This window comes from Agelaius tricolor, unplaced genomic scaffold (assembly GCF_023055355.1).
Source record: "Agelaius tricolor isolate 1412-34295 unplaced genomic scaffold, bAgeTri1.0.p SCAF_11, whole genome shotgun sequence".
NCBI classification, from domain to species: domain Eukaryota; kingdom Metazoa; phylum Chordata; class Aves; order Passeriformes; family Icteridae; genus Agelaius; species Agelaius tricolor.
Genome location: NW_027269271.1, coordinates 11,102,464 through 11,174,552, shown reverse-complemented (window position 1 = coordinate 11,174,552; position 72,089 = coordinate 11,102,464). Strand labels below are relative to the sequence as shown.

Here is a 72,089-nt window from a genome sequence, read left to right as displayed (position 1 = left end):
AGAATCTAGATTGGTATTTGGATGTGGGGAAAATGCAGCTACTTTATAGTCTTTTATAAGCAAAATGCTATTGACCACAAACAGCCCAAGCATATGACTACAGGAATTTTCATTGCATATATTTTCCTCAAAGCAAAACAATCTTATGGCTGTTCATTAAAAATTACTTAGGTTTACCACCTCTTTATATTCTGCCCACATCCTTTCCTTCTTTGACTAGGGCAGATTTATGAAGGAGCATAAAAGCATGGGCTTGACTTTAAAAATATATAAGCAATTGTTGGTGAAAACATGCTGGGAAAAATATATAACTTTTGTGCTTCTCCACTGATTTGGATTAAATCTACTGCATTTTTAGGAGAAGACCTGGAAAACAACTATTTGAGTACATTTCTTTGCATCCCAAATAATTTTTGTAGAGCTCATGTCACATCAAAGGTGTGCCTTGGTGGACCTAATTCATCAAATAGATTTTAAAACCCAATCAAATGAAACTAAGCAGCTTGGGTCCTTAGGGACATATGGGAGTAAATGAAATACTTAACAATGAATGAAAGGGATAATAGCCATCACAAGACTACATTATTTTTAGATGCATATGTATATAACATACAGAAAAGGAAATGCCTTGTGCAGTATGAATAGTAAATTACAACCTCAATAGATAAACTGATAAAACAACGTCAGCTGAAAGGTTTTCATTTCAGAAATGACAACAAAAAAATCTTTTAAGAGGGAAGAAAATGTGGTTTAAAACATGTATTTCAACCATCAAAATGGTTGAAATTTTGATTGTGATTGTGATATAACAGAAAAAGAAATCTGTACAATAGAAAAAGCAGATGGGGTAAAAAAATGATACCCCAAGTATTGTATTACAAAGCATCCTTTGTTCTCCTCTATGGGTTACCATAAACCTCACTGAGAGCAATGGGAATTGTTCAGAAAGGCCCAAGCTGCTTACAGATTATGACAATTTCAGGAGTTTGACATAAATAACAGCAGGAACCAGCACCTGCAACCACTTAGTGGCAATTTGGTATTATGTACAAAATATGTGGCTTTAATACACAGTAATAGATTAATGTCACTATCTGACAGCATAGTGCAAGTGAAAATATTAATGCCAGGATAAATGCAGTTTCAGAAATTGCTGACACTTGAAAAATAAACTACTTGACACTTGAACTCCTGAGTTAGTTTTACAATTTATATGTGGTGTCCAGAGCAGATGCACAGTTTATTAAAATGCAAAGATTCAAATCAAAGATTAAACCAATTCTGCAGATATTATAATTGAATTAAAACTCAAAATATTCTTCTGCCACACAGTCTGAGTGGCTGTCATGTAAATTACCTGGTTTAAAACAAAATCAAGTAATAACTATCTGCAATTTGCTAGAAGGGACATTATGATTAGGCATCAGACATATTTTGCAAAAGAAGTCCCTTGACTTTTGGGCTCTTCTCTCAGTTACCAGATGGGTTGGGATTTAACACTGGTGTGATGGCAAAGGAACTGGGCCAATAAGGAATAAAAAAATACAATGGTAATAGCAAGATATATGTATGACTGACCCAAATTCACAGAAAGCTCTCATGACTAACAGCATAACCCTTTTCAGCATCCAGCAGGAGCACAAGCAGACATATTTCAGTGGTTTTTTCAGTGGTTTCTCTTTTTATCCTTTTTCTCTAAAGACTACACAAAACAATTGGGTTTGAAATTAAATGACTGTTTTAATTACTTTTTTTTTTACTGTTACAGATATACTCCCTCACTTGGCTTATATTTTAGAATTTTTCATTCATTATTTTATTACTATTGGTCCCTTAAGATTGTCATATTGAGTTTTCCTAGTCTCTGAAGTAATGAATATTGTAATTAAATCTTGGTTAAAGGTAGTTCGGAGCCAAATGGTGCTCATTTCTTCCAAGCATCTGGTTGCCAATTCAACTTTTAGTTTGCTGGCTTTGATAATTCTTTGACCCTGATTAATGAACTTTTTAATAGAGCTCTTAATGGCTATTTATATGAGAAGGTAAGAATGAGGAACAAAACCACAGAAAAAGCTTATTAGGAGCTAAAATGATGATGGTTTTTACCCTTTCTTACTCTCCTCTCCTTCAGAGCAATCACAAGGATACAGAAGTGAAAACAGGTGGAGTTCACTAAAAAAGCCTGTTCATTGTCCCAGAGGGAACACAAATTACATTAACAGTTCCACCCTGTCCTCCTCAGTCCCAGGGAACTCAGAGGTGGTTTCAAGTAAAGCAGAACTCAACCTTCCTGGCAGATATATTAACAGAGCTGGAATGTGAATGCCTAAATTTAGTGAGAGCCTGCTGTGCAGATGCTAAGGAGCAATTACCACATGAGAGATGAGCTTTTGTCATGATGTGCTTGTAACTCTTTCAGGTGCCATGGAATCTGGTACCTTTACATCTTGCACAAAAAATACATCAGGACAGGGGAGTAAGGAATGAGAAGAGACAGAGATTGGTCCACAACACAGAATCCAAAGAGGTCTGCTAAGAACTGCAACAGGGAAACAGCTGATCTCCAGTCGGCCTCACAGACAGAGGAAGTGGCCTGTGAGAGCAGAGCTCTTGTTGTAAGAAAGTGTTTCAAAAAAAATGACAACACACTGAACCATCACATTCTGTTTTCTTGCTGACAGTACATCTATTTTCATGATCATATAAACAGCAGAGTGTTACAGCAAACTAAAACAATCCTCAGTCAAGTAACAAAAAATAATCTGTTCCACCTAAAACAATCCCCAGTCAAGTAGCAGAAAATAATCTGTTCCACCCATCTGCTCCTCCCACCATTGTCAGCACCCACAGAAACTCTGCCCTAAACCAGCAGGAATATACCTGCAATGGTAAACATGGCATCCTTGGGCAATTAAAGTCTTATCATCTACACTGTTACAGATGTTTGCAGAAAGGATTGTCAGAAGGATGATTGTCAGAAAGGACCTGATGGCTGGTGGGGGTTTTGGTTGGTTGTTTGTTGGTTGTTTGTTTGGGGCTTTTAATCTTTATTCGAAGAAGCCTTTTGAGATCCATTTTTAAGGGATTACAGTTTGACAAACAGTCCATCTGAGTATGAGTCTCATGTATATATAAACCAAACACAGGGACTTGACTCCTTTCTCAGCCTGAGCTTTGCTATTCCTGTCTTTTCAACTCCTAAATTGTCTCAAACACAGGGATACTGAGAAATATGAGTTAAATAAATCATGCCCTCCCCCCACCAAAAAAAAAAAAACCAACTAAAACCCAAGCAGCTTTAGGAAAAAGATTTTCAAGCAGGAGTTTTGTAGTTCTAGCTAATTAAGGTGCAGGAGTTGTGCTTTCCAGCCTTGGAGGAGTTACAGCACTGTCAGTGGGATATTGCAGCAAGCCCAAAGTACCTATCTTCCAGGATTAGCTAAATAGCAAATCATGCTGTGTGCCTCTGGTCTCTGGAACTGCCTGCAATGGCACTGTACCAACACTTCTGATACATTTCATTACAGGCACAAAAACTACACTATGTATATACATTATACTCTTTCAACAGTCCCAAGGTACTCCGTCCACTTCCAAGCGCGTTTGTCTTTTTAATAAATCCAGTATTTCAGTAAGGATTAAACAATTTTAAATAGCAAAGACAGTAACAAACTAAAACCAGGGCTCTACTGATAAAGAAACAGCCTACATTATTTGGAAAAAAACATAGCTAAATAAAGTATGATAGAAAAGGGTCTATAACAGATGAAGGCTCGTAACAACTTTTGGCAAAAACAAAAACTCACTACTGGCAATGAAACACCTGAAACCTCTTGAAGTGAGTTCTTACAGTATGAATAGAGTAAAAATAGCACTATGTAAGATCTTGCTCACCATTCACAACTAATACATGGAATAATTTCATTTCTCCATTTCACCTATTTGTTTTCCTGAGATAATAAATTAAAATTCTTTTGTCTACAATGGCTGATCACTTCAGTTTTATATATAATAATCAAAATATTACCAATACAATCTTAAAATATATACACTTCCATAGAACCAGATAAGCATACCTTGGATTGCTGAAATTTACCTGATTTTGGTGGCTGAGATTTACCTGATTTTGGTATATTAGCAGCTTCTAGGACATATGTCAAATAGTCATCACCTTTTGAACTCTTGAGAAAAAAAACCCAATCCTTTATAGCAACAAAGTAATTTGAGCCTAGAGTCATTCCTTTTTTCAAACTCCCTAAGATATGAGAAGAGTCACCACCCCAGCTTTGCATCAGTGCAGTTACAACTTTATGTTGAACAAGCTACTAAGAAATGAGAAGAGGAAAATGAAGCTTAGAATTCCTTATTCCATCCTCATTTTCCTTGTGAAACCCAAATGTCAGCTTTCTTGTCTTCTTGACTGCAAGCAATACAACACTTGACAAGACTGCAGCTGCCTTATATGTCATGTATTAATTTCTGTTCCACAGGATAAAAAAAAAACTTCCTTTAAATGTAAGGATGAATTTAAAATGGAACATGAAAACTACACAGAAATATGGAAGTCAGGTTCACTGTTGACATTTGAATCAACATCCCAAATCAAACCACGCAGCCTTAGCCCAATTTACAGTGATAAAATATTTATCATGCACACATGTGCTGTAATGACCCGAAGCAGTTATGTTTTCAAAGAACATTAGGGAGAATATGATCCCTTCTGGTGCAATTGTTGTCTCTCCCCTATTAAGACTAACGAGAACAAATTCTACCCAATCCTAGACCAAGTGGAAAATTCAGTTAACTTGACAACTGAATGACAATGATATAATTAGCAAACCAAACAGCTTCCAAAAGCTCACAATCCCTTCCGTGCAATAAATAAAGGAAATTATTTTTAGTTCCATGCATAAGACATTCTCAAATAGCATCGTAGGAAAGTGACCTTAAAAAACAAATAATAGTAAAAATTACCCTCAGAAGAAATGTCTCATCATTTTTTCTAGATTTCTTGCAATGGTTTATCTACAGCTCATAGTCCCTCCTTTTGTGTTTTTACCTCAGTAATCAGGGGCAGGGGAGAAAGGAGAGGGTCTTTCACTTTTTTTCTCAAGCACATACAGTAGGAAATGCTCAGGAATGCAGAGAATGATGTCCTAATGGCATTTTTTTACATTCTCACACACTATTTCTCACAAGGCTACACCCAAGATGATGGATGGCTCTTTCTCTACCTCATTGATAATTATATTCCAACTATCTATTTTATTTGTTGCTCCCCTTTAATGGTTTTGAACATCAGAATTTCTGTCAAAAGCAAGACAATGTCAAGAGTCTGAGCAAAAGTTAACTTTTCCAAGTCAAAATAGCAGTAAAAACATCATTTGGAAATCAGTTTATCTGAAAGGCCAGCACGTTTCTTGCCCCTTGTGGATCAATTTTACCCCAAACAAATATACCCCAGGTTCCCTGACTACCTGGGGAACACTTCCCAGGAGGTTACAAAAGCAGGAATTCCTCTATATTTTTTTCAGGTTGTATTCAAATCTTGACATTTTCCCTAATAATACATTATTTTGTTATGTTCCCTTCCTGCTTTCACCAAGATTAGGAAACAACACACGACTTGGGGAATTGGGTGTATCCATTAGGTAGGTAATTAGACCAAAAAAAGAGAGTATAAAAAAACAAACTGAACATGCAGTTAATTGAAGTCACTGGGGCTTTGGTGCTGGGACAGACAAACTGCTGGCAGAAAATCACAATTAGAGCCAAGGCTGAAGGCTTTTAAGGTAATAGTTGCACCCACAGAAATTTCTCTTGAACCAGAAAAATGCTGGATTAGCTCATTCTATCAGAAAAAACACAATCCCCCTCCACACAGCTCAAAAAAAACAAACAAGAAAGACCTGAAGCTTATTATTCTCAGTTTCTGTTACTAATTCTCATACCTAAGGACTGCTTCACCAACACATGTTATGCCTTTTTATTCCAAATCATCAAACTGAAAAGTGTCCAAATTTATCTCCCTCAAGATTCCTGCAGAAGAAAATGTAGCAGAATAAAATTTTATTTCCTATCTTTCTTTAATTTAGCTTTATTACTTAGAAACAAGACTTATTTCAAATTTTACACATGAGTTTTTCATTTTGGGATAAGAGATGAAGATTTTTTAAATGAAAGCATGTTTCTCAATATATATATAATCATATACTCCCACAGAGCAATGGTACATTCAAGAAAATGCAGAGCAGTTTAAAAATTTTCAAGTACAAAGAACAAGGAAAAAAATATTATTTGTCAAACTGGAATTTGGCTAGTCAGTCCCAGTCCTTCCCAAAAATATGCACGTGGTGGGAAGAGGAGGGCATACTGTATCACATGTAGTCATGTAATATAGTACATTTAACTTAGCACTTCACATAAGCAAACAATACTCCTTTTAAAATTGGTGCTCAAGACATCTATACTTTTTAAGATTTAAAATATATATATATATATATATATATATATATATATATATCTCTATGAGAGATTACTTAGTTTTGTTTGAAAAACTGCATATATAAGTATGTAAAAATTCTAGCTTGTTTTTCCATGGAAACAGTAAGGAAATGACACTGAGGGGTTTGACTTTTTATTTCTATTTGCTGCCAGCCTTTGAGCATGATACAATGCCTTATTCTGGGAACTCCATCCTCATTATAATGTCACACTTGGGAGTCAAATGTTTTAATCATTACAGAGGATGTAGCAATTCAAGTGGTCATAATGAGATTAATAAAGCAAGAAGGTCCTTCTGATAGAACCTTATGTCATGTTAGGCCTTATTAGAAGAAGAAAGTACCTTGCTGCTGCGCAGCATAATCTGAAGGGAACGTCAATAACTGATGCATGGTTGTTCATTAATTGTGATTCACTGCTTTGAGAAATTTGTTTTATGCCCAGGAAACCAGAACCCTGGAACTTACTTCATTTAGGATGCTGTAAATTCATACCATGCTACAGCAAATTTCAGGATGCCAAAACTTTCTGGAAGGTTCCTCTAATTAAGGTGTTCAGTACTGGGTGGGAATTCAGTTGGCCACTCCTGACCTGCCAGCATGACACGCTTTGCTGATCTGCAAACAGATAATGTATTCCTCAGCTGGCTCTGGGTCCTGAAGCCATAAATCAGCTTTTCCTCCGCCAGGAAGAGCACTATCCTCACCTTAATTAATCCCTTTAAACCACACTCCCAGCATGCAGGGCCCTGGTTAGCATATTTGTTGTACATTCACAAGCCTGTGAGTGAAAATATTTTTAAGCTTCACTAAATTTACAGGTAGCTGGTAATCCACGTGTCTGATTTTAACAGAGCTACGATATTCAAATTGCAGCTGAGTGAATCTTGTGGCAATGAGCTCTCCCCCTGTTGCAGTGTGATGCAATATCCTGTTTTACCTATCCCAGTGCTTTCCCAGGTGTGCCAATACCTTCTCCCTTCCCCTCCCCTTGCCTCCTGCTAAGTGCTGTCTGTCAATCTTAACATTCCAGCAAGGGCCTCGTCTGATTGGCTAAAGTTCAAAAGATGCCTCAGCCCTGGGGACAATTGGGCCATCCAAGTGTCATTTGTCCCCTGAGCCTTCCCCCCTCCTACCTGGCTGGTGGCCACCTACCCCTTCCCCTCCCCATTTCCCCAGGCTTAAAAGGACACTGGGACCATGGGGTCGGGATTCTGTTGGAGCTGTTACAAGATTCAGAGACCTGTGACCCTGGAATAAAGCTCTGGATTAAACCCTCCGGCAGAATCCGTCTCCTTTTCTCCTTCACCATCACCTAAAGCCTTTCCACCAGAGGTAAAACTGAGCTCCTGCTTGCCTGGACTTGTTCCAAGTGCCAGCCAAAGGTGTCTCTGAGGTGAAAGCCACCTCAGTTGCTGCCTCTGGTCCAGCAGCAAGGGTCAGATGAGCCCAGGCAGGTTCCACCCAATAATATTGGGACCATATTCCAATATCCCCCCATATCCCATTTTGTGTCTACGCAAACACCAATGCCAGTTGTGCTGGTCAGGGCTGGGCTGTGGTGCCTGGCTGCTGGGCAGGCCCAAGGAGGGTCAGGGAGGAGAGGGAGGGTGCTCCCTTCTGCACCCACTGACCCTGGGTCTGAGATGCACCCACACCCCAGGGCTGCCAGCCCTTCCCCAGCTCCAGCACTGCCAGAGCTACAGCAACAGCCACGGGCACAGGGAAAACAAATCCCAACAAGCAGGAGCCAGAACAAAACCCAGACAGCTCTTGGGGCCCTGCCCTGCCAAGTCAAGCAATGGCTGCTACTGGAAACAGCAAAAATGCTGGGCTTTAAATCCCCTCTGCTCAGTCACCGAGCCACAGGCTCACTCAGGAGCACAACAAAGGCATCACAAACTCCACAGCCCCTCAGGATTCTGCACCAAAAAAAGGAAGAAATATCTTACCAGTGTGCTTGGTTTTTGTTTTTTTGTCTAGTCTTGTCTCATGACAGCCTGAATGGTTTCAAGTGAGGCTCAGGCTCACATTTCCTTTTCATGATGCACGGCCATCACTTCACCTGGTAAGTGATTGATTTTTACCGCCAATGCAATTTTCACAATCAGACACTATGATTGTAAAACTTACAACTAAATGCTGTAAAGTTAAGCTCAAAATTCTTGCAATTATTCTGACCACAGTATTGCATTTCAGGTCACAATACAAAATCACAGCTTTTAGCACAAGGGTGCGTTATGGGGCAGGACACAATAAGTTTATAACAATTTCTAAGCACTGAGTACATACACAAATATAACTAGTTTCCACAAACATGACTGCAGGTTGATTAGGAAATACCAATTCCATAAATGAAGTTTGAAAACCGATACCTTCATACATTAAGCTGCTGTTTGCTGGAAGGTTATCTAGAGACAGTTTGGAACATTTCATTTGGAGAGCAGCTCTGTCTCATAAAGACACATCTCAGAAATATTATAGAAGTTCCCAAATTATCAAATCAGACTTAGTAAACAAAAAGAACAAATCAGGCATAGTAAACAAAAAGAACTGTTTTTATCATATTAAAAACTATTAAATATGATATGTATATGTGGAGTTTTGATATTTCTATAAGTGAGATTTTCTTTTAAAATACCTTTTTAAATTTTGTCGACTGCATATATATTTTAGCCATTAACTTCTGCTTCCTCCTGCCAAACTTTCCAGCCTCATTATTTTCCAAGATTTTTCTGAAAAACATGATTCTCTGACATACCATAGTAAAATGAAGAAGACAGCCCATAGTGCACTGAGTAAGATTACATAGTTCCTTTTCTAACCTCTATTTCATGATCCTACTCAATACACTAAAACAAAATTGAAAAAATCTTGATACACTTGTATATATGTGATTCTTAAAAAATTAGCAAAAAAATCAAACTGTTCATACTATTATTGAGCAAAATTAGCTGGAAAGGTGAAATAAACTTTAAAAATACTGATTTTAAATATTATTCAGTAAGTACTGTAATTCTACCAGTGTACTAAGCATTTTGGCTTTCAAAACTACAGATTTGTGGTTCTTTTTTTCTCCCCAAACTTTTCTTACCCTATTGATTGTGATGAAATAACAATATTTTTGAGAAGTCTGCATCCAGTTTTAAATAGAGAAAAGACCTATCATAAATAAAATATGCTGAACAAAGACATTTGTGGCAAGACCACCTTGAATCCTTATAACCCCAGAAAGCCCCAGAATTAGTATGGAAAAACTGCTACTAGAATGTACAGTTATTGCATCCCTACCATAGTGTGTATACATTTATGTTCTATTAGCAAGGGTAAATGAGTATAATTTCACATTTATACATCTTTAACTTCACTAATATTAAGAGCAACAAAATTTAAAAAGGCTTTAAAACATGCTAAATTTGGAGTTTGAGCACACAAGGAAAATTGAACAAACACTTTAATTTAATTTATTCCACTTTACCAACAGAGTTTAATGGTTCTAATAATATTGTCAGTAATGCACATGCTTGTAATAACCAGAGCCCTATCTTCTACTTAATCATCAGTATATGAATATTAACATTACAAAATATTACCTTTAAATATTTCTAAGTACGGTTTTATTTATCTAACCTTAATTGCACCCAAAACCACACAAAACTCATCCTGAGATGGTAGTATATTGCAGACATCAGTACAGTCCTAAAAACACGATTCTGATAAATTTAAAACATTAAAGGTGAAATGTAAGGGAGGAATTAAAAAAAATAACCACACAACATTCATTTACATGTATCTCACTACCAGACTTCACAGGTACCCATGGATCCTCCTATCCCAGGTGCATAGCACATTGTCCTTATGGTTTATCTGTCTTTAACTACAGGTGGCTGATTGGCTGTATGGGCTTTGAAATATCTTCAGTCATGAACATCATTATTATTGTCTGTCCCAGCCCATGTCACAGTTGAAATGGCCACAGTGCACAGAGAGTCACTGTACAATATCAGAAAACTTGAACTCAAACAGAGTAACACCCTACCTCATCAGAAGGCTTCAGGCATCTGCCCATACAGAACAACACCAAACCACTTCAGAAGGCTGCAAACTCTGCCCTTATTCTTTGTCCCAGCCTTTTATCCCCTCCTGTTGATGCCCTGCCCCTGTGTGCCCTCTGCTCCCTTTGGTGGTTGCTCAGTGCCCCTGGGCACTCCATGGCTCATTGCTGTCAGTGCTGCTCACCTGCTGCTCACAGCTGCACCCACTGGGGATGAGGCTGGGCCAGCCCCACTCTCAGTCACCACACACCGTGTGCCTACAATTGTCTATTGTCACTAAATAATAATGAGCAACCAACAATTTTGCCTGAATAACTTTCAGGATAGTGGGACTTTTTTCCCCTCAAATTCAAAACCTACTGAACTAGACTTCTTTAGAGTCACTCAAGTGATTCAGGTTCTCAAAGTGTTGCAGAACTACTGGACACAAATTGCACGTCTCTGAAAGAAATAAAAGCAAATTTCTGTACTGGCAGTAGCCAATATAGGGTTCATTGTTCAGAGTGGAGGTTGTTCTGCATATGTGGATGTTCCTGTGATTCAAAGACAATGACAAGTGTAAATCATTACAAAATGAGCTATGAGCAAAGACCTAACTCTGATGCATGTCTATACTACATGATGAAAATAAACAAAGGATTACCTGAGCTGCTGCCAGCCACAGCAGCCTGCCAAAGTTGTGCACTCAGACACAGCTTCCTTGCTCTTGGATCTGAGCTCCTGCATCTGGACACCACCCAGGCACTGCCCAGTGCTTGCCTGGTGTTTTGTACCTGTTTCCCTGCCACAGAAGAGGTTTGGTGATTACCACAAGCAGATAAGACACCAAACAAAGGTCAAAGAGCTCTCTGTATATTTTTAATTATGGAGGCAATTACTAATTTCTAGGCATCGCTGTACATGGACATTGATTTGAAATTGCAGCCTAGTGTTTTTAGCATAAAATTAGACTTCAATCAGGTAACCTTGGTTCTGAGGAAATGCCTGAGCCAGAATACACTGCTATACAAAGACAGATACTGGATTCTCCTTTTTCCCTCTTTAATATTTCTTCTCTTCTTTGGAATTCATCTGTCAAAGAAATTACAATAAATTTCTTCAATAATTTGCACTTCCCACCAGCAGTTCTGACATCTTTGCTAGGCAACACCATACCTTAACACGTAATTTTCACTAGAACATCATTCACATCAGTATAACAAAAAAAGATTGTTTTTAGAATCATTCTCCCCTGAACTGTATGCCATAATCAGGGAAAGGGGGGAAAAAAGATATTAGGAGAAGATTCAAAAAGATTCTTTTTTCTGTATCTATTCAAACATCAAATCTTTTTCCTAACATTTTCTACTATTAATTACAGTAGCTATTATTTTTTTCTTAGCAGTATGGTTCCAGATTTAGACTTTGAGATGCTACAGAGAGGGTCAACAGTCTGCATAATGTTTTTTAATAATTTTTGACCTTGTGAATCTCTCCAACATGAACTAGTTTACCTGGATATGATCCAGTGAAACAGTGAATCCAGTGGGTTCTGGATTCTATTCAGTTACTTCTGATATCTAGGTTTCATTTGAGTCACATCTGGTTGTGATTGTGCTCCAATAAAGGGTCAGCTCCTGGGCTGACAAACAGCCATTTGGGAAATAAATTGTGAAATGCCTCATTAAATTAGAAGTTTCAATGGAAAACTGGTATTTGTTTCAGAGAAAAGTCATTAAATGTTTGTGTCCATAGAAATTGCCATGAATACTCACAAATGCAGAAATCATCTGCTGGAAGAGTCTCATGAAAGATTAACACTGAGTAGGACCAGAAAAACCCTGTGAGAATATCTTGCACAATTGGAAGTTAGCATTTTAGTGCCCACAGCAGTATGCAGAATGAAAAAAAAAATCATGGCATAAGCTCTTTAATCATAAATCCTGTGAGTTTTCCATAGAAATCTTGCATATTGTCAATTTATATTGGTCTGTTTCTGCTTCTTCAGTCTGTGAAGCCAAGAAACAGCTAAGCTTTTTACTTATCTCAGAAGAACCCATGGATTTCTTTTGTAATCAGAAATGCATCCGAAAGGAAAAGCTCAAAGTGCACCTCAGTAATTATCTAGGATTCCCCTTTATCAAGGTTATATAAATCCATCCATTTTACTAGATAAACTAACCTCCAGTAGCATCATGCCTCAAACAGTACTATTAGTAACTTTTTGTTCTAATAAGCCTATATCCCAAATAGTTCATTGGGACTGGAAAAATCTGATCAAATGATAAAGTGATACTGCATTTGCAAGGAAATGTTTTATGATTACTGATTTACAAAGTCAAGTTTCATATATACAAGAATGCTCAAACTTCAGAAAATACAGGGACTTATGTACAAACCAGACATTCCTAGTGATCTTTTATTCATTACACTCAAAATTAATCTCATGAAACTTTACATGCAATACTGCTTCTACTCCAGATGGCTACCATCTAATAACCATTTATTTGCATTAATTTGAAGAATTATACTCCTTACTGACACTTACTTCCTGCAAGACAGAAGATTATCTTGTTTTGTCAAGTGTCCATCCATCATGAAATTCTGCTTTCTAAATTTTGCGTGTTCCAGGTTAGCTAAATAATGGTATTTATTTTTTTTTTCTATTCCAGAAGAATAGCACCAGTTTTAATATAACAGTGACATTAAACAATTCTCTTCTGTTTCCCAAAAACCTTCTTCACAAACTATGGAATACAATTGATTCACCTGAGAAACACAGCTTTTAAGTTGCATATGATGTTAAAGAACTTTTCAAAACACTGGCCAAAGACTACATCAGTCTATAGAACCAGAAGCAGAAAAAAGAAATTGTTTAACTTGTGTTTTGGCCAAACTATCAGGTGAAGATTTCTCTTGTTAAGAAGTGCTGTAGGATGCCTTACAAGCAAGCATGTTAAGAACTTGAGCTCCTAAATTTCCAAGGCTATACCTAAATTTCCAAGGCTATAGTTATGATTCACCTAGATACGACAATGCAATTTCACCCAGAAAACCCAGCCAAACAGAAATGACAAACAAATAAGCCAACAAACCACCAAAACCATGCAAGAACAACAACAGCAACAAACACACACGTGCACAAAAAAAAAAAAAAAAAAGAAACCACAAATCTTCCACCCTTAAACAAACCATATAACCAGGGCACACCACCAGGCTGGATGGCCTTTAGCACACACCAAACCCCAGCCCTGTGCAGGCAGCCACAGGCTCAGGCCAAGGCTGTCAAGGAAATGTTTTGCAGCACACACACACCTTGCTCCATAGTGGAGCGTTGCCTGCAGGAGCTTCACACAGAGAGCAAAGCAGACACACACCCCACCAAATCCAGCCTGCACATCCCTGGCACTGCAACAAATGAGAGTGTGGATATCACCTGTCAGAGCACCACACCATATATAACTTCTGAACTTTTGTTTGGCCTCTTCACTCAGGAAAATCCCTATGAATTTCCAACCCTTTTTTTCTCTAAAAAATTACTCAGGGTCAGTGGGTCTCAATGTACTAGAAATCCAAGGTAATAGGCTAGACACTTCTACTTATGGTTTAAAATATTGAGGTTCCCAAGTCTGTTGTTTGATCTCATATCTACTCATTTCCAATCAAAGTCTGTGCCTCATATAATCCAGCCCTTATTAGAAAACTTTCCTAGGGTCACCCCTTTGCTAATTAAGCTATTTGGCCTTAGAAGAACTTCCCAGTCAACCTCACACACCACCACTTCCCATTGCCCTTCCAATCCTGCATTATTTTGACTCTGTCTCTTCTGTTCTTGATTTTGCTGAAGGATTTTGCTCAAAGAACAGAAGAAAAACACTTTTCATAAGAGCGTTAATCTTATTTAGCAATACAAAAGGATTTGCACCTATACTCTGCTGAAGCCATTCAGACATTTTTATTCCAAACCCCTTATCTAACTTCCTTCTTGACTGTATTTTGAAACACAGAACAAGAGAGATTCACTGAAAACAAGAGCCAAACATAATGAAGTCTGAGAAAAAATATCAACCATATTAGAGCTCTGCAGTTTGGCATGACAGGTAAGTATTTCTTTTCTTCAAAGACCTCAGTAAATCAGAGCAATGGTGCTGATGGCATGGGATAATTGTCTCTGATATGCTGCAGTGAGTGTTATTTATGGTTGTTTATAAAATATGCTGTCAGAATGGCAGGCTGCCTAGAACCTCAGCCTTATTTATGGATTCTCCTGTCTTCACATGCCCTTTTGTATGCCAAATTAAAAAATCCCAAAAAATTTCAACTCTATACTCTTGGAACAAGAGCTCTTCCTTCAGAACACAAGATTTGTTATACTACAAAGCTGTTATTCTTAAGTTATTCTGTGAATAACTATTGTGGAAAATATATGCAGCTCCAGTAAAATACTTCCCACATTCTCTCTCATCACAAGTCCAAATTCTGCGCTGAGTGATGATACAAGTAATGATATTTATGCCATCAGCATTATACTTGATATAATTCAGGAGTCTGGACTTTTGCTTGGGGTGTTCACAGATGCCCCAATTTTGCCCAAAATTTAAAAAATATGGCTCTAAATACCCAGTACCTATAAGACATCTTCGAAAACTACATAAACATTTTGTACAATTTTCTACTTAAGTATAGCAAATATCTACTTTACCAAGTATGACTTTCATTTAAATTGGAAAAAAATCCCCAAACCTACCAAGTTTACTTTTTCTTTGGGAAAGCTCTTCAAAAATTACCATTTAGCATCAGAGCATGGCCTGTAGAAAAGATGTAGGAGAGGTGGAGTTGTTTAAGTGTTAAATTGCAGAGCACAGGCATTCAGACAAGATAGATCTGCAATCATCAGGGTAGATTTTTTTGATTGTTCTGACCCCTAAAAACCTGCAATAATGGCAGACACTGAAATCAGAATCTAAGAGTGATAAAAGTAAGCAGGCTGATATATTCATAGATATTTTTATATACTTTTAGCACATTGAAGATTACAGATATTGTCTAATAAGATGTAATTATTCAATGATACAATAATAATGAAAGTAATTAATTACAATACAATAAATTATTTCAATATTAATATTATAGAGTGATCTAAAATATAAAATATAAAATGAAATATATATATATATACGATCAAGAATAAAATATAAAACAAACAAAAAATGTCCCAATTCTTGAACTCCAATCTTTAGTTGCAGCTTGGCATTTCTTAGCTTCATTAGGGAAGCAAGTTACACAGTTACAGTGTGAAAACACCTCTAGCAGTTTACTAAGACTACTTCCCAAAATATAATGAACTGAGCTCCTGAGTTTGATTTTAATTGTACTATTTCTGGCCATGTTTTCAAAATACTACATGAATAATACACTTTAAGAATGTTTTAACTGATTCCTACTATAAAATAAACTGGTCCCAAAATTCTCAAGGAAGTTGAATAACAGGAGAGATTACATTCTTTCTTTCCCAAGAAACATCTACTTTCCCAAGAAACTTTTCTGTCTTTAGGATTACTTGTTTATATCACAAAGAATTAAGTATTCCCTGGCTGTTGGACAGAAATCCAAGGAGCAGATTTTCTTACACAACATAACACCTGTAACTTCAATGAGTAAATCCAATTTGCAGTTGAAATTGGAAAGAACTCATCTCCTGAAGTTTCCTTCCTGTTGTTATAGAAGTAGCAGATATTTGGAGCAGACTGGTCTTTGCAAAACAAGACATTTCCCTCATCATGAGACCACACAAATTAATTCATAGAAAAAGGGAATCTAGATTAAACAAGCTGTCAGCTACATGGCATTTGCTTAACTTTTAACAGAACACAGCACAGCCATGGCATACAATCGGGTACATTTATCCCAGGCTTTTTGCCACTATTTCTGCCAGGTGTTGTCCTCCTTGCATCATTTCTTGCTGATCACAAGCACTATGTGGGGAGGATATTTCAAACTCTAACCATTTGGGAAAGGCAAACCGAACTACTGCCCGTAGGAACAGTAAGAGGCTGTAAATTCTACTAACCCAACAGATCTCCTTAGGATCCTCCCTTGTGAAATCCTACTGGGAGAAACTGATGTTTAAAATGGTTGAATTGCATCAAAATAATCAAAAACTAGACGAAATACATAATTTAAACTATAGAAATCAAGTGCTAGCACTGGCAATCACACAAAAATTCAGGTCCAAAGAATGCCTGTCCACACAAGCAGTGCCTAGAGCAGGAGCTCTCTTGGCTGAGGGGTCGTTAGAATATTGAACATCCAGACACTGCTGGAGCAGTACAGAGCTCTGGCAGCTTCCAACTCTCAAAAAAGGGAGCAAACAATTCTGATTTCTTTCTGTAAATGCAGACATGGTCAGTTTTTGTAGAGAAAAAGGTGGAGAAAAAAGAGAAGACAAACAGAGGTAAAATTCTGCATGGCATTCACATAAAAGATACCAAGGTCTTGAATTGAGGAGGGGAAAGGCATCCGCAGGGGGAGAGAAAGGAAAATAATTAGAAAACAATTTGGTTTTGGCAGGTCAAAATTCCTCAGCTCAGAAATCAAGTTCTTCATTCACTAAAGCAGTAGGAAGAATAATAAAATGGGATTCAAAGGAGAAGTTGTACACATATACTCATCCCTCTTCAGTGATTAGTAAAGGGATAGAAGTTCTATGGCAGTTTTAGTTAATGAGCAAAGCAGACACACGCATAACGATGGGAAAGAATTAAATTTTTTCTGCTCATTTGTGATATGACCAAGAACATGCAATACAACTTGATCAATCTGAACATCAAGAACTGCAGAGTATTAACCAGAAGATAAAAGACTTATTTTATATAACAAGAGAATCAAATAATTCTAGTTCATTGACTAAGATCCAGAAGTTGCCCGGAATCTTGCCTGAACTTCCCCTTATCCACTGATTGTACATCATCTAGTAATCATGTGGTTTTTGCTGCTGGCTAGCTTTCAGCACAAAGACAGATGCCATGAGCTTCCTATTAGCACGACACAGACGGCAGCAGCACTTGTAAATCAACGTGATGGATTTCTCCAGGAAACGAGATCCTTCTGATCCTTCTGATGGCAGCATTAGCAAGGCAGAAAGAATAGAATGGTTTGGGTTCAAAGGGACCTTAAAGATCATCCAATTCCAATCTCCCCACCATGGGTAGGGATATCTTCCACTTGACCAGGTTGCTCCAAGCCCCATCCAACCCTGTCTCGAACATGTCCAATTAACACCACACAAAGCCACTCACAAAATGTTATGGAGGAATCAAACTACATAAAGTAGGTTCAAACTTCCTTATCCCTACAACTGCATTACCCTGCTGCTTGTTTCTTTCATTTGTAACTGAAAGGTTGCAGAATGAAAAGAAAGGTGTAGGTGCCAATCCTTGCTGCCTTGTGCTGCATTACTCCTTAGCAGAGAGAACATATTGAGTTGCAAAACACATTCCTCTGTTTCTTCTGAGGACGGGTTTTATTGTACTAAAATCCTGGCCTATTTTGTGATTAATGGTCTAGTTTTAGCAGAAAAAATGGTTCCAGTCACCTTCACTGTATCTTTAGACATTTTTATATTATTACCTGCATTGCAGTTTTCTGTAAGATCAAAACAAAGTATCCTTTAAATCCAGTCTATTTATATACAGATGGTGCCTCACACTGAGCATGGCATGAATAGCTTCTAAACTATCCAAGCTGACTGATTAAACTGTAAGTGAACCACTTGATGAAGTGCAGCAACGTAAGGAATCCATCCTGCACACTTCCTTCACTCCAGAAAGGTGTTTCACAAACGACAGCTTAAAGGCCTTTTCTGAGCACTTTTAAATACTGGCTTTGGTAAACAAACTAGGAAGTGAGCAATGTGCTTCATTTCCTGCATCTATTCTCTCCACCTCTTCAGTGCCACACGGGTTCCACCTTGGTTACACAAACATCAAGTGCATCAACAGCCTATCCCTGACCCAAAGGATTACACACAGCCCCAAACAAGCACCACGGCAAGGTGCCACAGCACTGTGCTTCCAGCCCTTTGGCACAGCTGCTCTGCCCATCAACTAGGTAGCAAGGAAAAACTTACAGGAAAACCCCATGTGGTTCCCAAAAATATCCTTGACAGCTCCTAGCCACAAGAGAGCTAATTCCAACAAGTGGGTTTGTCCAGTTGGTTGATTGGTTGGGAGTCTTTTCATCTACTAAAGATTTGCTGATTCAAAGATTTAAAGGGATGAAAAGGAAAACCTCTTCACCTTTAGAGAGCATGAAACTTCCTGCCAGACTAAGAACAGTTACAGAAAATAAATATTACTGAAAGAAGCCAATACTTTTCTTCATGAAACCACATCAAAGTCTTCCACCAACAAAGGAATACTTGAGCATTTGGCATCATGCGCTACAAAAACCTCAAGGTGAAGCATTTCCTTAATAAAAAGCAATAATAAAAATATTAGGTACTTATGATTCAATCAAATTTATACCTTGTGTCAAATTGTCATGTGCCCCTTTGATTTCAAAAATCAGCTGTGGCATCTCCTAACAACATAAGCTGTAGTGTCCTCCGTTTTGGAGGTATTTTCTTTGATTTACTCAATGTAAATAACATTAACATTCTATAAATGCCTGTCTCCTTGAGTGAAGTCTTTATGAATGGTTCTGTAAATGCAACTTTTTCAAAAACTTGAAGCTTGATTTTTAAGATATGCAAAATTTTTAATAGTTGATAGTTTCAGAAACATCACCATGAATCCTGCAAATGTGACTCAGCACTCCAGCATTTTACTATGTCAAGCCAAGGCAGCTGGACCAAAATGAATATAACTGACAAATTGCTGAAGATGGATGCACATATTCCTGTAAGTTTTCTTCAGGTTACTTGTCTATAAACACACATGGAATTTTATCAAGGGCTGAGGACATGCAAATTACCATAAACCCAGCTGAAATTGCTATTGTGGAAATCAAGACTTTTTGACATAGGACCAGTTTTACCACTTCTGTTGCCATATTCTCCAAAGAACCTACATTAAAAATTAGCTTTCAGCACAAAGAAAGGTTTGCTTGCTTCTCTTTTATGATTCCCAAGTTAAAAAGTTCCCAAGAGCCGCCTACCCTCCTAGAAGACTGCATCTGTTATTATGGCAAATTTTAATACTTCAACTCCAACTCCAGGCTAGAAAGAAAGAAGGAAAAACTACTTTATCTATACAACAGAAAAACGTTCTCCAATGACAAACCTAGGAGGTTTGATGTTGTACAAGGCACTTTTTAAACTGCCTTGGAGGCGAATTTCTGGCAGCTGCCATCCTTACAGCCAGTAAGGACAGATTGTTTAAATCTACATTATTTCACTAAGCTATTGAAAGAAAAAAGTAAATTTATTCAAAGGATCCAGATTTGTATCTTCCTTTTCCTGCAAAACATAAGTAAGAGGGATTGAAAGATACTTGATAAATAATTTGAGTGATATATAATTGCAAACTAGAATATTCCAGTTAGAAAACAGCATTTCAAATTCCTATAAGATCAGTATCTTATTTTACCATTCACAGGCCTCAGATAAGCTCCAGAAGGAAGCCTGTCCCGCAAGATATGGCCACATTCACCAGTGCAGAGGAAGAAACAGCACATTTATGGAAAGCTTCCAGAAATTTCCTTTATCTTCAGAAAGACCATGTGCACTGCCAAGAAACTTCAGAATCAGCTGAAGATTCAACTACCCCAGAGCTCCCACCTCAGTGCACCTGATCCAGCGACATTTGTGGTAACACCCATGGAAACCTGAGTTGCATTTCTGGAAGTGCACACTTGGCTATGAAGGCTGAGTGCCACTGTAGAGCTGGGTCTTCATGGTCTCAGCACAGCCCCAGTGGCTGCTCCTGGCTCCACCCTGCCACAGGGCATCTGGAGAAAGGCAGGATAATTCCTCCACCAGTCACCCATCCTGCCTGGGCAGCTGCAGCTTGGGCAAACTGAAAGGCAGAAATACAAAGAAATGTTTTCTAACAAAAGGAGTGCAGCATGGCAGAATCAGACCTCACATTTCTCCTTTGGCAGGTACAGAGAAACAGATAAAGTTTTTTGTACTTTATTAACTGAGCAGTGAAACAACTTTACTGTATTTTTTCAATTTCCTCAAACATTATTAGTAGAATATTCTTGACAAGTTGTTTCAATACAGGACTTTAAGAGGCACCATGACTTGCTGACACTCAGCAGGTAACGTTTTATCTTTCACTAGGAAATATTGGCATGTTTTACATCGCTGTCATGGCTTTATGAACCTGTCTCAATTTACTTGCATCTTTTAGAGCTGGTGGCTCCAGAACTAAATACACTATTCTATTTTAATTATCAAGGTGACAGATGCAATGAAAAGAATATCTCGAATGTATTTTGGTTGTGTTTTTTTTCAACACCAAAACATATTGGTGTTGAAAACATGTTGTCCTATGAAAAACATCATAATTTTGTAATCATTATTCATCATTCTTCCATACCTCTTCACTGCACTGTCACTTTTGATAATTTAATATTTTCTCCCTGGTCAATAAAACAGGTGTTTCAACTACTAGCCTGCACACAACTATTAATACCCCAAATACTGTTAAAACTATTAATTTAAGAATTCCCTTTATTCAAAGGCCACCACTTAGCTTAGCACCCTTACATTTTCTTATCTGAACAAGTGCCTACAAGAGTCTGTCATATAAAACACCATGACTTGCATCAGCCAATCTAAATCACATTAAAAATTATACCAAGTCAGCTTGGTGAGATTTATCTTCTATCAAGCCTATTCAGGTGTTAATTGTACTTCCCAATTGCAATTCTATTATTCAAGCCTTTTTTCAATCACTCAATTATTTTTCATGGACTGAAGATGAAGATCCTAAGTTGTAACAAATGGAATGAATGTTACTTTTCTTTTGAACTTTTGAAGGAAATATTTTTCATTTTTTTGAAACAGAGCCAACAAAATATCAATTTCCAAGTTCTTCTTAAAGAAATCTTTGGAAAGAAATCTTTGACAATTAGGTTGGTTTTCTGAATGTTTTTCCAATTTTGGTAAATTTTTTTGTGCTCATTCGGTTATTTGCCATACAAGGTTTTCTGTATAATTTTCTTAGTGTATTTAAATTTCATGCATTATTAACTACATCATCATCATCACAAGAGTGATACAGATGTGTAATTTAATTCATCCTCACCTGGGTTGTGGTAGTTGTACACATCTATTCCACTTCTATGTAACAGATCATGTTAGTTATTTTAAGTACATTAATTCAACTCAATACCATTATCAAACTATACCCATTTAACCAAAACCTTCAAGTCTTAGATATTTTTAACATCTTTTTCTTTTCCATCATCTTACTTTCTGTAATTATTAACTCTTACATTGTAATTGCTCTAGTTTTGTACTGTATTTGGAAGGAAGTATCATTTTCCTCCCCTTCTGCCACGTAAGTCTTCCCCAATATATTGAGTCATGAGAGTCATGCCAATGGCTTCTGTTTTGCCCTACTGGTATTTTTTGTATGGACTGGTTTTCTCTGAGGCTGCTGAGCAACTTTTAGAACACCCTCTAAATACAGTCTCCTGTGATAATGTCATAGAAGCTTGTCCTAATTGCATGAACCATGTTTGTTCAATTCACTTTTTAACTTTACAGCCCTCGCTCTAGTCTTGTTTACAGGAAGGAATATGTCAGAATCATTGGGATGGGCTTGAAAATTGTTCTGCTCTGTGCCCCTACTGCAGCATTCCTTGTGATAGCTATTGTGCTAAAAGTATGCTGCTCTCTCAGTGAGACTGAATTTACATCCCTTGTCCTTCTGCCCCTAAAGGGCATTTCCCCAACCACAAATAAAGTCTCCTCTTCCAAACTGATGACTAGGCTGGAAAGGAGTTAAACTCTTTTTGACATAATTTTTTCCTTAAGAAGCTTTGATTTTATGCAATGGAATATCTTTACTCTCGGGAATAATTTCCCTGTTAGACCTTTACACATATCTGTTTAAAGATTTGATTCAATCTTAGATGATTTCCTTCTTTGAACAATTTTGCATATTATATTTTAAGACTTTCTTGTGTCAATGAGTATACTTTGTTTGCACAGAATTTCATTAGTATTTAAAAAAAGCAAATTCAGAGCCTTTTCCCTCAATGCATTTGCAGTTTCCAACTCACATCTTCAAGATATTCTCCAAACAGGATCCAGATGTCTCTGTCTGTACATGTTAGCAACATGTGAATATCAAAAAAGTCAAATCACTATTGATTTACAACACAGATAATTAGGGATGAATGTGTAGTAAAGCTTTTTAATAGAATCCTGTCAATCATTTCCAAGCACTACTTTCTCATTATGTATTTGCTGAAACCATATGATGGAATTCTGCTGGTGACATTTGAGTGATAGTGACTTTGATTTCAAAGGAAATGTTTCAGGTTCATTTCATTACCTTGGAAAAGTAAAAGCAAATTTGCCTTATAAAAAGCAATTACTTCTTAGCTGACCAGTGCACAATAGCAATATAAAAAAAGATTTCTCATTCCACTATTCAAATCCTAAACTAGCAAACTAGTGTTTGATTTTGCTTTAAACCAATTTTACCTTGTTTGAATTGCAAAACCATTTAATCTTCATAAAGTAGGTTATTATAATGGAGATCATATTTTATTGGTACAGTACACCAGCCTGGGACAAACAGGGGTTTTTTGTGGTTTGGGTTTTTTGGTGGTTTTTGTCTGTTTGCTTGTTTTTATCTTTGGAAGGAATGCTTAAAACTGTAATATCCACACCCTTGAGGTATGCAACATTTTGAAACTCTGTAAAAATACCTGCAATAAAAAGTATTCAATAATACACAAATATAGGTATTCAGGTTGTATGTGTCATATAGCCCTCACACCTCAGATGATATATCAAATATAACCTCTCTCCCCATAATTGTTGCACTCATGACCCAGTATGTCCTATTTATTGTTGATCCACAAAAAGCAGGAGCTGAATTCTTCACTTGTATTGTTTCTATAATGAGTTGTCTAAACTGATCCTTTGTTTTCATGCTTAATAACCATAACTTGCAATTATATACATGGTAACAAAGGTATAACATTGGAAGAGGATTCAGCATAAAGAACTATAACTGCAACCATTTCAGGTAATTCTAGTACCAAAAATTCTCTTATCTTCCACATTTAAACACAAATTGAGAATATTGTATCTTATATTACTTACTAGTCATGTCTACCCATTTAATTACAATTTCCTTGGAGTTGTCAACATAAGGTTACTGAGCATCATCACAATATTCCTCAGCATCTTCAATTATAAAGTCATAGTGAAAAACAAATAGATCGATATGCAATTATAAGCATCAGCAACAAGCATATCATTCAGCAGATCTACACAGCTCATTAGGAAAAAAAATGAAAGAAAATCACAAGAATTTGCCATATTTTCTGACCATATTTAAAAAGTGACTAAAATAAAATCCCTACTTATTTCTGTAATACAGCATGTCTAAATGTATGATAGGTAAGAAGCACAATTCCAGGGCTTTTTAAATCTGTTCATTTGAAATAATCTAAAATTAAGATGCATAAACTGAAACTAAAATTAAGTGGAGAAACCATTAAATCAATAGTAATACAAAGCAGAAATCCAAGAAAAAGCTTTAGAGAAGAAGGAACATGAAACATTTTAAAAGCAGAGCACTTTCTCTCTGCATTTGAGTGCAAGGTGTGAACTGACATGTGTTAGCAACCGGAAGATTTTAGGATGTAGTCCCAAACTAATTTCTACCTTTAAAAGGTAATGAAGAATGAATCTGCAGCTTTGACTTTAGGAATAAAGAGGCATTCCACACAAGTACACTCTCCATGGCTGAGGACTGTGCAAAGTTGGAGATTAACTCGTAAATGTGGCACTTGTGGAAAAGGTTAAGGAGAGACTGCACTTGAGCACAAACAGTGAAAATATTTCAGGCAGTCCCATGAACCCACTGTTTTCTGCGTGCCTTTTGTGCATGATGCATACAGAGGGGCCACATTAGGACTGAGTTTCTGATCTGATAACAGATAGAGTTAAGAGTTATCTTGAACTTTAAGTGGTGCAATATGTCTTTGTTACCAAGCTGGAGTCATTTCCTGGCCACACAGCAACCTTCCTATTAAGCAGAGTTCAGATTATGCTGATACTTTGCACATAACCCAATTAATTTCTCCCTTTGCACACATGTAAACTTAAAATATTCTGGGACCAACAGATATAATAAGAACCTGCAGAACAATGGAGAAAGAGCAAGCAAATAGACTGTGCTAGTGATCATGGAAAACTAACTTCAATTGTGTACCTAAATTTGAAAGGGAAATCATCAATGCCATGGCCTTCCAGCAAAGGACTTGAAGAATTTTCATCAGCATATACAATAAACATATGAATGTATAGACATATAAACATATAAAAATACTTTTCCCTGACAAAAAGTATGTCTACACTTCTGCATACTAAAACCTAGACTTAGCTGTAATAGAAAACTTGAATTTTAGATCATCAGAAAGCGAAAGGAGAAAACAAACATCACAAATGTTTTGTAAACAAAGACAACTTCTGAACTTGCCTGCTACTAAACCAGCAGAGCATAACCCAGAATCTAAAGCAAAATTATCAACAACATAGTGTCACGTAAAGGAAAGCTGAAAATCCTTCAATTTAAAAGAGCACTATATTGCACACCAACAAGTGATTTTTGTAAAGAGGTGCAGACAATCCTTTCCACTGAATAACAGACATTACAAGGCCAAGCAGAAACGAATTAACACTGTCCTTGAATCAAGATAAATGTCAAATGAAATTGTACATCATCCTCAGGAAAAGAAAAAACAAATTATGATTCTCAGATATAAATATTAAATGAGGGGAACCAGATATTTCTGAAAGAGTTCTGTGTTTAAATCACTGTGTAAAACAAAATTAGTGCTGTAAGATTCAAAGGGATTAAAACCACTTAGCTGCAAAAATATATCAAAGAAATAGTTAACATAATATGCTGGCTACATAGAAAGTGACAAAGATACTTCAAATAGAAAAGCGATTTCATGACTTCATTGAAGGACTTAAATCTCCCCATAAAAATAATCAAATCTTTTTCCACTGCTCTTTATTCAATGGTATTCTTGTTTCAAATGAATGCCACTGCATTTTCCAGATATTTTTGTGAGAAATGTAAACATTTTCATAATAATATCTTGATTTTCCAAAATGTTATCCCCTCCTCTTAAACAAATTGTCAAAATTTTACTAAAACAAAAATAGAAAATTGAGGGTTTTTTCTATATTGAAAGGTATTTTAATTTGTGCTACATAACATCTTCCTTCTATTACTTCCCAAGAACAACAGCAAATAATTTTAACTGGGCTATCAGAAGACTCCATAATATGCTGTTGCTTTTTCTGTATTATGCCTATGACCACTTCTATCTCATAATTTAATTCTTCATAATGCAAGCATTGATTTGAAGCCTTTAGTAATTTCGTGGGGAAAAAAACCTCAACAAAACACACACCACAGATATGTAAAAGGAAATTAATATAAATGGAAATCATAGTCAGACTTTATTGTAATAGAACAGCAAAAGTGATTTCAGCAGTAACAGGAACTCTTTCTCTCAAATTCTTGTCAATAAAGGAGCCTTAAGAGCAATTCCTCCTTAGCAAATATATGTGGTTTTCAGCTATGCAAATCGTGGCACTTCCAGCAGTAAAAATGCTGCAATAATGTTGGCTGTCAAAAGAGATGATACCAGTTAAAATAAATCAAGGGGGAGAGGTTACAAACACGTAATAAAATTCAACCTCAAAGATGCCAGTGAGGACAAATCCTCTGACGTGTTACCACGAGCAGGTCTCTGTAACACTGCAGCTGAAATTCTGCCACCAATGGATCAGGGAGGCCACGAATGTTCACTGCCTCCCATGTTCCTTTTCACTTCTATAATTTCAGCCTGAATTACAAAACATTTTCCTTACCTCTGAGGGAAATATATAACTCACACAATTTTTAAACATTCACTACATCAAAGTGGTTACAGAGATTCCAGGAATCTCAGCATAGTAACAGAGTAACACAATTAAATCCGTATCACAGCAGACATAATAACCTGCTGCCACTTGAGTAGAATCAGATGCTCATTAAAATCTAGAGCTGGAAGTTAAAAGGAAGAATTTGGAGAAGTCAAGCTGTCCTCAGGTCTGACACACTTTTTGATGTGACATAGAGGTGATCAAGTCAAATTCAATCAAAGGAAAAAATGAATAATCAAATTATTAAAAAAAAATACAAGGGGGAAAAAATCACCACATCATAACGGTAAAGATTAAGGTAAAGCACACCACAAAACTTTTTATTTTTGATTGAATTTAGTGCTTCTGAAAAGGAGTCAGATTGACATCAGCAGAAACCAAACCCCTTTTGTTCCCAGAACGAGCTCAGTACAATCAGCATTAGAAAGCACAAACTCCTGCCACTGACCAGCCACACAGCTAAACCCAGACCTGGCAGGGGCAACCTTCCTGCAGGGATAAAACAGAAATTCATTTTCTGTCTTCATCCTAACCTTGTTCTCTCCTGCAAGTCTGTCACAGTGAAACAGCTAGTAGGGGTTGGTTTGACCTAGTTTATAGATATCTGTATCACAGAGGAAAAAGACCAGCAGCTGATTTACACAGGATATTAAATAAGCATCAAACCCATTTACAGCCAAAGGCATGAATTTTTGTTATATTTACAAACTTTGAGAGAAATGCGGATTCAGTCAGTGACCACTAAATCTTACACACACCTGTATTTTCTGATGAAGTATATGTTTCCTGCCAATTTTGGCCTACTTGTGGCCAGATACTTATAAAAACCCAAGTAACCCCATTGTTTGATGGCACAAAGGAAGCCTCTCTGTCTGCAATGTGGAAATAGCTACCCATAAACTATACATGGCCTGAGCAGTGAGTTTTCCATGCTGCAGAGATCACAGTTTTCTCAGTCCTTCTGCAATTGCAGAGCTGCCCCCTCACCTTGGCATGGCACTGCTCTCCCTCCCCCTGGTGACTCCAGAGGGATCCCACAGGCACACCCTCACACACCAGGACATGGCCTCAGAAAGCCAGCCCTTTGTCTGTGTCACCTCCCTTCACAAAGGGATAAAATTACAGAGTACTGTGTCAAAACCTGTGGCAGCAAATGCAGAAACATGTTCTCATCATTATATGATAAACAAAGCACAGGATCACCCAGACAAAACCTACTTGGTCCCAGAATGCCAGAAAATGATGCCACTCACTCTCATGCAACTCGCTCTCCCTCTCAGTGTGATAACCACTGCTTGTGTTGAGGGTTACATGGGAGCACCTGCTGTCAATGAAATAGTCTGCCCTGGCAATCATTGGGCAGCTTTGTGCTGCTTCAAATGGTCACCATCTCCAGTGACCTAGTGAGAAAATAAAATGCATTTTCTCCTCTTTCTTGGTTGTTCAGACAGAATATCAATAAAATTTGAGAAGAATTTACACATGCTTCAGGTCAACGAATCCACTTGCCTCGGAGCAGGCTTTACAAGCACTGACAGAAGCAAGATCCAAGTAATTAGCAGTCTTGACAGAAAAGCCCTGATTGGGCTTTGTTAGCATTATATTGCAGCTTACAAAGGCATGAGAGCTGCCAAGACCCTGCCACATCCCCACTGATGGAAGCAGACTTTACAAATTTACTAGTCAACATGTGGCTCTCCAACCTTCCAGTATAAACATTTCATTCACAGTTTGCAGCTTTTACTGATTTTGCAAAGAGGTCTTACAGAGGCTGCAATCAAAGCAGCACTTGCCAGGAAAACCTAAGTCATTAAGAAGTGTTATATAAACACACAGAGCCAGGCTCCAAATGTCAGAGATCAGAATTAGCCTCTTATGTAAACTCTTGAGTATTTTGCAACAAATGCATGATTACCAAACTATGGCAGATTACTGAGTCATGGATACATATCACACACTTATAAATTGTCTTACTTTCAAGACCAGATTATTTTGATTAACTATGAGTTATATTATTACTCATGGATATGCTATAGAACAGAAAATTTAAAGTAAAAAGGGACAAACAGGATTTCTTTTCATACTTAGCTCATTTTCACTTTGACAAATGTTTAAAATAATTTGTTTGCAACCTTCTGCAAACAAATCTTCCATTCTTGCTTCCTGCACTTATTTGTTTATTACCATTGAAAATAAATAGTGATTCTAAAATGCAAGGTTTTAACTCTATAGTCAGCTCCAAATGTTGAACAGTCAAGCAGAAAAAAAAGATCTTTTGTAATATACAAAGTGTTTTACTATTTTCCCTCTTTTTTGCAAAGGAAATACTAACTTAACCTTGCATGAATCCACAGTATTCATGTTATTATTTCTAAAAGTATGCATCTGAACTTAGAACCTGAATATGCTTAAATCCATTTACTCTTTGTTTTCTTTAGCAGTGTACAGACAATTGGCTTAGTTTCCCTTAAGTTTCTGCTAGATATCCATGCTCATTAAGCCTTTTGTATCTCACACTGTGTAACTAACTCCTTTGCATTTATCTGGCTCTCGTTCATGCCCCTCTCCAGCTCCAGGTGCAGCTCTCCACAGCAATGTGCCACTGCTGAAGCAAAGAGCCCAGGGCCTGAGCTGTGTAATAAGGCCCAAAGAGACCCAGAGAGCCAAGGAACACTCTCTTACCTTCAGGTCTTTGGGCACTACAAAGGCTCCTTGCCACAGATCTCAGTGTAAAAATTCTGAATTCTTCCCTATCCTTCCACACAGAAACATTTGTCTTTTCTCCCAGTAGCCCAGTGCAAGGCAGGAGGGACTGCCTTCAGTAGGGGGTGTAGGGCTGGGCAGAAGGGAAAAGCCTCATACAAAAAAAATTGTATGCAGGCTTAATTTTTATTATTTCCCTTTGTGTTGCTGTTAATGAAAAACAAATATGCACCATCATGAACATTAAGAGGCCTGGGAGACACCAACCACAGCCTTAAGGTTACAAAGTGGACAAGATAGTTTTCAGGGTCTAGAAAAGAAACTGCAAAGTACAGCTACAAAGGGGGAACTCATTAAAGTTAAACCTGTTCAAGGTAGCAAGAATGTCAATAAAAGAAATACCCCTACAAATTATTTGCTTCATAAACAGGTTGTGCTTGGGCAAAACAACTCCCCTTGCTCTCCTCTGAGGAAGCACATGTCAAACTCTAGGCTGAGAGCTCTTCCAAGCAGTTGACAGCATGAGCAATTCAGATTGTCAGCAGCAGTATGTTTCATGTTACAGCATTTGCAAATATATAAATTAAATTCATTGCAAAAACTTTTAGTGGTGAGCTGAAGGAAAATAATTCATAAAATCAGACACTGTTTTGCCTGGTATTGACAGCTCTACCAAGCTTTTCTTACTCCTGAAAAGGACTAGAGCTCGGAGCATACAAAGCTGACAACACTGCTGTGTAGGGCACAGACAAACCTGTTTCTGTTCCCGGATCTGAGCTGTCTGAGGGGCTACCATCACATCCCCTGAAACAGAGACTCCCCTCAAGAGGAAGAAGCCCTTGGTTTTAATTACCACCAAAGGGATTGTAAGCAAATTGATGGTCTGCCTTGGACTAGAAGCATTATGAAGGATTACTGTGTTTCAGCTGAAGGGAAAACGGAACAGCAGAAATTCAGACAACTTTCTAGTCAGTTGTAAGAGCAGATTTCACAGCACTCCTTCTGCAATCATTGATTCATATATTAGGATTTCCCTTGGACTCCAAAGTGTTTGGTGACTAAGATGGATGAAGTTCAGTGAACAAGAGTATTTTATTTCATTCTATCTCCATTATTCAACATGATGCCTCAGGTCTTTAATGTCACCTCAAAATCATGCCATTTTACCCCATTTTTAATTTCTCATAAGTTTTTTCTGTGAAGTTTTCTGCTGTACCATGTGAATGATCAACAGCCACCAATTAATTTACCATCAGGATGTAAAGCTGTGTTCCCTTAACTCTACTGGAGAATTAAGGTACAGAGAGTACCTGTTCCCTGTTTTCACAGGGTGACACCAATGTGTCACAGAGGCATTAACAGCATTTGAACAAGCCAGGAGCAGTTTGTCTATGACACATGTGAATTCACTTTGGAGTATTAATCCTGATGCCCAAAGCTAGCTATGCTCTATTTGCTGGTGTTTTGGTTGTCCTCATAACTCAGTGTCCCCACAAAGGGTTTATACACACTTGAGGAATCTGCTTTAAAGTAGTTCCTTTTTTCAGAGTATTTGGCATTCCATGGCACTTTGAAAGATGCCATTGATATCATGCTATGTGGCAATTCTGCAAAAACAGCCTTTGGATTCAACAAGGAGAAGTTTAAGGTCTGACCCCACTCTTGAAGAAAATAGGGGCGCAAAAAAAAGTTACTGAGTGATGACAAGTCATCTAATGCACAGGAACTTGGCTATATAATTGTATTAATTTCTTTAAGCAGATTTCTATTAGTAGGTTAAATTTATCATGTGGCTTCATGTGACAAAGCAGAGAATTTCCAAAGTTACATTTAACTGCAGTGGCTTGCCTTTTCATTATAAGATTCTCCAATAGATAGAGAAAACACCCTACTTGCAATACCACCCAGATATTTTTCACCATATATCCCCATAATGAATAAGGAACATTCCTTTGAAGCTTTGGAAATGATGTTACTCTCTTCATTTAAGATCATGCCATCATTTCAATGCACAAATAAAGGATTTGCCAAACTCTTCATATTAATTTGACTGTGACCTACCCAAGTCACAAGTCTGCACAGTTAAGACCTCTTTCAAAAGAAGCCATCACCAGCCTGCTACTAGAATTCTTATAAATCATATATGCTGTTTGTAGGGTTTAGCATCTGTATAAAGCATAAGAGCAGGTGTTTGAAAGCTGCTAGCACTGTGAGATACACAATGTTGAAACAATGCAGGGCAGAACAGAGAAGGGGTAAAAGAAATGCAAGTTCAGTCTGGGTTTCTTTAAACCAATCAGTAGTCCCTGAAACCCTTTTGGGATGCGTGGCACCCCGTGGAACAATCATAAGAGACAATCCATGGGTAATGGAACCCCAGGCAAGCTCTGACAGAAAGGTGTTGTTCCAAATAATCTAATACTTTTTAAAACCAAATATTTTTTCCTCAAATAACTTTTCATCTGTGAAGTAAGTCTTAAATACAAAAACATATATATTCAGGTCACTTGGGAGGATAAGGGAGTGTTCCCTATATTATGATGAAACAAAGGTGATGACTCACTGTCAGCTTCTGTAAGTACTTTTTGAAATTGGTTCTACTGATTACAGGGAAAACAAATTCCCTTCAGCCATCTGCTTTTCCTTCTATTGAATAAGATAAAACATTTGGCATATATTTGGGATGCATAACTGCATTTATTACAGTTTCAAAGTTTATTATGCAACCGATTTATAAAAGGCTCAAAATTATGGAAAATGCTCTGATGTATTCTCCTCTTTTGAAAAGATACAGATTACATATATATGTAGACTACTGCTGCAATTGAATTTCTTTTCCTAATGACAATACAGTGATAAAGGTCAAATTAACTTCCATTCTTGTATGCTTTGTTATTTGTAAAATCATTTTTGTCCTAGGGTTTTCTGAATAATGGCTTAAAAACACTCTTTAAATATTAAACATACCAAAATATTGATGGATTAAATGAGACCTAGTTTTATAATCATAATGCACTGTGTTTAGTGCACAATGTTTTCTTTGAGTGTGCTTAGTACTGGCTTTCAAGAGGATCCCTTGCATTTTAAAATAGACTCAGTTTCATTATCATAGATGTTTCCTTCTTTTGAAAACATTTATTCATTCAATTTTTTTTAATTTCCTGGATTTCTAAACCCCTGGTGGGATAATCCCTTACCAATCCATATGGGGAAGGCAGTTTTGCAGATCAACAAATCCTACCATTATTTGATTTGATCTAAGAACAACTTAATTGAAACAACACAAAGTCATTAAGAAAGGTTCTTAGGCATATCCTAGTGAATGTAAAAGACAGACAGCTTAAAATAATGAAAATTTTGTTATGACCAGTAGGTGACCCCATTCTCATAATAAGTAAATCCAGGATTTTCATATATATATATATATATATAAAGAACATTCTGGCTGGCCACAGTTAATGGTTGGTTTTGTACCAAAGAAATGGACTGGTTACAGTGATACTGCATGAAATACAACACAAATCTATGGAGCAGGAAAGAATGCTGCTACAAAACAGGCATGTGACATAAGCCAGGAAAAGGATTGAGGCAATGGAATTTATATTTTATATTGAGATTTTATATTGAAGGACTTTTTCATTTCAATATATGCATCAAAAATAATTATTTTAGGTTATAAAAATAAAAACAATGAAACTGCAGTAACTCATCTAAGAGAAAAACTCTGTACAAACATGAAGCTTTTATTGCCTTTGCAACTAAAGCAAGTATTTAGCATTCAGCCAGCATAAGAGAGACTTATGACAGAGAAATTAATATGCTACTGAAATATACTCAGGACCACAAAAAAGTCTGTCAGATTCAGAGACCTTCTTGTCTCCAAATGTGCAAATATCTTACTGAAGCTACTTCATGTTTTGATTCTTCTGAACAAACTGTTTGTGAAAAAGTCATTTCCTACCTACAAAAAAAGTATAAATTTTAGAACTAGTCTTTAGGCAGCCAAGGCTCCTAAAATCTCATTATGGACTTGTGGATATTTCTTAGTGGAAGGCAAGTTTTTTGGAGTAGAGAGAGAAAAAATAAGGTTTTCTAATGCACTTTTACTTAAATCCTTCAAGGTAGAAGGAATTGCACATTTTTTAACCTTATTTCAGAAAGAAGAGAAAAACTGCATTTTAAAGGAGGGAAAACCTGTACCCTGAAAAATCTGCCAGTCAAAAAATCCGGTAGCTGTTCACTCTGAAATACAGTGAATGATTTCACTCACAAAAGAGTGTCAATACCCATCGCAATTCACTCCTTGTCTTGAAGCAGCTTTGTTGATACTTCTCTGACAACATTCATACAATTAAGGTTTTCTTCAGGAATGCCTACAGAAGGAGAATTTCAGTATTCTATTAACAGAAGCTCATGACAAAAAATACTTGCATAGCATATAGCATTTGCATACTCAAGGAGGAGGAGGAACAGGATCCCACAGCGTATCCAAGCAACTGTACCTAAGAGGATATGGACCACAGCTACAAATTATCCCTGAATATCTAGAAATGAAATTCCAGAGTGAGAATTTCAAACCTTTGAACTGACATATTCAACTCAAAAAGCAAATAAAGCCAAGGACTAAAATAACCAACTTATTTTCTGTAAATTATCCCCTCTGTCCAGGTACTTTTCACATATCTGCAAATCCCGTGGTAACACAGGTAAGGTGTTTTGTGAGTTAGAGAAACTGATTGCTGCTCCCAGATAGTGAGTTTTTGTTCTTGAGATTGTAAAGTCTTTCTAATATGCCACAAGCTGGTGTGTTCCATGTGTGGAAATGATGAACCAACCCCTCACATCTTCACTGGCAGATTTTCTACACAACAAGCATCATGCTTACCAACATTTCCCTGAAATGTCTCCTTAATTAACAAAATCAGTTTGCCATTTATTCTAGTTTATTCTCTCATCTCCTGGACCAAACCACATCCTTGATGCAGACCAAAATAACCTGTGTTCAATGTCCAACACAAACTATCATATTTTGTATGTATTTTAAAACTATTGTTTATACTTCAAATTATTGAAGTAGTATTATTGTGATTACCTGACCTGGTCCATACATTTTTTAACTGGCATATCATACATACTGTGTTTTTGTAGTCTTCCATGAAATCCAATAGTTACCCTAAAGTAATCCAAAAATTACCATGAAGAAAAACATAGCCAAAGATTGTTTGATTGCTCATCAATTGAAGCAATTGTACTTATTCTAGAGAAAAAGTATTTGGCACCAAATCTGTCAGAACATCTCCCATGGAGTGTGACTCAGGGAGCAGATCACTTTCCGGGCAATAAATATACAAGTTTAAGAAGGCTTCAGAAAAGTAAACACTACTGTGGCTTGTTTTCTTTACTCTTATTTATGCCTCAATTATTACTGTTCTTTGTTTTCAAATTCATTTAGAATGGGTTAAGGTTTTAAATCACTCCAATCTTTCTGAAAAGATATCAGAAAGTAAGTTCTTAAAAGAAAAACAGAGCTGTACTCCTGACTCTAGGACAGACAACTCCATGATGTGTTGACACAACTCACTGCAGTTACTGAAAACAAATTACTGCAAAATTGGAATGGTACACAATTAGTTTTTCCATACTCTACATTATCTTCTCTTCTTTGAAGCAAAACAGTTTCTTATTTGGCATCTTTGTTATCCACCCTATATATCTATTAAAATCAGAGCCTAATTATAGCAAAAGAATAGTTATTCATTGGAGTAAGTGAGAATACAGTCTTGTCAACAATACATTGCTCAGACAATGGGAAGTGTACCATGACATTCAAAGCCACTGATTTTACTTTTGTTATCTAGATGAACAAAAAAAACTAGTTTCTCATTAAAATGTACATTGGGTCATGAAAATATGCTGGATTTAAAATATATATTTTATATATTCTTTAATAGAAATCACGATCCACTGCTGCCTGTGAGATCACAGCTGGTTACTGTGAGGATGCTGACAGTGCTGCAAATAGAGGATTATTACTCAGGTGAGGGGAAAAAACTGCAGGGAGAGATAAGCTGTAATAAGGGGCAAAAATCCTGTTATTTGTGAAAAGGCTGTAGAAAAAAACAAACTAGAAGAAAATAGGCTGCAGGTAATACATACAGAGAGAATTGTTTAATCACACTGTTTTCTACAAGGCTCATGCAAACAAAAGAGTATCTGTATTATGTTAAAGCATCTGGGGGTTTAGAGTTAGTGACAAAGGGTCAAACTCTGACTGTCATGGATAAAAACTCTTACATTTCAGTTTATCCTGAAGGGTCTCAAGATTTCATGGCAAGAAATCACTTCTCAAGTTCAAAGAAAAATTAATTAGATTTAAGACCATGTTTAACACTGAGAACAAAATGCAACCATACCTATAATTGAGACTGTAACAGGATTTCTGCAAAAGAAACATCTGGATAGATTTACCATTTAATTATCTGTCTTATTTCTCTATCTGTATTCACCATTTTATGTAAGTGTATGTAATCATAAAGGAAATCTTTAAAGGACTAATTTCTACCTTGCTCTATTACAGCCAATGCTTGGAAAAACTCAACAAAATTTTTCTTACCCTCTTTGAGTAGAACAGAGTTACAGATCACCTGCACTGACTCCTGATTATATCATCCAATCTGATGATCCACCAATCTAGAGAGATTGTAAAGGTAGTATTTTAAATTCAGTATCACTTCTGAGCAGATGATTATCACATAGATGAACCTAAACTTCCCCAAGGGCAATGCAACAGATCATCTGCATCCATGTAATGCATCATTTTCCCTAGGGACACAGAGTGATTGATCGATTGATTAACTGTAGTTATTAAACCAGAAGATCCACCCTCTGCCTTGTCACATCTCATTTACAACCTAGTTGTTGTCATAGGCAAAGCCATTTTATATAAATCTTTGTTTCAAACACGTATTTTTGTTGTGGATGGGAGAATAAAAGCCAAAAGATAAATCACAGCAGCAGAATCCCAAGCTAAACAAATGGAAGGAATTTTAGATGTAATTAACTGTGTTCATAGTATCAGTCACAAATTATATGGGTAATCATTGCTATTGAAATCAGTGACAGCAGAATGAAATCACCATTTTCTGGAAATGTGATAACACAAAAGATCAAGCTATCTTCAACAACGTGTTGCAGTTGTGTCCTGCGTGGCCACTAACAGATGTTATCTGTGCAGTGTGACCAGCTGAGGTCTCGGTGCACTTCCTTCCTTTTAATAAATGTTCTGAGGCTCAAAGGATCAGTACCAAAAACTATATTGAGAAGCAGCTAAACAACAAACTTGTTTCTGCTCTTACTTCACTTCCCCTGTTCCGATTTTCCCAATTTTTTCTTTCTCCTTGGCTTCTTACATCCATCACAATTCACTGCCTCTTGTCCCACTTTTCATACAAATCCTTACTTAAAAATTTCCTCCATGAAGCTAGAAACAGAAATCCTTTTCAGCACATCCATAAACAGTTATTTGTGATAATTACTCAATATGGGTTTCCTTTCGGTCTGTCATCAGGGTGTCATTCTGTTGTATTTGTGTTCTTATCTGTTCACACGTAGTCTTGGCAGTCAAACTCACTTTTCATTCAATAAAACCAGTGAGAAATATTTCCTTGAACTTTTAAGACTGTTCAAGGCTTGATTGCTTTTTTTGTTGAACACAGCAATATCAGAAAAAGGTGGGCCCAAAACACACTGAGGACTGAGAAATTTTGAAAAATGTCAAATAACCTTTACATCAATCTCTGTTTAACTGGCCTTCCTACCACACGGTGCCTAAAGTGATTTGGATCTGTACCATGTGTTTGACAGGCTCACAAGATCTGTGAGACATCATGGAGGTGACATTGTTTAATGCATATTGTTTACTTTGAAATTTTGACAACAAATTCCAATGTCCCATGCACATATTCTAACTATCCTAACAGACAAAAAGAAACAAATTTACACCGAATCCACGAGTTGGAGTCCTGCTCCATGATGAGAGGCTGAGATTCTTTTTAGTGTCTATCAAATAAAATCCCCTTTTCACACAATTAGGCATGTAAGAATCAATGTGTGAATTACTACCAGCAGCCTAAAAAGCCTCAATTAGAAGGACAGCCCTCTTCTGCTGGCCATTAGTGGTGAGAGCATCACGGCAAAATGAAATTATTTGAAAGACTAGTATCAAACACAGTCCAGATATTTCAACATTAGTCAAAGCCCATATAAAGTAAACCTAAAATCCAAATTCATCATTACTTTATGTTACATTCTCTGACATGGCAAAGCCCACCGTAACCACTCCTCCTTTCGTTCAGAAAAAGGTGCAAAAATATTTAAGCCTTAAAAAACCAAACAACTCACCTTATTTTCTGAGTCTTTATAAGCAGACACAAACACTACTGGGGCACAGAACTCTCATTTTACATTCTCCCAGTATCACCAACCACTTAAAAACATACTCACAGTTTCCTTTTCCATCTGATCACAGGAAATAGTCCCACACAGGCCACATTACAATGTTCTCATCATACAATGATTTTTAAAAGACTTAAAAATTGCATACCACCAGAACTACCCAAGCTGCATCATTGCTCCAGGACAGAACCAGTTTACTTCAGCTTCACCAGCAGAATGTAGTAGCCTGAAAGAAGAAGAAAATACTTTGTCTTTGAAATTTCCTTTTTCATGCAGGCTCAGAAAATAAAAACAAACAAAACCGAAAAAGATTAAATATTCCAGACTATTTTACACAAGCTCCAAGCAATACTATAAGCAAAGAGTCTCTAGAGAGATTAGGATGCTTATACTAATTGTATTTAACACTTTAATGCTTTATAAATAAGCCATGGGGCAACTGAATCATCTTGTGAAATTACAGTGCTTAGGAAAAATTCCCAAAAGAATAAACATTTGAGTTTGGCAAGTCCTTTACTTGCATTGCCTAAGGCACCAATAGGTTTATCCTTCACATGGCTGGAGTTGGGATTTCTCAATATCCTGTAAAGCTCATGATGCCCTTCAAGAAACAAAAATCAACCTACTCTTGCAAAGTAAATTTGTCTAATGCAAAAAAATGAAATTAAAAACATGTTTTTCTTCTTCTTTTGAAATTGTAGGGAGTAAAATTGGTGTTTAGATTGGGGTAAAAATCCAGGCTATGAGAGAGGAGGTGGCTGAGTTAAAAACCTTATTAACTTACAGACTTGTTTCACCTTTGTGGACAGAAATCCTTTAGGTGATGCAGAGCTTTATCAAGGAAGAGCATATTAACCAAGGGGAAAGATTAAAACAGAATTATGCAAATAAGATGGCAAACAGTTTCTTTGGAACTAGAAGAAAGAGGTCTCAGAAACAGTAATAAGACAAAACAATGAACATTAACAAATAAGCATAAAGCTTATTATCAGCCACAACCTACAGCCTGCAAGTGTCTGGTGAGGAGAGAATGAGTTGAAGATATATGGTGGATGAAGGATTTGGGAAAGACCAAGGCTATGTCTTCATCACCAATCTGGGAACTTGTGATTAAGGGGATCGTTTCCCTGGAAAGATCAAATAAAGATTTTATTTTTATCATATTCCATTTTGTGAGGGAACAAAATGATTAACAGTTGGGCAGAACCATTACACAGCTTCTTCACTGACCAGATGAATACCCTGGAGCAAGTAATATCATCTGTGCACTTATCAATAAACAAAATAGTTTATTGCAAGTCCCTTGAAGCAGAAGCTGTGCTGTGTGTGCCTGGACAGCAGTCTCACACTGTAATGTGGTTCACCAGTAGCAGTAAAGGCAGAACATGTGGAAACTGACTGGGAGCCCAAGGCTTTCAAGTCACTCCAGCAGTGAGAGGTCACAATTTTAGCAGGTCTCTTTCTTTTTTCTTTTTCCCTACATAACTAAAGAGGTTACAATTCAAGAGATGCTAAAAGATCCTTTCAGACAGAGCGGTTTGGGAGATTTTGTTCAATTCCAAAATGTTCATAATACCGCAGGCTGCTAAAAAGATATGAGATGTTTCATGTCAGCAGTAGTATGTCCCTCAGAAATCTGAGTTACTGGAAAAAGAAAAACAAGGAAAGAACTTCAGATGCCTTTCCTCAGCATAAGTCTTTTCATTACCAGTATAAACAAATATCCCAAAAATAAAGAATTTCTGGCCCATTGCCTGGTTATTTCCCCATCTCCCCCATCCCTATTTCAGTAGGGTTGATTCTTCACTTCTCAAGCCAAACCAGGGACAATGACAAGATAAGAAATGTGCAGTATGGAATGTCACTTACTTCTGAGGGTTGCTTTCAGCTCAAGGAATAGGGCAGAATGGTGAGAGATGCTTTGAAGCAAACAGGGCTTTTTTTTTACTCCAGTGGGCCAAGAATTCACTCACTGTTTGGCTGTACTTTCAAGAAAGGATCCTCTAAAGAGAAGGATCCTATTAGAAACAGTGGAAATTTAAAATAATTAAAAGCAAGAAGGCACCTCACTGTATTCATGAACATGTTAAAGAGTCCTTATGCAAAGTCCAGTTGCTTGGTTTTACAAAGCAAGAAAAGAAAAATGGATATTCCATGTTTATTTACCTATTTTATGACAATGGATTTGGTATTAATTACCCAACAGAGTAGATGATCTATAAGAGGTAATACTTCCCTATGATTCTTCTTCTCAGAATAAATTTTAGCTGGAAGAGAACAGAAATAGAAGCAGAATCACAGATGGGGGATTGTATTTTTCAGAGTCAATGGTCCAAGCTGATTCGGAGTCAATTATTTTGTTATGTTGAGGCTCTGGACAGAATTCAGATTTGAGCAAAACATGCCTACCTCACATTCCCTATCTTACTGATTGCTGGAAAAAGATTCAGGGTGGAAATAGCATGACCTCATAAATTCCTGAGTGGAATAAGGGGGAAGGACAATATCCAGTAGAACTGAAAAACATCTGTGAAAATTAAGGCAATGGCTGGGGCATGTTTAAAAAGTGGTTGGCCCTAATGCACAGATAAGTAATCAGTGAAATAAACTAGAACTTGGTCACAAATAATTACAGACATGTGTAACACTCAGTACAATCTTATTCTGAGCTTCAGCAACTGTTAACTGTTGAAGAAATTTGACAAGTTGACTCTATTTTGGCTTTTGGAGGTTTTGTTTTTTTTTTGCCGCAGCAGGTACCTTCTCAGAATTACTTGGAAAGACAGGTTTTCCACAAATCACTGGACAGGCATGCCAATGGTCCTCTGAGACTACAGAAATGAGATACCTAACCTGTCTCATTCCATTCAAATTTTATTCTAAAATTTCACACATACTCACCTCTCTAAAACTGCCTTCAAACCATCACAGGTCCACATAGTGTGAAGCAGTCACATTTCTCTACCATAAACTAACAATCACCTACGAAAACATCATGAACAATGAGAACAGAAATGGTATTCATGGAGTTCCTGCTTGGAGCATCAGGACTTTATGTGCTCAGTGTCTGAAACTTGTCTTCTTTTGCTGTCAGATATTCAGAATACAACATCACACTACCTTGTAATAACAGTATTTAAGGCAGTTCTGTTTGATGAGCTTCTTTCATTCAAACTAAATTAATTGGATATCAAAGCTTACAATGCAATATTTTCCTTTTGGAAAGACTTCCTGCTCTCTTCTGGTTATATGTTTCCTATCCACAGTTTGAAATAAGCTTTCTTGAACATCTCAGGTCTGTAGACAATTCAATAGGTGAAAAGAGTTACAGTAGCTGCATTGTTATAGTTTTACTATCTGCAACCAAAAATTTTTTTAAATTACTTTTGTGAAATTTTAACTCTTTAAAGATGGACTAAGAACTATTACAAGTACCTAATTTGAATGAATGGCTGCAGAAGAACCCTGGGTTAGCAGAGAGCAGTGCAAGTAAATGCTCCCACACCTGGCTCAGTCCTCCTCCCTACTCACCTTCTCACTGCTGCTTGTCAAAGGCAGCAACAACAGTAAATAGCTTTCCAAAATCAGCTTCCCTGCTTGCCTGAATTGGAGAAAACTGGTCCTTACAAGAAAAACACAGTGCAACACATATCAGTAACCCACAAGTTTCTGCAGAAGTTCTGGGAGAAGGGGAAGGAGCAGCTGGGAAATGTTGAATGGGCTGATGCCCTTATTTATGAGGGTGACTCACACCTATGGAAAGCTCTATATACCCTCATCAAAATCATTCTCTGAAGAAGCACATGCAAAATGGAGCTTCAGATGACTTCCTCAGTGCCTTGAAAAGCACTTTTCCTACATTACTGTTCATTTAAGTGCATCCAGACATGCTGATAACAAATACATTGTGTACATGTTTCAAGTAAATGACACAGCCAGACCATACATAGCTTGACAATAGATCTGTTTTAAGAAGCACTTGGTAAACTGCTGCTTTCCCAGAGCATTTGATTGTTACAGACATGCTCCCTGCTTCCTAAAATATTAATAAAGGCCACAATTGATATTAAAATGGAACACTACTTGCTTTCTATAGCTGTCCCTGTCAACACTAGTGGTTTTAACATTATAACAAAACTCTTTTATCACTGAGGTAAATGCCTTTCTAATTACACATGCCAGGATTTCCCTATTAAAACACATAGTTTAGGATGATTTCTGTTTGCAGGGGTGCCTGAAAATAACCTCTCCTTTTTTTTTTTCCTTTGGTGGAATGGGATGCTCTTTGCTAACAATTCGTGAGAGAGCAGCAATTACTACCTATAGGGCTTTTTGTTCTCCCCAAACCAAAATATCTCTTCTGATGCATCACAGATAAACTACTGCTGAGAATCTATTTAAGTATGATTTAAAAAAGGAACTGTAAAAGGAAAAACTGGGTAAACATGGCAGATTGTGCATTTATGGTATTTATAAGATGATCTTATCCTCACTGCAATACAGCCATTACATGGATTATGCCTGAAGTGAGGAAACAAGGTCTGTTTCAGAACTGCATTATCTAAAGTACCATAAGGCATTTTCCTCCTTTTACAGCTGGTGATGAAAATGGCTGAAATTAATTTTTCTCTACACATACACCCAGATAATGTGTCATTTATCTGCATGTACTCTAATATTCCAAGAAGATGGTAACTTCAGTTTAATATATGATGATGTTTTAATCTACATTAAATATTTTAATAAACCCACAGTCTTAAACAGATCTGTGGGACAGACAAATCAGCATTTAATCACACAGTAACCCAACAAGGCATTCTGTCTTAAAACATACAGATAGAAAGAGCGGGCTAAGATTTAACCAAGTATGCGTTATATATTAAAAAATCAAAATTAAAAGCTGATTTGGATATTAAAAATATCAAAATTAAAAACTAAAATACAAAGCTGGGGTATAATATACAACCTCCAATTGCATCAGAGACAGAAAAAAAATTTACTAAAGATAAGCATGGAAATAAATTAAACAAATTATTCTAAATATCTGGCATATTGACACCAGTGATTTTTTTCATATGTTTATATTTTTTAACCTATTTTAATAACAGTTAAGAGTATGGATATTTCTAGCACTGAAATTAAATTTTATGGCTATATATTAAAAATGTGAGATCAAATGTAAAACTTCTATGTATTACAGCCCTTGGTGAACAATCAGGTTCGTAATATGGCCACTGGTTCTGGGCATTTTATGTTCTATAATGTTGATACATAGGAGTAAGGAATAGATATTCACAGCACTTCAACCTGGTCTCCAAAACTGTAAGAAAGCCATTCCAGCACACATCACACCAAGCCTTAGCATGTCTTAACTCCTCTGAAAACTCCCAAGTCATGCAAGCATTTTACAGTAAGTCTTAGATGAAGAGAAGGAGAAATGAACAATTAGGTGAAACTGTTCAGCACGTGGAATGCATTCTGGGGCAGTGGCATTCTGGCTTCTTCCTGAATTTACCTCTGCAGCTCTTCCTGGGTTTCCTGAGCCATTACAACTCAGCCATTATCATGGTTTAGAGAAAGGAAAACAAACTGAATAGAGGAGCTGACTGAAGCAGCATAACCAGAGAGAGATTACCATGTAGGAAAAAAAAAAAACCAAACACAAAAACCAACCAAACAAAAACAACAACAACAACAAAAAAACCCAAACAATTTTGCCCTCTTCTATTAAAAATACAGTCTAAAAACCTCCTTAGTGGAAAATCGCTATTTTTTGTGAGCAAAAGAAAAAAGTAACTATAAACAGAATTCTCAACTTTGTGAGCTGATGTTCTGTTTTCTGGAATGTTCACTTGACAGTGGATTTAAGTCAGCCCTCATTATCAGATGGCCTGTGAGTCAGGATGTGCAGCATGTAGGGCAGCACAGCAATAGGTTCAAAAAACCCAACTCAAAACAAACAATAATACAACAATAATGGCACCAAGAGAAAAAAAAACAAACACAGCATTACAATAGCATGCAGTACACAGCCTGAGGACAGCTAAAATCAAAATGGATTGAGAAACCAGTATTTTCATACCCAGGAGTTGCTCCACTTTCTGTTATACTGCTTCTATAGATAAAATAACCTCCAGTATAGTACAATTGATACACTGCAGAAAAACCAATATATTTGCAAATATTTGCTGAAATGGAAGATCCATGTTGAGGTGAGAAGATAATAATTTAAACAGAGTCAGTTGGAGGTCAGACAGAGGTAATCCAGTAGGAGGATGATGCTACATTCCCCTTCTATTGCATAAAGTCCACACTGCCATAACACTTTCACCTGATGGACCAAGGAATTCTCTCACTCTGATAAAGTACCTTTATTGTGCATGCTCTTCATGGTTGAGAAAGAAAACTCCAACTTCTTCAAATTGTTTCAGGATGATTAAGACCATGAAAACCAGAAACAAGAATAGAATGTGAAACATCACTAGAGATGCAATAGGTGTTCACATTATTGATGGTTGACACAACTAAGCCTTCAGGAACTGGGGAAACCCAACTCATCTAAAAACCCCTCTTCTCACATAGGCTACAGCAAAATTATCAAAAGAAACTCACACACAATCTATGATGCTTTCCCTGCTGACAAAGTAGATGATAATTTATTTTGAAAGAGGGACAACTGTATCAGAGCTAAACCTTCTGCATCACAGAAAAGTATGGAGAGGGGGCAAGAGAGTCAAGGGAATCTGCTCTTTTCCTTTTGTACTCTAAACTAAGTTTTGTAGACTAAGAATAAACCAAGGGGAAAGGACAATAACTTGCCGATGAATTTACTGCTCATTAGCTGGAGTTTTTAGAGATGCCTATATTTTATTCCCTAAAGAGTACAGGCTTACATACACAGCCCAAAATATCTGCAGTCTCAGCCTCACAAAAGATGAAGAAGTCACCTAATCATATCTGCAAAGAACAAGTGTCCTTGCCATATAATGCTATACTGAAAAAGAACAAAAAAACATAAAAATAAATTCTGTGACTATTAACTGGTAAGTGCCATTCCCATCATTAAATCCAAAGCTAGCCTGTGACAATGGCCCACACCAAGCACAAAAGCACAGTGCAGCACACTGAGCAGAGCTGCCTGCAGCAGACCTGGGAAACCTGGCAAAAAGGCTGGAACCAGGTGGCTGCTCAGCCACTCTTCACTGAGGGATGAGGAGAGGCTTCACTTGCAGCACCCTGTCTGAAAACAGCCTCTCTCCAAAAAGATAAGCAAAACTTACACTATTCTTTAAAAATACAAACAAACAATAGCCCCAAACAAAAACCAAACCAAACAAAAAAGACCCCCAGCCAGATGAGACAAAAGTTTATTGAGCATACTTCTGGTCAATACTTCTATAGAGAAAATGACCATGCAGATGAGTACAGAAAATTAAAATACACTTTCTCTGCTGAAGGAAACAGTTGTACCACCATCATCCTACTGGCACAACCGAGAAATTTAAGACATAGACTACAGGAAGGTAGTCATGGATTTTATCTGCATGTTTGAGCACCTCAGTCTCTATAAATTAATTTTCTTCAAACAGCCATTGGAAGAGGCATAGTGCCCCTGCTGTTTCTCCTTAGTTGGAGGAAGAGACACAACCCCTTTGATGTGGGACACTCACTCCTGGCTACTGTCACAACCCCTCCTGAATGTGCTTGGCATGTAGGGCCCTACACACTTCAGCCTTTCCTTCCAAGTGCTGCTGGAAGGAATGTGGTTTATAAACACAAAACAGATCTCACTTTAGCAATAGCAAGAGGTCAGAGGGGTGCTGGGGATTGAAGAGACTACATACGAAGGAGATTTTTCTCTTATTTCATTTCACAGTTGAATTGAATTTTCTGATTAATTACAGAATACTTGAAGGAAATGAAAAACAAAAAATTCCTGTCTCAAGTTCATTTTTAGATAACAATGTTGCTTGACTCTAGCAATGCAACTCTGATTTTTTTTGTCTGCATTGTACGTGGCAACAGTGACCAACCAAAACTTAAATAGCCAGATACTCTCACATCATTTTTCCAAAGGCACTGAAAATTGTTTTGCATAAATTTCAGCAATGTGGAGATAACCTGGTAATGCTTGAGTAATAATGCACTATATTTATAGGCAGTTCCTGAACAATGGGATCCCAGATATGCTATTATCTTTACTTTCCAATAATTTGGCTCCATTATTCCTCTACTGCAAGTGGATCATTTTCATAAACTCATTTGCATCACAAATCTAAATCTTTTCTAGTTAAAGCTTTCATATCACTTTTGATTTGTTCTGATATTTCCTAAAACAAAGCAAAACAAATTTCCCTAGTGTTCTGAATTACAAAAACAATATATTCAGTCTACAAATCTCGAATTAAGGTAGTTGTCAATGAACTGAGATAGGCATTTCAAAAATCTCTTTAAAGATTTTCATGTTTAAAAGCATTTCACAATCAAATCTAATTGTTCCTGTTCACCAAAGATAGCAGTGGAAAAATCCATGCTGCCTCTGCAAATTCCTGAAGGCTGCTCCTCATGCTGCCAGTGCTACCCTTTGATAAGGCCTTCTGCAACAGAGAAAGGTGTTTGCTAAAGCTACTGCAACCATTCCAGATCAATGAGTATAATGGTTATATAGGAGTTAATTCTGTACTGTAAACATGGAGAAAACAGCATAACCAGGAGTGATATCCATAGCATTTTACCAAGTATACAAATTACTAAGCATTTAGCTGCTCATTCTCATAGCAGGGACCTTGCATAAAGCAGGAGATAATGACAAATGATGAGCTCACACTGGGGACATTGAAGATCTGAGCTGCAGGGTACTAAAGCAAGAGTAAAGACAGACGGTGATTCTGTCATATTCTCATGAAGAGGGGAAAATGCACCAGTGTCCCAGCATTCACTCCAAATGCTCATCTGTCCCTCAAGAGAACTGCACTGACTGCTCACTGAGCCCCAGCTGCTTCTGCTCCCCTGACTTGTCTTTTCCCAAGTTCTGAGTTCTTACAGTAGGTGCAGAAGAAAAAGCCTTGAGAGCCCAGTAGCCCTCCATGCACAAACAAAGGCACTTTCCAAACACAAAGTTTAAAAGGAAGCACCGCCACTCCCTGGTGGCTCCCCAAATAAAACACATTAACAAATAACAGGAGGTTATTTGTTACAGCACTGAGGCTGGCAGAACTGACTGATATTTTCACTACAGCATATTTCTGCTAAGCTGCCTGACAGCAAAGACACTGCTTAGAACACAAACCCAAAAGCCAGGAGAACTCAACAAACAGGTCAGGTCCATTGTCATAAGAAACAAGGAAGGGCAAAGCCTGGACCCTTGCAAGGAAAGAAGACAAGGAGGGCAGGGAAGGGAGCTCAGCCCTCTGATTCGCTGGCTCATTCAGCTTCCAGCTCCTGTTTGTGAAAAGATGCCCTCAGAATCAGGGAAAGGAGGAGCTGCAGATAGCATCTTCAACAGCCAGGGTCCTTGCAGCCTGACTCACAGGCGAGAGGGCAGAAATCAGAGCTGAGCAGGTGAACACTGCTGGGTTGTGACACAGAAATGCAACCAAAAATGGATGGATGCAACATTAGAACTTTTCAGAAAATTCCAATATATGTGGTTGTTTTCATCAAACTTACCTTGCAGCTATTGCATCTTAAATATGGTGGTACTAATGACCCGAGAGTGAAAATGATTACAAGCCCACTGAAACTAACTTCATCCATTTCCCTGTCTAAACAAAGTGCAATTCAAAAAAGGTAATCAAACAAACAACCTTACTGTGAAAACAAAATTGGATTTTTAAAATACTGTCATTTTTATTAATCTGAGGTGATATTACTGAGCTGAAGATTGCCCTTTCATTTACAATAAATGTGTTTTTTCAAGTTAACATTCACTGTTTAAATGAAAAAAGAATTGTTAAAAAAAAAATCTGCTGTATTTCAGACAAAAGCTATTTTTTACCATGAAGTCATAAAACCCCATGAAGGAAGTTTACAATGGGTGCATTGAGATCCCCTTAACTGCAGCAGCACCAGCTAAGGCAAATGTAATGGGGAAAAATTTTCAAAGATAATAATCAAAGCGTTTTATCAAGGTTGTTCATCCTATTACCATCTCCACTTCTACAAACCTTTTAATGCAGAAAGTCACCTGCTGGACAGAAAGCTGTTGGTATGAATCTGTATATAAAAGCATTTTTCAGTTACTGTCTGGACATGAAATGCCAATAGGATGTCTTCTGTGGAAATCCATTTTAATGAATTTTGGCTTAAATGATGGTTGTAAAGTAGGTTGAGCTTGTCAATTTTTCTCTGAGTTTTTGACATACAAAGCTGTGTTCTATGTAATAATTAAAGACACATTCTGCTCTCAAAAATACCATCAAAGTGAAACCACTGAAATGTCATATCTTAGCACGGGTTTACACTGCTGAGGCCAAATTAGAATCTGATTATTGAGCCCTTGAATGTTGCTGCTGGTATGACCTTGGAAATACTGAGAATAAGCTAAATGCAGCCAAGAGTACTTTTATCTGAACAAACACACATTTTCACAACTACTTTCAAGAAGAAAAGGGAAAGCTATTTTAATGCAAGGCTAAACTGAAAAATAATTCTGAGAATTCAAAATTATCTGAATAAATTAAAAATTTTACTGTTATCTCCTTTCAATTCTGTTTGAGTTTGCTGATATGTAGCATAATCTCACAAGAGTTAATAGTGTCAGCAAGATCCCACTGGATTTGTTTTTACGGAGATATAGACATATTAATTAAAAAACAGATTAAACCACTGTAGGTCTCATTTCACTGAGCTACAGAACAGCTACTGAAATATTTCTGAGAATTACTGCATGCTTCTTATTTGTAAAATAGAAGTAAAATATTCCAGCAGATCCCATTAACAAATGCCACACAAAGAGCACCAGTGGTTTATTTGTATTTGGTTATACTCACTTGTTTCTCAGCATAAAGCAACAGTTTCTGGAAAAATATATGTACAATGTGAAATTATCTCTTCACCTAGTTGTCCTTTAAAGGAAATAACTTGAATTTCTAGGTTTGCTATATATCCACTAAAGGAAATGGATGAGCCAAACATTTGTGCTCAAACAAGCCCTCTAAGTTAAATCTATTCAGGGGTGAATAATTTTTAAAGCTTCTCCAGCAAAATTCAAAAGATTTTACTGAAAGATCTTCACCTCTATAATTTTGTTATGAAAAGGGTGTTCTCTTGCTCTTTTATCATTTGTGAATATAGAAGCCTAAAAGCACTGTTTCTTCATTTATATCAGCATATCTAAGTCAATGTTTAAAGAGTCAAATTTTTGCTTGGATAAAGCGACAATTTTAGCCAAGGATATTAATCCAAATTTGCAGATACTAAGCTGAGCATTTTTCTGTTAAACAAATTACTAAAAAATGCAGTTTCAGGATTCTATGGGAAAGAATGGTTCAACCAACTTTTTTTTCCCCCATGGGGAAAATTAAAATTATATCTAAATTTCAAGCAGAATTAGCCCATCTTGAAATACTGCAATTACAATATTGCAAAACACTAATTTTGAGTGAATGCAGCATTTTGTTTAAGACATAGTAGAGCTGGAGTGTCCTCCAGAAGCTCTGAGAAGCACAGCTGACCATCGTGTTCTGGCTCTCCTCTGATACCCCCTGGCACCTGGACCATTGGTATGGTGCCAAGGAGTGCTGATGCTTGTGAGAGCCCAGGGATGCTTCACAGATATTTCAGGGCTCTTTTTGTGCTCTGGTCCTCATGGCTGATTTTTAATCTGGTTTAAATCTTTGAGCACAGAGCAACGAGGAGTCCTGTGGGGCTTGGCAAGAGGCATGTCTGGATGCTACCACACCAAGTGGCAGGTGACTGGCAGAAATTCCAGGAGATGTGTGTATGCAGTCACAGGCAGAATGCCCAAAGCTTTGCAAACCCAAAGCAAAGGCCAGATTTTCCAAATTTTATCTCTGCATGTCATTATCTATTTTAAAAGCACTTCACTCTCCAAAGAACTTGTTTTCCCTGACCAGTGCTCTCTGAAGCTGTCCCTGACATGGAATATTCTCTGCAACATCACACCTCTTCCAAGGACATGGTAGCACATAATGAAGGAGGCTTTAATTAAGATTTCCCCTTAGCATCAAACTAGCCAGGAACCAGCTGCACCATTCTGGCTTTCCATGAACTTTGCTGTGAGGAAGACATGCCAGCAATGTCAAATTTAGGCCAAAGTAGAAAGGAGAGGCTTAAGGGAATTAGAGTGCAACCTGTATTTCTGAAATATGTATCTTGCCCATTCTGTACCCAAAAAAACTTTCTAGAAATTGCTGACAATACTTTTCCTCACATGGGCTATTTCAAAATTCCATTGATTTTTTTTTCCTCCTTCTGTTTGTTTTACCTTATTTCTTGCTTAGCCCATTTTCTTCCATTCCGTGAGACATTTTTTGATACAAAAAGGAATCCTGCAAACAGAGAAACCTGACATGCATCCACAAACTTGTATCATTTACCATAAATAAATAGAACTTCTATTATGGATCACAAAAGCAAAGAACAAAAAATAAAAACCTTATAATGATTACTTGGTCGTGAAATTGATAAGAAAAATTATTAAACACCACACCACACCAAAATTGCTAGCAGCAAATGCATTGCAAACTCATTTACATTGATTCTTCACAGGAAAGGAAGGAAAAAAACATGGGTGAACACAACAGGGTCCATTTCAGTGCCTGTTTGAGGACTGAACTGCAGCTTAGTAACAGAATGCAGAAAAGGGTACAAGACCCCAAACTGGAAGAGGGAAGCCCCATGCCACTGTCTCTTTGGGTTTGATTCCCCTAAATATAAAACTGTTAGCTCTAAGTTCAGGACCCCAGCTGATGCAGCTCTGTTGTCTGAAACAAACCCTCTGAGCAAACCCAAGAGCAAGCACAGAGCAGGAGATGCCCATCCCTAAATGTGCGCCTGCCCTTTTGTCCCCATCACCACCCAGGACTGCAGCAGAGCTCCTGTGCAGGGCACCCTGGGCAAGCAGGACTGAGGGAGAGCTCTCTCCAAGCACATTCCAGTAGGGATGCCTTGCAGTGCACTTCACAAGATTAAAGTGTGAACATATGCAGGCATTTAATATCACTTCATAGAGAAACTGTTGTACTGGTAAAATTAATCCTGTTTTCAAATATCTGAAGATCATAAGAACAGCCATATTTTGCTTTGAAAAAAGGTCCACAATTGGAAAATACTGTAAGAAACCAGGAAAATACAGAATGGCATGTCCCTCCAGCAGGACATTTTGTCACAAAATAATCAAATCTTATTTGAACCTATTCCCGTTTCATATCTTCACCATACCCTCTGACAGGGAATTCCACAATTTAATTACCTGTTTGTGAAGAAAATTTTTGTTGGTTTTAAAACTGTTGCATGATTTTATTCAGTACATTATCATCCATACATTACAAGAACAAATAAAAATGCTACCTTTCCTACACTATTTGTCAGTTATTAGACCTTTAGCACAACCCCAGTCTTCTCTCTTCCAAGGAGAAATTACAGAGCACTTTAATTGGTCCTCAACAAGAAACCCTTCTCTGTCTACTCTTGTTCTTTGTAGCCCTTCTACTTCCTCTGGGAAATTTTAACTCTCTTGTCTCAATATTCAAGATAACAATGCAACCTAGATTTCAAAAGGATTGCATTCACTGTTTTGTCTTATTTTTTCCCAGGATGTTTTATAGAACTGTATTTTCCTCTTTAGCTGGTGCTGAGGTGACAGTTTTATTGAACTAATCACAATAATGCCAATATCTCCCTCCTGAATAGTAACTACTGAATCAAAATTCATATTTAAATACATTAGTTCCTTTCCATTTACCACAATTGAATTTCATCTGCCATTCAGTTTCATGAAAAACATGTTTTACCTGTTTAGAATCAGCTTTGCTTTTGAGCATTCAAACAAATTTAATCAACCTACAGCCTGTATCTCATACCTAATCAGCCCTTTCCAAGGTTATTTACAAGCCTGTTGAATACAACCAACATCTGAGAAGCCAGATTCAAAATTCTCCCTTCAAAATTCAGATTTCCAAATATCAGTAACACCCTTACAGCAAAGGTACAAAGCTTGGTTTGGGGTGTCTTGACTATGATTGCAAATGTTTCACACTTTCTAGAGATTTTTTTCTGCATGGGATTTTAAATGTGAGAGCTAGTGAAACATGGGAAATGTTTTCAGAACAACTCACTCCAGCAGAACCAATTTGGATTTGAGCTGTTTATGATTTATTATTAATTTTGTGAATTTTTAAACATATTCACAAATACTGAATTTTTCTTGTTATTAGTAATTTTTTTCTTTATTTTATCAAGTAAAAGTATATTTTATAAGAAATTAACTCATAAGTGAACAAATTTCCTAGAAAATGTCATATAATCTAATTATAGCAACTAAACCACTGACATACCAGAACTCTATAGCTCAATCACAGATTTTAATATTCAAATCACACACAGAGTAGACATCACTGATTCTCTGTCCCTATGTTTGCAAAGGGAGTTAATTTTTTTTTAGTTCACCATAAAATATTTAATAATTAATTTAATTATTCTTAAATAAATAGTATGTGTTGTTGAAAATATTATTTTAAACAAATCTGGCCAATTTCAACCACTATTCAGCTCTTTGGCGGCTTCATTGGCCTGTGTAACCTGCTCAGCTGCAGACAATTTCTGCAAATACAGAATAATATCCATTATACTAGTTTGGGAGAGAAGACTGAAAAGAGATGTGGAAAAGAAGAGAGCTTCATTTCCAGTCACAGGTTTCAAAGTGGAGTCCTTCTGGTCAGTCTCTGTGCAGACTGCAATAACAAGCAGCCACCTCACAGAGATTAAGGCTGACATTAGATGCTCCTTCTCAGAAACAACTGGGGATAATCACATCCTGCTCCAAAAAACGGGAAACTAGCTGGTGATGAGGGTAACAATCACAAGTGGTCATTTCTATCCATGTGGCCACTTAGAAATCCTGTCTTTACAGCAAGCCCTACCCAGAATAAATGTATTTTATTGTTAATAGTAATTAATTTTCACCTTACAGTCTTTATTTTATTATCTCTGCAGTAGTTATGTTGGCTTGCTCAATGCCCTAATTTTTCCTCACTCACAGCCATTTAAAATAAGCTTTGTGAAATTTGTGAGCTTGCTGAGTGGAGGAGTTCTTTTTCTTTTGAATGTGTGTGCTTGTCTGGCATTTCTACCCAAGCTTCTACAGCTCTGCTTAAGAGTTAAAAACTGTAATAAAATTGAAATATGTTAATATAAAAATGAAGAATGGGATTTGTCTTACCATATTAAGAAGATTAAGCAATGGCTAGATAGTCCTGGACCATCTAGGGTTTAACTTCTGCTTGTCAAAGCTGCTTCCTCATCTCTATAAAGACACTGGATTATAGCCCTTTTCCAAGGTCAGACTACCCTGTCTCTGCAAGTGGAAAACATGAAAGAGATTTATTAGGCAGCAATATACATCTATGCATTTTATCTTTCTGCAGTCTAAACACCTAGGAGATGCTTGAGGCAGAGTTTAAGAGAAAATCAAATGAATTATAAATGATGATTAAATCCAAATTGATTCAAAACTGATGGGGTTGCATCATTTACCTTGCCAGTAATGTTGAGCGTCATTTTTAAATGTTACCTCTTTTTTGAACATGTGTCATACAACATCTATTAGCAAGATATCAGTATACACCAGAGTAGCTTTCAGTTGGAAGGTGATCACAAGCAGGCCTGATATTACAATGAGCTTTTTAAATTGTAATCAGTCTATAGGAAGTAGCTGAAGTGGGAACGAGCATCTCCACAGCTCTCATGGGCCACATAAATGCAGACACAGTGTTTCTTCCTGTACAAATGTATACACATATCTCTCATAGGTCATTTTGAATAACAAAAAAAAGCAAAAGTAAGGAATCTTCTTTCAGAGAGTACTTTGCAGGTAGATAATGGACTGACAGCTAAATAAAGAACATTTACACAGATAACAAAGTGAAACATTGGTATGCAGCCCTGCTAAACAAAGCACTGGCACAAAACAAAACCAGAGAGTCTCCCCAGGATAGGTCACTTCAGAGTACATCCATGGGCATTAAAAACAACACAACATCATTGCCAGTATTGCCATGCACAGTATTTCTCCTATGGTATCCCAAAAGCAGGGTCACTGTTACATCATCTTTTATATCCCTGGAGCACTAAGTAAAAATTTCCATTTGCTGACAAAAACTGTATCTTAAAGGTTAGTATTGACCAACCCATTTTTGTCCATTTATTAAAAGAGAGCGAATATTTTTAAGCAAAGAATTTTAAAAAAACTTTGCAGATAAAGAATACAGACTGAAACATCTGTTCCTCAGTCTTTGAAATCAATTTTGTAACAAAAATAAAATATTCAAAGCTTTAAGACAAATTTTGTAGGCACACTTCCCACAATGAACAACTTCAGTTCCTCTTGGTGTCTGTTTTCTTCTTTCCTTGCAAGCACTCAGAGCTAGTTTTGGAAAAAAAGGGGGAAAAGCACCAAACCCACTCAGCAGATGACATAGAAACTGTCCCCGTGAATAAAACGAACCAAACATATAAGATTGTTTTCAGATGAACCCAAGCAGCCTGTGTTTATTATGAAAGTGTCACACTTACACAATTGAGAGTTAAGCTATACTTTATCACACCCTTGGTATTCTAAAAATCAATCTAGAGGCTGCAGCTTCTGATACCCAAAGTTGAATTCTCCCTCTCGACTCGCCCCTGCTTGGCTCTGGTGGGCACTGGCACTCCTCCAGCCCTGTGCTCGCAGCTCCCTGCAGCCCAGCACTGCAGGAGCAGCTTGCAAGCCTTCTTCATCCCTGCCTAACATTTCAAGTGCAAGATTATAACTCTCAGAGCTCCTAGGACCTTGGTTTTTTTCAGGCTTTTCTTTATTTATAACATGAATTTTTCTGCAGGTTCTCATAATAACCTACTGAGGATTTCTAAGTAAAGAAATAAATAAATAAAGTCAAAAATTACAATTTTCCCTAATCCTCAGTCCTGAAAATTCTTCCTAAACACTATCCTTAATGAGTTATTTAGGTGTGTACCCATGAACAAATGTATGATATTTACAGATCAAGGAACTCAGAAGTCAGGATTTTTAGAGATATTCTCCCTGCACTACTGACACAGTGTCCTGGTGCAGCTAGAATGAAAAACCTACCTGTCCCTTAAATTTGGTCCTAATAGAAGTGGACCTATTCAAATAGGGTGCAGAAAATTGGAAGCAGCTTGGGAAGATGAGATTCTGCTGATGAATGTCACAATACAGTCCTGTACATGGTAGAGAAAATTGTTTAAAGTGCTTTCCATCTATTTGTAATTTCTTGCTCCTTCCTTGCAGTTTGGGATGCAGTTTTGCCTATCATCCTTTCCTTGAGATCTGTGTTCACCCCAGCCCAGAATAACTCCATAATGTGTCATTTTGGATCACGTACTTATCATACCGTAAAGATCCTTGGAATCAAATTCCCACAAAAAATGTCATCCAAACCCTTGTGTATTGTTTAGGTTGACACAGGCTATTTAAATGGTAATAGTTGCAAATGCTGGCCTGTGGTATTTCTCCTGAATATGCTATTGCTCCATCTCTCTGAAACCACCACCACCAGTTATCTCAAGCTGAAGGTTAAACAAAAACTCTAAGCATCTTTAAATTGGATTAACCAATATGATCAAAGCTTGACAGTTTCATAAATGTCAGCATATCTGCAAAGCAGGACTTGGAACTTCTAAATAAAGCCAGGTCCACACCCTTTTCTACTTAGGGATCTTAAATGCTACTTGACCTTCAGGTTTAGAGTGGTAAAAATTAATACAGTATTGAATAACTGGAAAAAAAAATATGAGTTTAGGTAGACCTTCAAAAGAATATTTTTGAAATTAATTACATCTACCTATTTAACCTTAAACATTTTTATATCACTTAGTTCTTTAAACCAGATTTTGGAGCAATACAATAACATTAAGAATAGACAAAACTGAAAAGTTTTCACTCTTCCTGTTGATACTGGATTTTTAAAAATCTCATTATTTCTCTCTATATACAAATTTATTTCTAAACAGCTGTAGTCCCTCATATACTCACTAAAAAAGATTGAGAGGAAAGCTTTGTAGTAAACCTTTCACTGAAGTGCCCTCATGTTTATATCTCAATGGAATGAAAACACCATCAGAGACAGCAAATCATTGACAGATTATGGCCCACCCCACTGGAAAACTGATTTACTCAAAGAAAAACTTCCCCTGCTACCTGCAGCAGTTCTGTATTTCAGTGATTCCATCCCATACACACTGAAAGGTTGGCTGTATTTAGTTTTCAGAATTCATATAACTGGAATGTATTTTTATAGGCCTCACATGCACTGCATCATTAAGAAAGAGACATGTACATAAATAGGAATCTAAGGAACTTGGAGCAGGAGGCAAAGAGATTACCAGAAGCAAGCAGCCAAGGGCCTCACTTGAATTTCTGAAAGCCATCAGCCTGTGGCCATGCAAACACTGCCCTTGCCAATGCCACGTGCTCATCTCCTCAGGCATGGAGCTTGCACATCTCTTGGTTTGCAGTCACCACCTGGCTCTGCCTGGTAGTGATTTACTCATGGACATTGGTCCAGCTGCACACTTGATCACAGAATTTGTTATGAAAGCAAAAAGTTGTGAACTTTAAAGCACCACTGTGTAGCACCTGGAACCACCTCATTATAAACCCTTTTTGTGGTTGCTGTAATCTGTGCCACAGGGCAACTACTTCTCCATTAACAATTTTTTTTAAAAAGTATTTTTAATATATTAATAGATAACCAATATGGATCAAAAGTCACATTAACAAATTTCCTCTCAAATCCTTCTGGGTCAAGCCATCATATCTCTACTGACTCAGATAACTACACTATTTTGTACCAGTTGAGAGACCAGTCACATCTCACAATTTGCTTCCTGGTCAGATATGATTAAATTGCTCATAACAACTATGGCATTCAATATTTCTATTCTATAGCTACTTTTTATAGAGCATAGGTGCCCCAGTATCACAGATATTAAATGGCACTTGTGCTCTTATGTTATCAGAGTTACAGATTTATTTGAAGCAATCACATGAGGAATTAAGATTTAGCACCTTGAATTGCCAGTATCTAAAGCAAATTTCTAATAAAGTGGAGCAGGTAACTAAAACATTACAAGAAAGTGTCAAAACTATCTTTCTGTTTCTACTGAGGTTTGAACACTGGCTGATATACATAAACACAGAAATACCTCCTTCCAGCCAAGAATGGCAGTAATTCTAAGATCCTCTCCAAATGATAAAAGAGATTCCCATAGACTCAAAGATTTTGGTTTTCTTTCCAAATAATCAGTTATATTCCAGGTCCTCAAATAGGGCTTGCATGGTTCCCAAAACTTGCTGCTGGTACCTGCAAGGAGACAATCTCCTTTCATTAATAGTCTCTGATGATAAATATTAAACTATTGCAGCTCCAAAATTTTTATTTTCCATTTCCCCCCCCAAAATTTTTATTTTCCATTTCCCCACTAATCAAAGGCCACATCAGTGGTAATCTGCTTTACATGTAGCCTTGTAATATTCAATCAGACTCTCAAACACATACTGTAACACAGCTGTAGTTAAACAAAGATGCCAAGCCTCCAAGAGCATTGCTTTACATGTTAAAATTTGACAAACAGCATGCAGAATCTTAACCTGTATCCTACAGGATATAAAGACAATGCATACAGAGTCAGTTGAAACATTTAACAAGACAAATGAGATAAAAACAGATTTTGCTGCTATGCTACAAAATGAAAACACATGGGTATTCATCTTTGACTGCATGTCTCTTTCACCACAGGGTATAGCTTTAATTTCCCATAAAATGCTTCAGCATTTACTTTTTTCCCTGACAATCAGTTCCATAAATTGTTCCACCTTTCTTGTTCACCAGATATTGTGCATGTAACAAAGCTTTTTTCCTTATGCTCCTTGTTTAGGTATGTAATAATCATCTTTCTTGCTGGTCAGTTTTCTGATGCCTTCTAGCCAAGCTTTGCACACCACAGGCCTCATTACTAAAATGACCTGCAAGAACTGCAGGGGCTTGAGGTTTTTTTCCCCATTTTTTTTTCTGCAAAAAGGTAAGATGTCTGCACAGTACTACAGGCCACATACCTGACACGCCCCTATTCTGATCCAGCATCTTCCACACCAGCCATAGCAGAATAAAGCCTGTGTCAGTCACTCAGAGCAATTCAGCTTCCCTCTCTCAATAGTCCTAATCTTCCCCCTATGCTGAGAATCCCAGATGAATCATCCCAGATGATTATATTGGTCTGGCTGAGCTGGAGCTCATTTCCCCAGGAAGCCCTCCCAGGGCTGTGCTTTGCAGCAGGAGCTGGAAAGGAGTTGGTAACGCCCCAGAGTTTTGGCTGCTGCTGAGCAGGGCTGGCTCAGCACCAGTGCTGTCTCTCAGCACCCCAGCCCGAGGCAGCAGGCTGGCACTTGGCAAGATCACAGGAGGGGACACTAATAGGACAGTGGACCCACATTGACCAGTAGCATTTCCAGACCATATATCAGCAGCTCAGACACAAAAGCTAAAAGGAGTTGGAAGTGGGGGCATTCTTTGTTTACAACATTTCCCTTCTGGAGCCACTACTATGAGAGCTGAAGCCTTGCTTCCTGGGAACTGTCCAGACAGCACCTGCTAATGAGAAGCAGAAAGTTAAACCTTTGGGGTTTTATTTTCCTTTGCTTGTGTGCACATAACCTTTTGCTTTAGTAACCTGCTGTATCTCAACCTGTGAATTGTCTCCCTTCTAATTTTCTTCCTCTGTTCAGCTGAAAAGGAGTAGTGCTAGAGCAGCTTGGTGAGGGCCTAGCATGCAGCCAAGGTCAGCCCACCACAGTCCTTTTTGGTGCCCAGTCTGGGTGAGACCATGGCAGTCTCACGTTAATCATGCTGCAGTTATAGCAGTTATTGGGTAGCAGGACAGAGAGTTGGCAGCTGAGCTGCTTATCTCCTTATTTGCCAAGTTTGGGAATGGGCTAACACAGCCAGTGGCTCTGTGCTTTACCCTGGCACTGATGGCCTTGCTGTGCTGGGCAAGGTGTTCATTTAAGGAAGATCTTGTCACCTCCCCAGGAAAGCAGACCACTGCAGATGAAGGAATCCAGCACCTGAGAGATTTAGCAGTGTGGAAAGTCCTCTATAATGACAGCTATTAAAAAAGTTAGAGTAGAAAACTTAATGTATTGGAGAAAGATTCTCCAGCTCCTTGAGTTTGTATCACAGAGCACTGTGGTCAGCAGTGGTGTAGCAAACACAAGAGAGCTCTTCCCACCATTGTCACCAGATATGAGTAAATGGACGTATAAAATGCATGAAGGCAGAACAGGGTAATCCTTTTAGGCTTAAAAAGTTATTTCCTACAGGACTTCTCTAGAGAAATTGATATGTTAAGGTAACTCTTGAAATTAAAATACTGAAAGGAAAGTACACCAGTCAAAGTTTAACTAAAGGACTCAGCATATGAATTAAAACATTTGTCTTGCCAAAAGAAATGTCATCAGATTGCCTTTCTTTCAAAAAAACAAATAAACTATAGAATAAAGCATGCCTTTTGGGGTTTTTGTAGTTTCATACCAACACCTCAATATTTCTGATCTCATTTGTGACATAGTAGAATATATGAATGTAACATGATAAGCTTTAAAACTGCTGACATAAAATTCAAAATCCATTTTACACTTTTGAACCAAATAACTTTGGAAGAAGAGCATGTTTGCTGGGTGAATTTCAATGACTTTTTCCAATTTTAATACAACTGCATTACAATTACCATATTTGCAAAACAAAGAGCACAAACCAGAAAAGCATAAAAAGAAATGGATGATGACATTTGCATTTGCAGAGTACATGGAATGTAAGTTTGATTTTTTTTCTACTCAGCATCACAAATGTGTTTTGAAACCTCAGTGTAGTAAGCATTATGCGTTCATTTGGGGAGTTTCATTTGCATTTAATTTGCTTTCAATGGCTGGATAGGATATTAATTTTGAAAGCTTATAATAATTTCTCATGAAAAAATACTATGACCTAGACATGAAATATCAACATATTTTTACCTTTTTCACTCAACACAATCCTGCTTTTATTACATGCCCAAAAGTAGAAATTTTTAGGACAAAGTAATTTCATTTTTTTTAAAATCATGCTCTATTTTTCAGAATTTCCCTTGAAACCAAGAAGATCACAGAGAACTTTTCATAAGTGTTTTTTTAATACATATTACTAATATTTCATTCTAGATCTTCTTTGATGCTGAGAGTCTTCAAAGCTCTCCAGGTGTCTAAGGCTCATCAGGTATGAGAAACCTTCATCTGAATCTTACTGATTAGAAAAATAAACCTAAGAAATTTTATTATGCCATGGCAGCCTTACTAGGGTTAGGATATCAGGTTCTGGAGGGAAGAACAGTCACTAGTGGTATAACACCACTGATTTGATTACTGACTCGGCAGAGAGTCCTTAAGACTTGTCCATTTTAATAACTAAGACAAAACAAAGGGTGATGATGGACAAAATTAATTTTAGTAGACTTGAAGGTGGGAGAGAAATGGATACACAGAAATGGAATGTTATTCCAAGTATTAGTACAGCTGTAAAGCTCGTTGTGACAAAAACTAGGACCTTATTCTACAGAGAAGGATTCAGCTCAAGCAGTGCTGTGTGAGCAGAGCACCACCTCTGACCAAAGCCTTACAGAACTAGCTCTGCAGACACTGACAGCCAGCACAGTGCACCTAATTTTTGTCACTAAATTTGATTTCCTTTTTTTTTTTTTTTTTAAACTTACCTTTCCTGTCATAATGGAAATGGTACCAGATAGGAAATAGGAGCAGTGGGGAGAAACCTAGGTTAGGTGAAACTTAATTTTTTATTGCAACCAAGTTGGAAAACTTGAAGTTGCCCAGATATCACAGGGACACATGATATGAAAATAAATAAGTAGTTAGCTATGTTAGGTTTAATAAAAGAAGAGTGAAATTTGGGTTGCATGGGTAAAACAAGAGCAAACAGGGAAGGGAGACCACATAGTGCAGTACAGCCAGGAGTTTACAGACAAGCAGAGAAATATTTTGTCAAAACAGCAGCAAAAGCAAAATTGTCCTTCTATAGTAATAGGAAAAAAAAAATGAGCACAAAGGCATGGTTGAAAAGCTCCTTGCTCATGTCCTGTGAGTGGTTCCCCCCCAAGTGGAGAAATCCTCACATTCAAACTCCTAGGAGCCTCTTATTCCAAACACAGTAGATGCTGTACACAAACAACAAAAAATCCCAGCATCTTCCATCCAGTTTAAATGGGGGTCAAGCATCTGTTTCAATATCTGCAAGTCCTTTAAAAACTTTTTAAAGCAAGTATTTAATGGACAACTGTGGGATGGAAGTATTGTAAAGACTGCATTGGGAAGTCTCCCTAGATATATGGTAATTATTTAATTAATTAGTAATTAATTTCTCCTTTTGGGAGAAATTGAAGAGTTTAATCATGTATGTAAAACTGTAAGTGTTCCTGAACAATCAACACTCTTCCTGGATTCTCTGTCATCATGCCAACTGCACCAGTGCTAGTTCCTCATGACAGAGAAAGAAACAGAGCTGGTATTCAAGCTGGTCACAATTTAAAATATTGGCCACTGGGAGTCATGTTCAGTTAAGAGATTTGTGGTCTCACAGACTTCAACAGTTAAGAGAGGAAAATTAGTTCATGTCATTTAGGTATCAAAGGAGGCTGGTGAACAGCTGGCTGAATTCAAAGGATCACTCAATTCAGTTTTTAGGGTGAGAAATAGATAAAAGTTCAGTACTACTCAGAAAACATTCAGGCAGAGTAGGTACCAGTTTTGATAGCAAATTCATCAGTGTGGGAGATCTCACCATAATGAATCCATAGATTCATTAAAAGGAAATTCTAAACTTTTGGCCATCTGTTAGCAATGGGTAGGGAATATATACAGAAGCCATTTCTGACAGATCTACAATGCAGTTTATAACCATGCAGCATCATGACTTAAACCTCTCTACACAAAAAGAATTAATGCCAACCACTCTTGTTCCCTTTTTTTTTTTAAGAGAGAATTAATTACTTCTTAAACACCACTTGAAAGACGTGGGAAGGAAAACCCACATAATTTTAAGGGGCTGCCATTAGGAGTGGGAATGATTGCATTGATAAAGTTGTTCTGATCCTACAGCTGACTCCAGTGACGCTCCTTTGTGAGTTCAGAGCTCCACCCACGCTGCCATACACCCACTGAGTTGTAAAACTGCTGGCTTATATAACTCCCTAATTCAAGGTCTAATGAATGTTGGCAGTTTTTATTCCCAAGTGCATTTTTTCTTTCCTGATTAAAATTCAATTCCTATGAGGAACAGAACTGTATACTATCAGACTGTTCTAGGCAGAATACATAGCACCTTCCCAGCTGAGTAGAATAACACAAAAACAGGGAGAATTTTGAAAACCCATCTGCATCTCTCTTTTTTGTATTCAACATTAAAACAAAATCATCCACTCTCAGCATTACAGAAAGCTGGACCTACACAAACTGCAGCAAAATCCTTAGTCAGGTCAGTCAGGTCTTAACCACAGTAAGATCATACAGTCAGTGATTTTTATAACAGTAGTGTGGTCACATATGATTACAAAAACCCATTCAATGCTCATGGCAGAGACAACTCTTGCACAAATTTCCAGGCACTTGGATTACTTGGTGGTAGATGTGCAGAGTCAAGCACAGCTCAGCTACTCCCACCCACTCCAAGTGAATTCCTCATCCCAATGAATTAAGCACAGCCTTGAACTGACTGGTTGCATTACCTGTGACAGAATATGCAATGATGGGAAAACCCATGTTAACACTCCAGCTTTCCTACACTAACAACTTCATTTGAATAAAATACTTATGAACAATTAATAAGCAAAATTATTAAGACTAGAATAAATGGAATAATCACAAGTTAAAAGTCCAAGTACTATTGCTCAGTGATCAAATGCTTTGTTTCATCTCAAGCATTATTACACACTCTTACAATGCATATATATTAACCCCTGTGTTTTCTTGTGGACAAAGATACACAAGAACAAATTCTGACAAGACTAGCTGTGAGATTACTGTGTTGAATAGGGTTAGGCCAGTGATTTGTAAATTCCTAACTGCCATCCTATTTGTTCCCTCTTTGGATTGGGGTTTTGCTTTTTTGTTTTAATGTGATTTTGTTCTGCTGTGAGATTTTGACATGTTTGGTAAAATCTGAAGCATGACTTAATTTGGGCACTAAAGAAAATCATCAAACTCATGCACTGTTTGAAGACTTCAGTACCTAAAAAATCCTATTTTATCATTAGAGCTACTTTTCCAAATACATCTGGATTTTTGAGCACTTGTCATAGTATATAGCACCTAATTTATCACCTGAATAGGCATCACTTTTCTAAGCAGTTTGTTCTGGGAAGCCACAAAAATCTGTTTGTTCCCTCTGAATGAAAACTACATTATAGAAACTTTCCTACAGCTGCTCTACACTTGAAGTTTGCTTACAACAGAGGTACAGTGGAGTGTTAAAAAATATAAATTAGTCCCTACAGATGTTTATGTTAAAGTATTATTCATATTAATAAGTCAAATGTTCAGGGTTAAATATCTGTATTCATGGATACAGCTAAAAATACTATTTGCATGCAAACAGTATGAATGCTAAAGCCTGTGCAGGGCTGAGAACTGCCTGTCTTTTATATTTAAAAAAAAATTAAATAACCTGTGCAAGGTAATAAAGAGCAAAATTAACAGATGCTGCTGGTCTGTGTTTGGAATATTTGTTTAGCTTGACATAAATGAGAGGAGAAAATCTGGAATAGAATATTTAACACCAGGTTTTTCCTCCCCTGGCACTGATGCAGAAGAAGCAAAAATGGAAGAAAAAGTCTAGCTTCTAACTATTGAGAAGATTCTGGGAAAAGAGTGGAAGATCTTCTCCATTATTTCTCTTGTATCCAGGAACAGGCACAGTCTTGCAGCACAGTAACTGAGGTTACTTGGAAGGAAACTATTGCTCTTCAAAACTCTTTTTTTTTGTTTTGTTTTGTGATAGCAAGTGTGCCAGGAAGGATATAGCACAGGAAGGATACATTTTGCTTCTGAGCAATTTTGCAGCCATGAATTTAGACAATCTTTACTTTTACTAGGCAAAGCAGACTGGTGCAACATCAGTAGAACCCAGCATATTTAAATCAGTTTGTGGAGTGGTTAGGACAGGATAGAAGTTTTGAATGTGTGAGTCAAATATTGATACAATTTGGTTTCCCAAGATTATGTTTTGGGAGGTAGCAAATTTATAATGCTCCAGAAAACGAAATGGGCTATGACAGGTATGCTAAATTCTGCTTAGATAGCATTCAGTGGGAACTGGCCCTTCTTCATAATTTAAATTCCCACAGTGTCACATTTTAATGCAAGAAACATGGCCTTTACTCACAGGATTTCCCCAGTTTTTAACTGCAGGGGACCAGTAGGTCCTAGTTTGGGGTTTTATGATTAAGATTTCTCTTATTCCCTTAACAAAAAAAAAAAAAAGTAAAAGAAAAAACCCACAGAAGAAAATACATATACACTCCTGCTTTTAAAAAAATAAAAAGAAAGAAAGAAAGAACTAGTTCCAGCAATCTGTGTATTTTAATAGAGCATAACATAGCTAACACTGAGGCCAACATCACACAGTTCAAGTGCTTCTGCGTTTTATGTGTATTTGTTGTAACATTTATGTTTGAAATGCATAGTCTTATTAATGATTCTTTTTAAGTGACAGATAGTATTTTATGTTTTTGTTGGCTAATCTAAGTTTGTTTTCTGTGGATTATTCCTAATTTTCTATGGACTGTCTCCAAGACCTAACCAGAGCAACACCTTTCCCATCTAGAATCACAAGGTGGTCTACAGCTACTTTCTTGTGTGTGCAAATGGAATTATTAAACCAAAAGATTAGTGGTTATCTCAAATATTTATTTTCTTTAAAAAATATCCTTCAAGTCATTCAGATTTCAGGATTTTATAGAAATGTTTTACCTGAGAGTCATTTTTAGGAAGCAATAATAATCAAGAAATTAATTTCTAAATTATGGGGGGAAAAACCTGCTTTTAAAAAAATCATTGTAATTATTATTCTCTTAACAAAGAAATATTAAATCAAGACAATTTTCTGTCAGACAGTGCATGAGTTTGATGATTTTTTTAGTGCCCAAATTTAGTCATGCTTCAAATTTTACCAAACGTGCCAAAATCTCACAGTAAAACAATTTTCTGTCAAACATTTTAAATAAATACCTAATGGCAGTGAAATATGTCCCTCCAATGAGTCAAGAAGCCTCTAGTATGCAAATGATCTTAGGAAGATGATACTGGTAGGGTTGATGAGATTAACTGCATCACTTAAGTGGCCATTTATTAGCTCTAAACTAATGAACAAGTTAAAATGTATAATTGCTCAGGCTATTTGTAACATTTGCTACAATTATTAGCTCAGCCAACCACAGCACTTTCCAGCTTTGCCATGAAAAATTATTGTTGCAGGATCTTCAAGACTTTAGTGTAAGCTTTTGTCTCTTGATTTAATTTTTCTTACCTCTTCTGCTCCAATAATTGCAAATTGCAAAAAGAGACAACATTGTAGCTTTACTCAGTCATAAAACACTACACATCTTTACAACAGCACATGAAGGACAGCTTGTACAACTAAAGGGATCTGGGCAGCCAGACTTGAAATTAGCTGATCAACTTTGCAAACTAAAATACCAAGGCCATTACCCTCTATTTCATGGAAAATTGAGGTCCCCAGGGAGCTATCTCTTCATGGTTTTGTTCAAAAATATAATCTCTGGTGAAATTAATTTAATGAGTAAGGCAATGTGAGTCTTTACAGTTTGGAAATACGTTGCACCTATATATCAAAATACATTATTTAACTACTGAAACAAATTACTTTACAAGTCTACAGACCACTGCAAAAAGATATTTAAACTTCTATGAAAATTTGCTTCAACTTTGTCCTTTACTGTAGGTCTTAATATTTCTTCAGAGATATTTTAAGATTTAGACATGCACCATAATGGTTAAGCCATTGCAGTTTTGTCACAAGCAAAAAATTCCCTTCTGGTCTAAGTCTGAACCTTTCAGAGACTCTGAACCTGATGTGATCAGCCAAGTGAGAAAGGGACATCTTAAGGGCATACAAAATTGACAGCTGCTTAGACACAATTAAGTGCCTATATCTTTTGGATGAATGGTCAGTCCAACAACTGTAAAATTTTCTAGATGCAATTCACAGCCATTAATAAAATATTATGAATATTGCTTGGCACAATCTATTAAATTTAACATAGCAGTTGTTTTGGATATTTACCACGTATTATGTGAGACATTCTATTGTCCCAAATACAAATATCCACCCAAATTCCAACGTTAATGGACAGGATACGAAACACCAAACCTTTAGCTGCAAACGATGACAGAGTTAAAAAATATCCTTGAAGAACAAAATACTTTGCCACAAGTTTGAAGACCAAAAGTCTGGAAGTGTATGACCTAGATTTTTACAGCAACTGGTCATTTTTGAATCTTCAGTATCTGCATGCTTGACTCCAGGCAGCCTGATTTTCAGACACTGCATTATGTTTCTCTATTTGCAATGCAAACTCTTTCACCAGGCAGTAAATTCAGAATCCCAGAATGAAGGCACTCAGTTCCACTAATTCATTTCTAAGATCCTGGTCAGGTGGTGGACTCCAGATAAAATCAAATCTATTTAGAGATGTGATTTTTTTTCGTTAAATTGACACTTCACAGGCATGCAATGTAAAAGGAAAACAACCCAGTAGCTCACTAAATTTTTTTAAATTATTTTGACCAGCCTACTTAGCACATATTAAAAAAAAAGTCATCACCTCAAACAGACAGAAACAGCTTGTCTTTTCTCTGGTTGTAATTATTGGGCTGCTCAATCTAATTCTGACATCAATTTCACAAGTGATTTTCTGCTCAGGGTTTACCAACAGAAATAACTTGGATAAGAAAACTAAAGGCAGGTTTCCCAGCCAATACTTTATTTCCTGCTCCTGCTTGATATATAAACTGTACTTGAAATTTCATCTTTAATAATGATCACTTAATTAAATTACACACCAGTGGTTTAAGTTGTTCTGCTTTTCTGGAATTTGATGAAAAGGGGTGTAACAGTTGACAAGCACTTGCACTTAAAAGAGAACATATCTTTGATGTCAAGTATGTCTAAAGGATTCTCAAGTAAGAGTAATATCAAAATGGGCTCACCACCACTCAATCTATTCCCAACAGTTACCTGCTGGTCTAAGTGCCCCTGCACCATTATAAAAACCTGTCAAGCATTCAAAATCAATTACACACAGGATGTCAAAAGCTGCCACGCCAGCTGTCCTTGCGGTGCCCAGCAGCTCTCACTGCCCATTTCCAGTTAAAAACTCATCGAGCTGCGCCGCTGCTTTCTCAGCTGTGATTCACTGCAGTACAGAATCTGACCTCTACATACCTTCATACACAAAGATGAGTGTTTATATACAACAATTCTGTTCTTAATATTTGCATAATTACAGCTATAATGAAAAATTAAAGATATTTCAGGACATATTAACATCAAGCTACAATTTTAAGGGGAAAACATTAAGTACTTAAGTTGTTCATGTGTGTTGCCTTTTTCAGTGATTGTATGTGACACTAAAATGGAAAGGCAGGTTTCAAATCTATCTCCTGCTGTCTCTTCTACACAGCACATGGACTTTAAAGCATTTATTTACCATGACATGCAGTAGGAATGAATATTGCAATTATTGAAAGATGTGAGTCCAAAAAGAATGGCTCCACTTGGCTACAGAAGCAGCCCTCCACATCTCATGAGTCTCACATATTACTCCCAGTGCTAAAAGCTGTTTCATATCCACAAACTTGGAGGGACAAGATGCTCACCTAGGTATTGATAACAATATTTGATGTGAGTAACACTGAACTACAAAATAAAACGTCCCATCACTAAGCTCCATCTACTCACTTTGTGATAACTTATTTTCATTTTATTGTTACCTGTTGAGATAGGTTTTTTTCCCTTTCCATATGAATTTTGACATTCTCTTTAGTGGAGAAACTTCTGTTTGTGCCATAAAGATTTAATTCTTCTTGAGAAGTAAGCTCTTTTCCCAGGCAAAGCTTTTCAATAGTTTGCAGAATTCATAGAAGATGGTTCTATGGCCTTACACTGAAACCAAAACTATAATGGAAACATTTTGTTTTCCTATAATGTTTTTCAGTCCAAAAGTTTTAAAAATATTTTGAAACTTTTTGAAGAAAAATCAAGGCTTCTGAATTGAGAGCATCTGTTCTGACACAATTCTATTGCAAGAAAATATTCAAAATACTTTATTTTAAGTCCAGTGTGAAAAAAAGATCAAATCAAAGCTGTTGTGTGGAAGAACTGACATACCCCAAAAAAGCTGAGAAAAGTTTACTGATACTGTCAGGGACACTTTGTAGTAGAAGTGCACGAGGAATTAAACATGAGTTATTTGTCAAAAGCATTTGTAGACACACTTACTGTGTGACTCTGTCTTTGCTGGAGACAGCACAAAATGCCCCTTTGGATGCTAAGGGAGCCCACAGCAAAGCCCACTGTGCCATTTCAAAGGTACCTCTAGTGACAGCTGCATTCTTCTGGCATTCATCAGATTCACACTTGCTTTGCAAAACCTCTATGAAATAACCCTTAGCATATTTTAAAGGAGCCCAGCTTCCCACAGAGCTGCTTTTGCTGCTCCCTGCAAAGCTGGGTGCCTTGCCAGCCATATGTAGCTGTGAAATGGAGGTTAAGTCACACAGCACAGAGAGGCCCCAGCACTGGGATTTTAGGAGAGTGTGGCTCCACATGTGCTAACGAGCAGCGTGGTGACATTCTGTCTCTGATACACACCATGTATTACAGCTATGGAAAGCTCTAGACACATTTCACTCTTGTTTTAAATCAGCAAGAAAGAGTGCCAAATGTTTGGGGGTTTTTATCATGGAATAATCATATCTTGATGAATATACATAACTACCAGTAACACTGAAAGATGAGGGCAGTCCTCAAAAAGATCAGTGTTTTTTCACATACATACATTTTAAATAAATGCTAAACCTAATGTCCATGTTTAAAATTGAAAGCATATTCTCTAGAATAATGCAATCAATGTTGTACAATATTAATACTTGTATTTTGAAACAAAAAAAGGAAAATAAACTCCCAATTTATCTTTACATTTAGTCACTTGTTAGAGCCTTCTCAAAACAGTTTTAATTGTCCCATGCACTGACTATAAATAAAGCCCTCTTACAAAGCCCTCAGAAAAGCATCAATTTAGCAAGTAACAACTTTACCTGTCTCCATCGGGCCTTTGGCCTCAATCTCTCCCTACAGAGATTAGGACTACACAGAATCCAAGACTTTGTGCTTCACTGTTCAATGAAGTTCTCCAGTGCTACAAAAAAAAGGAAGTGTTCATTAAGTGTACTACTACTATTAATAATAGTTTGAGTGATGATAACAACAGCAGATGAGTCATACAAATACATTTCAACAAATGAAACAGGGCAATTCACTTTCTCTCCAAAATGATTTGACACTGCTGCAATAAATTGATTGTCCCTCAAATGAACACATATTATAGTTTCCAAGGTTACAGAAGGCTGCAGTCTTGAATAGGTTTTGTGCTCATTTGAATGTACTGAAAACTTTGCACTCGTGGCTCAGCACAATGGTACTAACATGGTGATGGCCTATTGCTGTCCATGCTGTCAATTTTGAATCATCTGTGAAAACACAGAAGGATGAAGTTGGATGGCCTGAATAAATTACTGGATGCAGTACTGTTCACATGATCATCTTTAGAAACTTGTCACTGGCAAGCTGAGATGTTAATTTGTTTGAAAGTAGAATGATGATTTTGCTAGTTTGAAATGTTTCTTCATGCTTGGAAGCAACTGCCTGTAATGCCCATCTGAAGAGTGAAGAGTGGGACCAATAAAAGAAAAAAAAAAATTAATGTTTGTTTCAATAAAATGTCCCTTTAGTGACCCCACCAACTTAGAAAATGTCACCATCTATCAGGATCATCATCTCAACATGAACTAGCATCTCTGAAAAAGGTCAAAAATCAAAACTAAATGCAAAAAATCCTTACAGAGGAAAACAAATTGGTTGAAATACCAATAGTGCTCTACAGCAAGAATGCTCTACACGCAAAAATGGTTGAAAAACAAGTTTTGGGACTGCTTTCATGATGAAGATTGTAACAATGAGTTTTTGGTGGGGAATGACTCTTATTTAATAGCTGACAGGAAAAATAGTTAACTGCAAGCTAAACCCCTGCTTAAAGAGGGGACTAAATTCAAGATGGTAAAGACATCAATTAAATAAAACTACAATGGCTGCAACCAGACAAACTGAGGCCTTACTTCACATCACCTTTTATACATACACTTTATCAGCACATGTGTGCAGAGTGAGCTAAATCTACCTTAATCAAACTGAACAAAGGTGTTGTGACAGTGAACAAATACAGCTGGGCAAGACCAACAATACAGAAAAAGGATTCTTTGTTCAGCTGACCAGTAAATGTCTGTAGACCTATGAACTGCTGAGTCCAATGTTACAGAATGCTTTGAATACTTGGGAGAAGACTAATAATCCCCACTTCTTTTACTAAAAGAGTTTCAGTTCTGTTTAGAAAAGCTTCATATTAATATTCTTTGAAACTAGTGCTTTCAAGGCTGGTTCATTTAAACCAGGAGAATTTGCTTCCACTCCTGTGGGAGAATGAGTACACTGATGGGTTTGGCTGCATCATCAGAGGAGGTTTAAATGCCATATGACCTGCTTATAATGAATATTATTCCTGCTCAGCTCCTCTTCATCTAGTCAGAATGCTTCTGAGTTTGATTCACCAGAGGGCCAAGGGGGAGGTAGGAAACTCACTGCTGGGCATCTGAGAGAAGCACATAAAGAACGATGTTCAGGGCAAGGGGCATTTTATGTCCTTTTTGTGCTGCTAGGCTGAAAAGTGGCAGCTACTGCTAACCTGGTTGTGCATTTGAATGATGAGAGAAAGCCATTTACTTTGGAATTGAGAGGAAAGTCACCAAGCCATGTCAGATAAATTACAGTTTGGCTGCCACTGCTGAGGCAGGGACTGATGGCTGATGCTTCCAGGACACCTGCACAAAGCTCCAATTCAGCCTTGTGAGAACAGTGAGGAATGTGGGAAAACACAACACACCTGGGTGCTGCTTCCCAGCACTCATTTATGAGAAGGAGGTTATAATTTTCTGAATCCTACTGCAGATTGCATTGGAGAGCACCTAGGGTGGCTTGTGACATAGAGAGCACTGTGGCCCTGGGCCCTGCAGGTTTGCAAAGCCCATTCCCACGTGTTGGCCATGGTGGCCAGATGTGAAGGGCTGCCCAAATGCAGGAAAGACTGATGGACCTGTTGCCTCAACAGATCGTTCTGCAGCAATGAAATTACATAAGTAGGAAGACACTAAACTTTTTTTTTTTTTTTTCCAGAAAAAGAGACTATATATTTTCAAGTAGGTATAGAACTGGTTGTTTCTGTGTCTTACACAGCCTGACAGGAATGAGGCATCCTTCACCGAGCATTGGCTGTGCATGAAATGACATAGCATGGTAACTATAAGAATTTATTAATTTGTTTAATATTTAGCACAGTTGTTTCATGATGCTCAATTCCACTTCAACTTTCTGTATCTCCCTTTCACATCATGACTGAACCAACACATTAAATGGTTCTTTCTGGGGGAAATAAATCAGCTGGTCCCTATGCCTTGGGTGAAAAGCCCAAAAGGAGAGATTTAGACCACAGCAAGACATCTAAGGGAGAGATTATGATTATTATTTTGGGTGTAATATGAGCAATTAACAATTTCAATTACACCAGGCTGTAGAAAGGCACTCATGAAAGCAAAGACATGGATTT

At 37.2% G+C, this 72,089-nt stretch overlaps 1 long non-coding RNA gene across 1 annotated transcript; it reads right to left on the bottom strand.

Annotated features, from left to right (window-relative positions):
* Positions 1–37,905: 37,905 nt before the first annotated feature.
* Positions 37,906–69,568, bottom strand: LOC139594026 (uncharacterized). Its single transcript, XR_011680491.1, has 4 exons — positions 69,472–69,568; positions 53,236–53,370; positions 50,281–50,344; positions 37,906–38,058 (listed from the first exon to the last, which is right to left on the bottom strand). It is a non-coding gene; the product is annotated as an uncharacterized lncRNA (long non-coding RNA).
* Positions 69,569–72,089: the final 2,521 nt, after the last annotated feature.